The sequence below is a fragment of the Pseudophryne corroboree genome, chromosome 1, assembly GCF_028390025.1.
Source record: "Pseudophryne corroboree isolate aPseCor3 chromosome 1, aPseCor3.hap2, whole genome shotgun sequence".
Lineage (NCBI taxonomy): Eukaryota > Metazoa > Chordata > Amphibia > Anura > Myobatrachidae > Pseudophryne > Pseudophryne corroboree.
This window is the reverse complement of record NC_086444.1, coordinates 676,321,050-676,393,138: the sequence shown is the minus strand read 5'-3', so window position 1 is coordinate 676,393,138 and position 72,089 is coordinate 676,321,050. Positions and strand designations below refer to the sequence as shown.

The window sequence follows — 72,089 nt, the reverse complement described above, 5'->3', positions numbered from 1 at the left end:
TGCTCCTATCCTTCGGCAAACTGATCTCAGTCATCCTTTTCAGGTGGAGGTGGATGCTTCTTCAGTAGGAGTGGGGTGCGTCTTATCCCAGTACTTCGAGGATCAGAAAGCTCATCCTTGTGCTTATTTTTCCCGAAGATTCTCTCTGGCAGAACAAAACTACGCCATTGGAGAGCAAGAATTGCTTGCCATAAAACTTGCTTTTGAAAAGTGAAAGTACTTACTGGAAGGAGCTCAGCACCCAATCTCAGTAACCACGTATCACAAAAATCTTTTATATCTTCAGCCCCCCCGATGTTTAAACCCACGGCAAGCCAGGTGGGCACTGTTCTTCTCCCGTTTTTCTTTCAAGCTCAGTTATCGTCCAGGGTCTCTTAATCGGAAAGCAGATGCTCTCTCGCGTTCATTGAGTTCAGATGAGTCCACAGATCTTCCGGACTGACAATTCATCCTAGATCCTGCCTCCTTTGCTGCAACTTGTATTACTTCGCTTCCTCCACTGGGAAAAACCTTTGTTGCACCAGAACTCTGAAAAAGACTGCTCACCTGGGCTCATACCTCACCGTGTATGGGACATGTAGGTAGCCTCAAGACTCTTAAGTTAATCCAACGCTCCTATTGGTGGCCTCATCTGAAGACGGATGCTTTGGAATTCATAGCTGCCTGCCCAAAGTGCGCCCAACGTAAAAGTCCAAGAAGATCACCATCGGGTCTTCTTCATCCGCTATCGGTTCCACAAAAACCCTGGACACACATCTCCATGGATTTTATAACTGACTTACCTGTCTCCAGAGGACGAAACACCACTTGGGTCATTGTGGACCGATTTTCCAAAATGGCACACTTTGTCCCACTCACAGATCTTCCAACCACTCCACAACTATCAAAATTGTTCATGTCAGACATCTTCCGGTTTCATGGACTTCCACAAGAGAGAGTTTCTGATCGAGGGCCTCAATTTGTGGCTAAATTCTGAAGAGCACTGAGTTGTACTCTTGGAATGGAATTAAGTTTCTCCTCTGCATACCATCCCCAAACGGATGGCCAGACTGAGAGAGAGAACCAAGACTTAGAGACTTTCCTATGACTCTTCATGTCTTTCAGGACGATTGGCTGGACTATCTTCCATTTGCTGAACTTGTTCACAATAATCTCTACCATTCCGCTACCGATTCCGCACCCTTTAATGTGAATTATAGACTTCATTCACGTGTTCCTGCTTTTCAATCTCTTCCAGCTCTCGAAGTACCTGCCGCAGAGTTAGCCCTTCAGAAATTCACTAAGATGTGGAAACAAGTTCATGAGGCCCTGCTTAAAACATCCGATAAATACAATTTTTTTGCAGATCGGAAACGGAAGGCTGTCCCTAGTCTCAAATTGGGTGATCAAGTCTGGATTTCTACTCGAAACTTAAGACTCAATGTCCCTTCCAAGAAATTTGCCCCAGATTCATCGGACCATATCCTATTGAAAAGTATTGAATCCAGTAGCATACAAAGTGACGTTGCTTCCGTACTTGAAGATCCCAAATGCGTTTCACATCTCCTTACTGAAGCCTCTCATACGTAACCGTTTTCGGGCTGCGCTCCCTAGACCTCCCAAGGTGCAAGCTGCTCAAGGAGAAGAATTTGAAGATCATAGGATCCTTGACTGTCGTAAAAGATATGGTCGTCTCCAGTATCTCATTGATTGGAAGGTATATGGACCGGAGGAAAGGTCCTGGGTTTTTGAAGAGGACGTCCACGCTCCAAGATTAGTCCGGGCCTTTCATACTAAGAATCCGATGAAAGCACAAGGGTGTTCAGAGCCCACCCTAAAAAGGGGGGGGGGGGGGTACTGCCAGGCTCCAGAGCCTTACCTCCGGCGGGTGCTCCCGCAGGTTACCTCCCCGCTGGTTGGCGTGGCTGCGGCGGCAGGGAGCTGCTGGCGGCGGGTCCTCCTGGACGGCTGCCAAGGGCCAGGGGCCGAGGGTCTGGAGAGCTGGGCGTTGTGGCGGGGATCGCTGCGGTAAGGTCCTCTAGTGGTGACACAGTATAGTGTGTCGGAGACAGAAGCTGGCTAAAGCTGTGTGCTAACAGCTAAGTATGTCTCCTGTGCTGGGGGCAGCCATGTTGGAGACCAGAGTATTACCAATAAAGTTCCCAATCTGTGTCCAGCCAATCCTGCGTGTTCTCCCCTTACAAAAGGGGGCTGGCTCAGAGGGAGAGTGCCAGTGCTTCAAGTTACCTCCTTGTGAAAGGTTCTCCAGCTCTGTGCTCTGGTTACTTCTGGTTCCCTGGTCCTGGTTGCTCTCATCTGTCGGTTACCTAAACGCTGCTGCAGTCCTGCTGTCTAAGTCCGTTGCCACTCGTGGAAGTGCTCACGGGGTCCCAGGTCGTAGAGGAACTCCAGGTGCTAACGGCAGTTCCTGCAGACGTCTTCATTTCTTCAAAGTCCAAGTTCTTCAGCCTCATCCTTCAATCACAAACCACAGTCTTCATTTCATATCCTGTGGAAACCTGTGGACATAGGAGAAATACCGTTATCAACGGTAAGTTCTTACCAGTGGCGGATTTAGGGGGGGGGCACCAAGGCACGTGCCCCCCCTGTCATTTTTAGTGCAGACTGACATGCGGACGAGTGTCCGCATGTCAGTCTGCGGTCTCGTTTCGTCCCCTGCTGTTAGGATGGACACGGAGGGCACAGTGCGCGCCTCTCCTGTGTCCCTCCTGTGTCTCCGGCGGCCGCTGGTCTCATAAAGGAAGTGCCGTTCGTGAGCACTTCCTTTATTACAGTGACCCGCGGCCGCCGGAGACCCAGGAGGGACACAGGGAGGCGTGCACTGTGCCCTCCGTGTCCCTCCTAACAGCAGGGGAGCGGGGGGAGCAGCGGCGGCGGCGGAGGAAGGGGGGGGGACGGGGGACGCACTGGGGGGGAATATCTGGCACTGGGGGCATATTTGCAGGGAGGGGGGGGGCGAATATCTGGCACTGGGGACATATATGGCACTGGGGGGAATATCTGGCACTGGGGGCATATCTGGCACTGGGGGCATATGTGGCACTGGGGGGGGGGATATCTGGCACTGGGGGGAATAACTGGCAGGGAAGGGATATCTGGCACTGGGGCATTGTCTGGCACTGGGGGCATATGTGGCACTGGGGGGGGAATATCTGGCACTGGGGCATATGTGGCAATGGGGGCATATATAGCTCTGGGGGCATATGTGGCACTGTCGGGGAATATCTGGCACTGGGGGTATATGTGTACCTGGCACATGGGGGGGGGCTATATTTGGCACTGGGGGCATGTGAGTACCTGGCACCGTGGGGGAATATCTGGCACTGGGGACATATGTGGCACTGGGAGCACAGCCCTAGCAACAAGGACTACCTCCTAGCAACGAGCATGACACCCAGTGCATGAAACCCCTGGCAACGAGCATGACACCCAGTGCATGAAACCCCTGGCAACAAGCATGACACCCAGTGCATGAAACCCCTGGCAACGAGCATGACACCCTGAGCATGAAAACCCCTGGCACCGTGCATGGAACCAAGAGCATGAAACCCCTGGCAACGAGCATGACACCCAGTGCATGAAACCCCTGACAACGAGCAGGTATTTGAAAAGTAATTAGAAGCCTTACTGTAGGACTTAATGTGTAATGGGCATTACGGTGTGTGGCATAATGTATCACGGACATTGCGGTGTGTGTCATAATGTGTCGCAGGCATTACGGTGTATGGTATACTCTATCGCTGGCATTGTGATATGTGGTATAATGTCTCAGGGTCATTGCAGTGTGTGGCATAATGTATCACGGACATTGCGGTGTGTGCCATAATGTGTCAGGCATTACGGTGTGTGGTATACTATATCACGGGCATTGTGGTATGTAGTATAATGTCTCAGGGTTATTACAGTGTGGCATAATATATAACGGGCATTGCGGTGTGTGGCATAGGGTATAACGGGCATTGCGGTATGTGTCACAGGCATTACGGTGTATGGTATACTATATCACGGGCATTGTGGTATAATGTCTCAAGGTCATTGCAGTGTGTGGCATAATGTGTCCCAGACATTGTATGTGCTATAATGTATCAGGGGCAGTGCAGTGTGTAGCATAATGTATAACGGGCATTGCGATTCCTGTCATAATGTGTCACAGGCATTACGGTGTGTGGCATAATGTGTCTGGGGCATTACAGTGTGTGCATATTGTGTCATGTGCATTATTGTGTGTGGAATAATGTCTAAGGGCCATTGCAGTATGTGGAATAATGTATACTGGGCATTACTATAAGGAGGAAAAATGACAAATAATGTAAGGGGCATGAATCAGGATTATTTTTCTTTTCTGTGGTGGCCAACGTCTGGGCGTGCAGGTTGCAAAACTGGGGTATAAGGTAGTCTTTTCCTGCAATACCACGCCCATTCCAACGAAGCCACGCCCATTCCAACGAAGCCACGTCCCTTATGGTGCCCCCCCTGTAATTTTTTTCTGGATCCGCCCCTGGTTCTTACCATAACGTATATTTCGTCAAAGTCCAAGTTCTTCAGCTTCATCTTTGTTAGGGTCTCCTGCTCTGTGCTGCCACGTCGTCATGGCAACCGGGAGACAAGTGCTAGCGGAGTAACCTGAGCGTAGCTGATACTCCGGTTCGGGTCTTTTGCTGTACGGTGGTTACAGGCTCTGTGCACGGCAGGGGATCCGGTGCTGGTTTTTGTGCTCACAGTCTGTGAGGTCTGAGTGGGGCGTGGACAGCACCTGCTATATAAACCCTCTTCTGAGGTTAGGCAGATGCTGCTGAATCTTTGTTGGTTAGTCAGTTCCTGAAAGCTAGCTAGTACTGTGTAAACTTTGTATTTGTTTGTTGCTTACTGCAAATAGGCCTTGGGATTTGGTATTACACTCTGCCAATCCAGACCTAGCAGTAAGACTGGAGTCAGTCGTTTAACCTGCTGGGGTTCTTTTGCTACTCTGTGAACCTAGCAAGTTTGCGGCTGTATTCTCAGACTTGCCTGCCAAAATCCTTTCTCACTGTGCAAGGTGTTCAGGTGTCAGTTTAGTGGCAGTAAGCTGAACCAGTGCACTGTAAGTGAGGACTAGGATTGTGGAGACTCTCCTTGTGTCTATTATTCCATCTCTGACCAAGGAGTTTACTGCCACACCCATTGGTAACCCTTTAGGGTTTTGCTGTTGCCCTTAGCAACAGCATTTCGGGTTCTCTACGTATTAAATCACTACATCTCGCTTCTTTCCATCTGAGCATTCCTAATACTAGGGAGACACCCAGTTTCTTAGCCTTTGGGCTTCTCTGTTCACTTTGTGTTTATTTTGTTACCCTATCACCTTCTGTGTATGTAATGTCATATTCCCCAGTCTGTCTGTGAGTTCATTTGTTTTGCATCCCTCACCGTTCAGACACCAGTACATTCCTGCTGGCACTGGTGTGCATAACATATTCAGCAGCCTAATACTCCTGTTGAAATTTTGTGGGAATATGGCGCATACCCCTCAAAATACTTTGCAACAGGTGGTCGATCAGGTGCAGGTCCTGACTCGACAATTTAATGATTTGTCCATTAAAATGCACACCTCGCAGGCCGCTGGCGGAGCTCCCGCAGCAATAGTACCTTCAGGGGTTAAGGAGCCGAAAGTAAATCTCCCGGATCGTTTTTCTGGAGATCGCTCGCAGTTCTTTTGTTTCAAGGAGAGCTGCAAGCTATATTTCCAGCTTAGGCCTCAGTCTTCTGGGTCGGAGATTCAGCGGGTGGGCATAGTGATTTCCTTGCTACAAGGAGACCCACAGGTCTGGGCATATGGGTTGCAGCCTGACTGTCCGTCGCTTAAAAGTGTTGATGCTTTTTTTACGGCACTGGGCATGTTGTATGATGACCCTGACAAGACGGCCTCAGCCGAGGCTCAGATTTCGATCCTTAAGCAAGGGCGAAGGCCAGTTGAGGTTTATTGTACGGAGTTTCGGAGGTTGGCCCATGATACCCAGTGGAATGACCCAGCCCTGAGACACCAGTACTGAAGAGGTCTTTCTAACCAGTTAAAAGACCAACTGGTACAATATCCCTTGCCTGATAGCTTGGATCAGCTCATGCAGTTATCCATTCGGGTGGATAGACGGCTGAGAGAGCGCAGGCTTGAAAGGGAGACCGAGGTTTCCTTCTTTCCCAAGGGAACCTCAGACTCTGAGGAATTTTCCGAGGAGCCTATGCAGATTGGGGCTACCCGCCTCTCCTCGCGTGAGAAGACGCGGAGGAGACAGCAGGGGTTATGTTTGTACTGTGGGAATAAAGGTCATGTGGTAGTATCATGCCCAGAAAAGCCGGAAAACTTCAGGGCCTGAGGGTGATGGGAAATATCCTGTCAGGCCAGAAGTCAGAATTTCCCAAGAAGACTTTTATCATTCCGGTGACCTTGAAGATCCTCGGTCAAACTGTCAAGACTGAGGCCTTTGTGGACAGTGGGGCCGACGGGGTTTTTATGGACCGCCAATTCGCCCTGAAACACTCTGTTCCCTTAGTACCCTTGGCATCGGAAATTGAGATTTGTGGGTTAAACGGGGAACCATTACCTCTTGCACTAGCCAGACTGTCTGTACTTTTGCCCCATTGGTGTTGGGGTTACCCTGGTTAAGGGCCCACAATCCTCAATTTGACTGGGTCTCTGGGGAGATTCTTAGTTGGGGTACTGATTGTTTCAGGAGTTGTTTGAGCCTTCCAGTCAGGCTTTCGCAGCTAAGATTGCCAGGATGTTATGCAGATTTTGCGGACGTGTTCTCCAAAAGAGTTGCAGAGGTACTACCTCCCCATCGCCCCTATGACTGTGCCATTGATTTGTTGCCGAATGCTAAGCTTCCCAAGAGCAGGTTGTACTCTCTGTCACGTCCTGAGATTCAGGCTATGGCAGAGTACATTCAGGAGAACTTGGCTAAGGGATTTATCAGACCTTCACAGTCTCCAGTTGGGTCGGGGTTCTTCTTCGTGGGTAAAAAGGACGGTTCGTTGCGACCCTGCATCGACTTCAGGGAATTGAACCGTATCACGATTAAAAACTCATACCCACTGCCTCTCATTTCGGTCTTGTTTGACCAGCTTCGTACTGCCACCATTTTTTCTAAGATTGACCTACGTGGTGCGTACAATCTAATCCGAATAAGAGAGGGGGATGAATGGAAGACTGCCTTTAATACCCACTCAGGACATTATGAATATTTGGTGATGCCTTTTGGGCTCTGTAATGCCCCGGCAGTCTTCCAGGACTTCATGAACGATGTGCTCAGGGAATATTTGGATAGATTCTTAGTTGTATACTTAGATGACATCCTAATCTTCTCCCATTCCCTGGAGGAACATCAGAAGCATGTACGCTTAGTCCTCCAGAAACTCAGAGACCACCGGCTTGGGGCGAAGCTGGAGAAGTGCGAATTTGAAGTTCAGCAAATCGCATTTCTAGGATATATTATCTCCCCAGAAGGTTTCCAAATGGAGGGTTCCAAGGTACAGGCAGTCCTGGATTGGGTGCAGCCCACTATTTTGAAGGCGCTTCAGCGTTTTCTGGGCTTTGCGAATTTTTATAGACGATTTATCGCTGGATTTTCGTCTATAGTGGCGCCCTTGGTGGCACTCACTAAGAAAGGGGCGGATGTTGCTCACTGGTCTTGTGAGGCCAAAGCGGCTTTTGCCCGTCTCAAAAGGGCATTTGTCTCGGCCAAGGTGCTGCGACACCCAGATCCAGAGCGTCCTTTTGTGGTGGAGGTGGATGCCTCTGAGATGGGTATTGGGGCAGTGCTCTCTCAGATGGGGGTGTCTGATAATCGCCTTCATCCCTGTGCTTACTTTTCCCGTAAATTTTCGCCTGCCGAGATGAATTATGACGTGAGTAACCGGGAATTGTTGGCTATTAAGGATGCACTCGAGGAGTGGAGACACTGGCTTGAGGGGTCTAAGTTTGTGGTCTCAATTCTCACTGACCATAAGAATTTGGCATATTTAGAGTCAGCGAAGCGCCTCAATGCCAGGCAGGCACGATGGGCTTTGTTTTTTGCTCGCTTTAATTTTTTGATAACATATCGCCCTGGGTTAAAAAACATCAAGGCTGATGTGCTCTCGCGGAGTTTTGCTCCAATCCAGGAGACCACAGAGGAGCCATTGCCCATTGTGTCCCCATCATGTATTAAAGTGGGCATTACCCAGGACCTCTTGTCATTAATCCTTAGAGCACAGGAGCAGGCTCCTCCAGACCTTCCGGTAGGTCTTTTGTTTGTGCCTCCTAGGTTAAGACAGCGAGTGTTCCTGGAATTCCATGCCAAGAAGTCGGCAGGTCACCCGGGTATTGCCAGAACTCGGGAGTTGCTATCTAGGGCGGTGTGGTGGCCCTCGGTGGCTAGGGATGTGGATCAGTGGGTTTGGGCATGTGACATCTGTGCCCGAAATAAGACTCCTAGAGGGGTTCCTGTTGGCCCATTACATCCACTCTCTATTCCATCTAAGCCATGGACCCACATTTCAATGGATTTTGTGGTGGACTTGCCCAAATCCTCGGGGATGACAGCCATCTGGGTTGTCGTTGACAGGTTTTCGAAGATGGCGCACTTCGTTCCATTGTTTGGGCTGCCATCGGCCAGACGCCTGTCTGAATTATTTATGCTGCATGTTGTGCGCCTCCATGGGTTGCCACTTGATGTGGTCTCTGACCGCGGATCCCAGTTTGTGGCCAAATTCTGGAGGGCATTTTGTTCCGATCTCCAGATTTCTGTCAGCTTGTCGTCAGGCTACCATCCGCAGTCTAATGGGCAGACTGAAAGGGTGAACCAGTCCTTGGAGCAGTTCCTCAGGTGTTATGTCTCCAAGTGTCAGACTGACTGGGTTGCTCATCTGTCCATGGCGGAGTTTGCCTATAACAACGCAGCTCACTCTGCTACAGGGATCTCTCCCTTCCTTTGTGTGTATGGGCATCATCCTAAGGCCAATTCTTTTGACCCCCTGGACTCCATGCCTGGTGGTTCCTCTGTGGTTTCGGTCCTTAGAGGTATTTGGAGGAAAGTGAAGAAAGCCCTTGTGTCTGTGTCATTAGTGACCAAAAGGGTTTTTGATAAGCGGAAAAGACCCTGCAGCTTCAAATTAGGAGACTTCGTCTGGTTGTCTACCAAGAATTTGAAGTTGAGACAGCCATCTCATAAGTTAGGCCCCCGGTTCATCGGTCCTTATAAGATCACTAGGGTTATCAATCCGGTGGCATTTCAGTTAGATCTACCCCGTTCTTTGGGTATCAATAAAACATTTCATTGTTCCCTTTTAAAACGGGCGATTAGTAATCCTTCTTCCAGTGGAAGACCTTCCCCTCTTCTGATACGTGGCCAGAGGGAGTTTGTTGTTGAAAGGATTCTTGACTCCAAGCTGGTTCGGGGTCGGCTGTCATTTTTGGTGCACTGGAAGGGGTATGGCCCGGAGGAGCGGTCGTGGGTGCGCAGTTGTGATCTTCATGCCCCCAGACTGTTACGCTCTTTCTTCTCGCAGTTCCCCGATAAACCCGGTGGTAGGGGTTCTTTGACCCCTCGTCAGAGGGGGGGTACTGTTAGGGTCTCCTGCTCTGTGCTGCCACGTCGTCATGGCAACCGGGAGACAAGTGCTAGCGGAGTAACCTGAGCGTAGCTGATACTCCGGTTCGGGTCTTTTGCTGTGCGGTGGTTACAGGCTCTGTGCACGGCAGGGGATCCGGTGCTGGTTTTTGTGCTCACAGTCTGTGAGGTCTGAGTGGGGCGTAGACAGCACCTGCTATATAAACCCTCTTCTGAGGTTAGGCAGATGCTGCTGAATCTTTGTTGGTTAGTCAGTTCCTGAAAGCTAGCTAGTACTGTGTAAACTTTGTATTTGTTTGTTGCTTACTGCAAATAGGCCTTGGGATTTGGTATTACACTCTGCCAATCCAGACCTAGCAGTAAGACTGGAGTCAGTCGTTTAACCTGCTGGGGTTCTTTTGCTACTCTGTGAACCTAGCAAGTTTGCGGCTGTATTCTCAGACTTGCCTGACAAAATCCTTTCTCACTGTGCAAGGTGTTCAGGTGTCAGTTTAGTGGCAGTAAGCTGAACCAGTGCACTGCAAGTGAGGACTAGGATTGTGGAGACTCTCCTTGTGTCTATTATTCCATCTCTGACCAAGGAGTTTACTGCCACACCCATTGGTAACCCTTTAGGGTTTTGCTGTTGCCCTTAGCAACAGCATTTCGGGTTCTCTACGTATTAAATCACTACATCTCGCTTCTTTCCATCTGAGCATTCCTAATACTAGGGAGACACCCAGTTTCTTAGCCTTTGGGCTTCTCTGTTCACTTTGTGTTTATTTTGTTACCCTATCACCTTCTGTGTATGTAATGTCATATTCCCCAGTCTGTCTGTGAGTTCATTTGTTTTGCATCCCTCACCGTTCAGACACCAGTACATTCCTGCTGGCACTGGTGTGCATAACAATCTTTCAATCACAAACCACGTCTCCATTTCTTCAAAGTCCAAGTACTTCAGCCTCATCTTTTAATCATAAAACACAGTCTTCAGTTCTTCAGCTTCACTCTTCAAGTCATTTAACCATAGACTCTAATTCTTCCAGTTTCTTCTATTTCTCCAATATTCGTGCACAGCCTGATTATTCATTAAAACTACAGTTATCTTCCTACAAAGTCCTCCTTTTCTTTACGCCCTCCGGCTAACGTTAACACTTAGTTTGGCTTCCACCCGATGAGGAGGAATTACATTCAGCCACCTCGTTTACTCTCCTCACAGGTAGCTGTCCCTTCAGCCAAAACTCAGTTGTCGGAACCCCAACTTACACAGAGCATGACATCGATAGAGTCCTCTTCTGCTTCCGCAGCGCCCAGACTTACTCGTTCAGGGCCCTTGTGTCTACCAGGATTTGGCCTGGCTGACTTTGACGGCGTGGCTCTTGAAGCTTTTGTACTGAGGGCAAAAGGGTTTCCTGAGGCGGCCATTCAAACAATGTTGAAGGCCCGTAAACCGGCTTCTGCTCAGATTTATCATAAGGTCTGGAATTCTTACTTCGCCTGGTGTGCGACTAACAATTATGATGCATGCAAGTTCAGTACTGCCAAGCTTTTGCTTTCCTGCAACAGGGCCTGGATTTAGGCATTCGTCTGGTCTCCCTCAAAGTTCATATTTCTGCCTTGTCGATATGGTTTCAGAGAAAAATTGCGACTCTGCCTGATGTTCATACATTCACTCAGGGTGTTTTGCGGATTCAACCTCCCTATGTCCCGTCTGTGGCTCCTTGGGATTTGTCGGTTGTTCTGGATGCCTTACAAGATTCTCCGTTTGAACCTCTTGAGTCTGTGGCTTACTCTTAAGGTCATGTTCTTGCTGGCTATTGCATCTGCTAGACGGGTTTCAGACTTGGGTGCCTTGTCCTGTCGGTCACCTTTTCTGATTTTTCACCATGACCTTGCAGTTCTTAGAACTCGCCCTGGTTATCTGCCTAAGGTGGTGTCCTCTTTCCACCCTAATCAAGAGATTGTGGTTCCGGCCTTTAGCTCCCCAGGTTTATCCTCCAAAGAGCGGTCTTTGGATGTGGTACGGGCTCTCCGTAATTATGTGAAGAGGACAGCTTCTCTTAGAAGATCTGATTCCCTCTTTGTCCTTTTTGGTTTTCACAAACATGGCTGGCCTGCTAACAAGCAGACCTTGGTCAGATGGATTAGAATGCTTATGTACAGGCTGGCCTTCCAGCTCCTGCTACCATCAAAAGCCCATTCTACTCTGTCTGTTGGACCTTCTGTTGGACCCAGTGTACCTCGCAGAAAGAGATTTAACAAAGGTAAGTTCTTACCATAAATCTCCCTATATGTAAGGCTAGGGGGAGGGCACAGTATGGGCAGGATACATCAAGCATCACTCCCAATGAGAGCTGTTCTTTTCAGAAATCTTCATGCATATGGCTATAATAAATAACGACATACATGCAATGAGTGGCGGGATGTATTGTACTCAAAATAACTATACTGTGCCCTCCTCCTAGCCATTCTTCCTGCAGGATCCTTTTTAGCATCGCAGCTGGCGATTGCGCCATTAATTTCTAAAGAATAGTCATAGCCTGGCACGCCATGCAGCATGCCGTGATCCAACATTCCGCATCACAGTAAGAGCATGGCTACATCTAAATTTCTGCTGTGGGGTACACTGGGCTCCACAAGGAATGGACAATGGGGTGTAGAGTAGGATCTTGATCCGAGGCACCAACAGGCTCAAAGCTTTGACTGTTCCCAGAATGCATAGCGCCGCCTCCTATATCACCCCGCCTCCCTGCACAGGATCTCAGTTTTGTAGTTGGTGCTGCAGTAGCAGGCACTTAACAGAGGGGCTGCTCCAGGCAGCCCTAAGAAGAGCTTTTTTTCTGAGGAAAAAAGTGAAGACTTCAAGGGCAGCAGCAGTGTTACATGTCAGTGGACATTCACGGCTGCAGCTCCGGCTCTCCCCAGCGGCGCTGTACACTCCCGAGCCCTGGTTGCCGGGTAACTACAGCTGGGGGCTCCGGTTTTCTTCTTGTCAGGCACACACGATCTCCGGGATCGCGTGGGCCACGCTTTGGGAGGCGGTCTTTATCGCGATCCGGCGCGGTCAGTGGGAGGCGGGCCGCGCGCGCTGGTTGTGAACACTGTGGCAGTACAGGCGATCCCACTAGATCACCAGGGCATGGGACAGGTCAGGTTTTCTCTATAAACCTTTTGGTTTAACAACGGCTCCGCGAGTCTTTACAAAAGTCATGGCGGTGATGACGGTGGTACTCCGCCGTCAAGGGGTCAGGATACTGCCGTATTTGGAAGACTTGTTAATACTGGCAAATTCCCCAGAACTTCTCCTGCATCATTTAGATGTGATGGTCCGGGTTCTGCAAGCCCACGGGTGGCTCATCAACTGGAAGAAGTCATCCCTGATCCCTGCTCAGAGCATGGTTCATCTGGGAGCACTATTGGACACTTACAACCAGCGGTTGTTCCTGTCTCAGGAGAAAGTCCTGAAACTTCAGGACAGGATTCGTTGCTTCCTATCTCGTCCGCAAGTGTCTATACATTCGGCGATGCAAGTGCTGGGCCTCATGGTGTCAGCATTCGACATGGTGGAGTACGCTCAATTTCATTCTCGCCCTCTCCAGAGGCTGATTCTAGCCAAATAGGACGGCCTGCCTCACCGGATCAGGTCTCAAATGATCTCATTGACTCCGGAGGTCCGTCTGTTGCTGCTCTGGTGGCTCCGGGACCAACAACTGTGCAGGGGCCGTCCGATCTGGATGTCCAACTGGGTCCTGTTGACGACAGATGCCAGTCTAAGAGGTTGGGGCGCGGTGCTGGAGCAACACTCTCTTCAGGGGCGGTGGACCAAGGAGGAGTCCCTCCTCTTGATCAATATTCTGGAGTTGCGGGTGGTCTTCAATGCCTTGAACCTAGCCCAGCATTTAATTCAGAACCGTCCTGTTCAAGTACAGTCGGGCAATGCCACCACAGTGGCTTACATAAATCATCAAGGCGGCACTCAAAGCCGCCTAGCAATGAAGGAAGTCTCACGGATTGTACAGTGGGCAGAACGCCATCTACCGGCCATATCGGCAATATTCATTCCAAGAGTCCTGAATTGGGAAGCGGACTTTCTCAGTCGTCAGGACGTGCATGCCGGCGAGTGGGGCCCCCATCCAGAAGTGTTTCGACTCCTAGTGGAAAGGTGGGGCCTTCCAGACGTAGATCTGATGGCGTCTCGACACAATAACAGGGTTCTGGTCTTCGGAGCAAGGACAAAGGATCCTTAAGCAGCATTCGTGGATGCGCTGGCGGTACCATGGAGGTTTCAGCTGCCATACGTGTTCCCTCCGGTGTCACTCCTGCTCAGGGTAATTCGGAAGTTCAAGCAAGAAAAAGGCATTCTGCTTCTCATAGCTCCAGCGTGGCCCAGACGGCACTGGTTCTCAGACCTGCAAGGCCTATCATCAGAGCGTCCATTTCTACTTCCACAACGCCCAGACCTCCTCGTTCAGGGCCCCTGTGTCTACCAGGACCTAGCCAGGCTGTCTTTGACGGCGTGGCTCTTGAAGCTTCCGTCTTAAGGGCTAAAGGGTTTTCTGAGGCGGTCATTCAAACTATGTTGCGGGCCCGGAAACCGGCTTCGGCTCGGATTTACTATAGGGTCTGGCATTCTTACTTTGTTTGGTGCGCATCTAACGATTATGACGCTTCCAAGTTTAGTATAGCCCAGTTGTTGGCTTTTCTTCAGCAGGGCCTGGACTTAGGCCTGCGTCTGGCCTCCCTCAAGGTTCAAATATCTGCCTTGTCGGTGTGGTTTCAGAGAAAAATTGCAACCTTACCTGATGTGCATACCTTTACTCAGGGCGTGTTGCGTATCCAACCTCCCTATGTCCCGCCTGTGGCTCCTTGGGACTTGTCGGTGGTTTTGGAGGCATTACAAGAGTCTCCGTTTGAACCTCTTGGTTCAGCTGACCTTAAGTGGCTTTTCTGCTGGCTATTGCTTCAGCTAGAAGAGTGTCGGATTTGGGTGCCTTGTCCTGTAGTTCCCCATATCTGATTTTTCACCGTGACCGGGCGGTTCTTAGGACTCGTGTCGGCTATCTACCTAAGGTGGTTTCTTCGTTCCACCTTAATCAGGAGATTGTAGTTCCGGCACTTGTTTCTCCTGATCTGTCTCCCAAAGAGCGGTCTTTGGATGTGGCACGGGCTCTCCGTATCTATGTGAAGAGGACTGCTCCTTTTAGGAAATCGGATTCTCTTTTTGTTGTGTTTGGGTTTCACAAACGTGGCTGGCCTGCTCACAAGCAAACTCTGGCCAGATGGATTAGAATGGTGATTGCACATGCTTATGTGAAGGCTGGTCTCTCTGCTCCTGATCACATTAAGGCCCATTCTACTCGGTCTGTTGGACCTTCTTGGGCGGCCCAACGTGGTGCGACCCTTGAACAATTGTTCAAGGCGGCTACGTGGTCCGCTGTGAACACGTTCATAAGGTTCTATGCCTTCAATACTGCCGCTTCCCAGGATGCTTCCTTTGGACGCCGGGTTCTTGTGCCCGCTACAGTGCGTCCCCTCCCGTAAAGAACTGCTTTAGGACATCCCCATTGTCCATTCCTTGTGGAGCCCAGTGTACCCCGCAGCAGAAAACGAGTTTTATGGTAAGCACTTACCTTTGTTAAAACTTTCTGCGAGGTACACTGGGCTCCACAAGGCGCCCACCCTGACGCACTTAGCTTCTTTGGGTTGGTATGGCATTAGCCGCTGACACGTCTCCTGTCGCGAGAAGGCGGTCTTGTGGCTACTAACCGTTGTCGTCTCTTTTCCTGCTACTGCATTGGACTGGTTAACTAAAAACTGAGATCCTGTGCAGGGAGGCGGGGTGATATAGGAGGCGGCGCTATGCATTCTGGGAACAGCCAAAGCTTTGAGCCTGTTGGTGCCTCGGATCAAGATCCTACTCTACACCCCATTGTCCATTCCTTGTGGAGCCCAGTGTACCTCGCAGAAAGAGTTTTAACAAAGGTAAGTTCTTACCATAAAACTCGTTATTGTGTTCACTTCAAAGTATGTGCATGAAAAAAAAAAGATATATATATATATATATATATATATATATATATTATACATTTTAGTGTATATATGAGGCTAGGAGAAGAGCACAGGATGCATAAAGCTTAGCATTCATCCTGCCACTAATCACATGTATATCGCCATTTATTAACGCCATATGCATGAAGATTTCTGAATAGGAGAGCTGTCCTTTGCAGTGTGGGGACTTCTGAGATTTGTGACCCGGGAGTCCTGCACGCTGGGTGATGCACGCACTTTGTGGGTATGGGTCGTTGGGTCGACTCAACTTAGGTCGACAGTCATTAGGTCGACCATGGAAGGTCGACATGTATTAGGTCAACAGGGACAATAGGTCAACATGGTCATTAAGTCGACATGTACTAGGTCAAAAGGTCGACATGAGTTTTTTGACTGTTTTTTGCGTCGTTTTTTTTGTAAAATGATGGGTAACCCCAATTAGTGCACTGTGTCCCCTCTCATGGCTCGCTTCGCTCCCCATGCTTCGAGCACGTTACCGTTCCAATCGTAGTACACGTGGATCGTTAAGTATGAAAAAAAATAAGATTTTAAACCTACCAGTAAATCTTTTTCTCGTAGTCCGTAGAGGATGGACCATGGGGGATAGTCGGGCTCTGCAGGAGACATGGGCACTTTAAGAAAGAACTTTAGGTATGGGTGTGCACTGGCTCCTCTATGCCCCTCCTCCAGACCTCAGTTAGAGAAACTGTGCCCAGAGGAGACGGACAGTACGAGGAAAGGATTTTTGTTAATCCAAGGGCAAGATTCATACCAGCCCACACCATTCACACTGTATAACTTGTGATATAATAACCAGTTAACAGTATGAAAAAAACACAGCACCAGTCTGATACCGATGAAAACTATAACATAACCCTTATGTAAGCAAAACTATATACAAGTCTTGCAGAAGTAGTCCGCACTTGGGACGGGCGCCCAGCATCCTCTACGGACTACGAGAAAAAGATTTACCGGTAGGTTTAAAATCTTATTTTCTCTTACGTCCTAGTGGATGCTGGGGACTCAGTAAGGACCATGGGGATTATACCAAAGCTCCCAAACGGGCGGGAGAGTGCGGATGACTCTGCAGCACCAATTGAGCAAACAGGAGGTCCTCCTCAGCCAGGGTATCAAACTTATAGAACTTTGCAAAGGTGTTTGACCCCGACCAAGTAGCAGCTCGATACAATTGTAATGCCGAGACACCTCGGGCAGCCGCCCAAGAAGAGCCCACCTTCCTAGTGGAATGGGCCTTAACCGATTTTGGTAACGGCAATCCAGCCGTAGAATAAGCCTGCTGAATCGTGTTACAGATCCAGCGAGCAATAGTCTGTTTTGAAGCAGGAGCACCAACCTTGTTGGCTGCATACAGGACAAACAGTGCTTATGTTTTTCTGACCGTAGCCGTTCTGGCCACGTAAATTTTCAAAGCCCTGACCACATCAAGGGACTCGAAATCCTCCAAGTCTCGCGTAGCCACAGGCACCACAATAGGTTGGTTCATATGAAAAGATGACACTACCTTAGGCAAAAATTGAGGACGGGTCCGCAATTCCGCTCTATCCATATGGAAAACCAGATAGGGACTTTTATGAGACAAAGCCGCCAATTCCGACACTCGCCTAGCCGAAGCCAAGGCTAACAACATGACCACCTTCCAAGTGAGATATTTTAGCTCCACCGTTTTAAGTGGTTCAAACCAGTGCGACTTAAGGAAACTCAACACCACGTTAAGGTCCCAAGGCGCCACCGGAAGTACAAAAGGAGGCTAAATATGCAGCACTCCCTTCACAAACGTCTGTACTTCTGGGAGAGAAGCTAATTCCTTCTGAAAGAAAATGGATAAGGCCGAAATCTGAACCTTAATGGAGCCTAATTTTAGGCCCAAATTCACTCCAGTTTTTAGGAAGCAAAGGAAACGGCCCAGATGGAATTCTTCCGTAGGAGCATTCCTGGCCTCACACCAAGAAACATACTTTCGCCATATACGGTGATAATATTTTGTTGTCACGTCCTTCCTAGCCTTTATCAGAGTAGGAATGACCTCATCCGGAATGCCCTTTTCCGCTAGGATCCGGCGTTCAACCGCCATGCCGTCAAACGCAGCCGCGGTAAGTCTTGGAACAGACAGGGTCCCTGTTGCAAAAGGTCCTGTCTTAGAGGAAGAGGCCACGGATCTTCTGTGAGCATCTCCTGCAGATCCGGATACCAGGCCCTTCGCGGCCAATCCGGAACAACGAGAATTGTCTGCACCCCTCTTTTTCTTATTATTCTCATCACCTTTGGGATGAGAGGAAGAGGAGGAAACACATAGACCGACTGGAAAACCCACGGTGTCACTAGGGTGTCCACAGCCACTGCCTGAGGGTCTCTTGACCTGGCGCAATACCTCTGTAGCTTTTTGTTGAGGCGTGACGCCATCATGTCTATCTTTGGCAGTCCCCACTGACTTGCAATCTGTGCGAAGACTTCTTGATGAAGTCCCCACTCTCCTGGATGCAGGAAGTCTGCTTTCCAGTTGTCCACTCCCGGAATGAACACTGCTGACAGTGCGCTTATATGATTTTCCGCCCAGCGAAGAATCCTGGTGGCTTCCGCCATTGCCACTCTGCTCCTTGTGCCGCCTTGGCGGTTTACATGAGCCACTGCGGTGATGTTGTCTGACTGGATCAGAACCGGTAGGTCGCGAAGCAAGGTCTCCGCTTGACGAAGGGCGTTGTATATGGCCCTCAGCTCCAGGACGTTGATGTGAAGACAAGTCTCTTGACTTGACCAAAGACTTTGGAAGTTTCTTCCCTGTGTGACTGCTCCCCAACCGCGGAGGCTCGCGTCCGTGGTTGCCAGAATCCAGTCCTGAATGCCGAACCTGCGACCCTCTAGAAGGTGAGTACTCTGTAGCCACCACAGCAGAGATACCCTGGCCCTGGGGGACAGGGTGATCAACTGATAAATCTGTAGATGTGACCCGGACCACTTGTCCAGTATGTCCCATTGGAAAGTCCTTGCATGGAACCTGCCGAAGGAAATGGCCTCGTAAGATGCCACCATCTTCCCCAGGACCCGAGTGCAGTGATGCACTGACACTTGTTTTGGCTTTAGTAGGTTCCTGACCAGAGTCATGAGTTCCTGGGCCTTTTCTATCGGAAGATAAACCCTTTTCTGGTCCGTATCCAGAATCATGCCTAAGAAGGTCAGACGATTCGTAGGAACCAACTGCGACTTCGGGATATTGAGAATCCAGCCGTGTTGCTGTAACACCTTCAGTGAAAGTGACACGCTGTTCTGCAACTACTCTCGTGATCTCGCTTTTATGAGATCGTCCAAGTACGGGATAATTGTGACACCTTGCTTGCGCAGGAGCACCATCATTTCCGCCATTACCTTGGTGAAAATCCTCGGGGCCATGGAAAGCCCAAACGGCAACGTCTGAAATTGGTAATGACAATCCTGTACCGCAAATCTCAGGTATGCCTGATGAGGTGGATATATGGGAACATGAAGGTATGCATCCTTTATGTCCAGGGATACCATAAAATCCCCCCCCCCCCCTCCAGGCTGGCGATGACCGCTCTGAGCGATTCCATCTTGAACTTGAACCTTTTCAAGTATAGGTTCAGGGATTTTAAATTTAAAATGGGTCTGACCGAACCGTCCGGTTTCGGGACTACAAACAGGGTTGAGTAATATCCCCTCCCTTGTTGAAGTAGGGGAACTTTTACCACCACCTGTTGAAGATACAATTTGTGAATTGCATTTAACACTATCTCCCTTTCTGGGGGAGAAGCCGGTAAGGGCGATTTGAAAAACCGGCAAGGAGGCACCTCTTCGAATTCCAGCTTGTAACCCTGAGAAACAATTTCTATTGCCCAGGGATCCACCTGTGAGTGAACCCAGATGTGGCTGAAAAGTCGAAGACGTGCCCCCACTGGGGCGGACTCCCTTAGCGGAACCCCAGCGTCATGTGGTGGATTTAGTAGAGGCCGGGGAGGACTTCTGTTCCTGGGAACTAGCTGTGTTTTGCAGCTTTTTCCCTCTGCCCTTACCTCTGGCAAGAAAGGACGCACCTCGTACTCTCTTGTTTCTCTGTGACCGAAAGGACTGCATTTGATAATGTGGCGCTTTCTTAGGCTGTAAGGGAATATAAGGCAAAAAATTTGATTTACCTGCCGTAGCTGTGGAGACCAGGTCCGAGAGACCGTCCCCAAACAGTTCCTCACCCCTGTAAGGTAAAACCTCCATATGCCTCTTTGAGTCGGCATCACCTGTCCATTGCCGGGTCCATAGGACTCGTCTAGCAGAAATCGACATAGCGTTGACTCTAGAACCCAGTAGACCAATGTCTCTTTGAGCATCTCTCATGTATAAGACAGCATCTTAAATATGTCCTAGGGTCAATAAAATGGTATCCTTATCCAGGGTATCAATTTCCGTCGATAAGGTATCTGTCCACGCTGCTACAGCGCTACAAACCCAAGCCGACGCTATCGCCGGTCTGAGTAAGGTACCAGAATGTGTGTAAATGGATTTCAAGGTACCCTCCTGCTTGCGATCAGCAGGATCCCTAAGGGTAGCCGTATCTTGGGATGGCAGCGCTACCTTTTTGGATAAGCGTGTCAACGCTTTGTCCACACTAGGGGAGGATTCCCACCATATCCTGTCCTTTGCCGGGAAAGGATACGCCATAAGAATCCTTTTGGGAATCTGCAGTTTCTTGTCTGGAGATTCCCACGCTTTTTCACACAACTCGTTCAGCTCGTGAGAGGGGGGAAAGGTTACCTCAGCTTTCTTTCCCTTTAAACATGTGTACCCTCGTGTCAGGGACAGAGGGGTCATCAGTGATATGCAGTACATCCTTTATTGCAATAATCATTTTATCGAATACTTTTAGCCAATTTTGGCTGTAATTTTGCATCATCGTAGTCGACACTGGAGTCAGAATCCGTGTCTGTATCAGTGTCTACTATTTGGGATAGTGGGCGCTTTTGAGACCCCGAAGGTCCCTGCGACATAGGGGCAGGCAGGGGTTGACTCCCTTCCTGTTCCCTAGCTTCAGCTTTGTCCAGTCTTTTGTGCAATAAATTCACATTAGCACTTAAAACATTCCACATATCCATCCAGTCAGGTGTTGGCGTTGTCGACGGAGACACCACACTCATTTGCTCCACCTCCTCCCTAGGAGAGCCTTCTACCTCAGACATGCCGACACACCACACACACAGGGAATCCTCTTATCTGAAGACAGTTCCCCCACAAGGCCCTTTGGAGAGACAGAGAGAGAGTATGCCAGCACACACCCAGCGCCAATGACCCAGGAAAAAACACAATATGTTTACCCAGAAAGCGCTGTAATCTGTATTTTGCGCCAAATTATGTGCCCCCCCCCCTTCTTTAAAACCCTCTTTCACCGTGGATAAGCAGGGGAGAGTCCGGGGAGCTTCCTCTCAGCGCTGTGCTGTGGAGAAAATGGCGCTGGTGAGTGCTGAGGAACAAGCTCCGCCCCCTCAGCGGCGGGCTTCGGTCCCGCTCAAATATTGAAAAAACTGCCGGGTGCTCTTTTATATACAGTGCCTAGCTGTATATATGTACTTTTGCCGGAAAATAAGGTTTATATTGCTGCCCAGGGCACCCCCCTGCGCCCTGCACCCTTACAGTGACTGTGTGAGCTGTGTGGGAGCAATGGCGCACAGCATTACAGCTGTGCGTTACCTCTATGAAGATCTGAAGTCTTCTTCCTTCTCATACTCACCCGCCTTCTATCTTCCGGCTCTGCGAGGAGGACGGCGGCGCGGCTCTTGGACAGACGGCGAGGGTGAGACCTGCGTACCGATCCCTCTGGAGCTAATGGTGTCCAGTAGCCTAATAAACAGAGCCTAACATTAAAGTAGGTCTGTTTCTCTCTCCTCAGTCCCTCGATGCAGGGAGTCTGTTGCCAGCAGGCTCCCTGAAAATAAAAAACCTAACAAATATACTTTCTTTTCAGGAAACTCAGGAGAGCTCCCTGTAATGCACCCAGTCTCCACTGGGCACAGTAATAAACTAAGGTCTGGAGGAGGGGCATAGAGGGAGGAGCCAGTTCACACCCATACCTGAAGTTCTTTCTTAAAGTGCCCATGTCTCCTGCGGAGCCCGTCTATCCCCCATGGTCCTTACGGAGTCCTCTAGGACGTAAGAGAAAAAGTGGAAAACTCATGCCGACATTTTGACCTGTCGACCTAGTACATGTCGACCTAATGACCATATCGACCTATTGACCATGCCGACCTAATGCATGTCGACCTTCAGTGGTCAACCTAATGACTGTCGACCTAAGCTGTGTCGACCTAACGACCGTATCCCCACTCTGTGTGGGGTGCTGGGAAGTTTCCGATTGGATCCCTCTCAGTGTGAAATGTGAATAGAAGCCCATATTCTAAAGTTAGTCTTACCCATTGGGCCTAAGCTCCGGAATGTATAGTATTCAGGAGCTTGGTGCATATGCAGGTGAAGTGGCAAACCCCCGAAAACAGCATTTTTGGAGGCATGACCGCAGAATTAACTTTGATGCATCCCGCCCTATGCACCCTATATCTTTATAATAGGAGAGCACAACATTTTTTGGCATGTGTGGAAAAATGCTGCAAAGTAAGAATGATTTAAAAAATAGAAGTGTTAATGGTTTACTTTAATCAATTAACAAAATGCAAAGTGAATAAACGTAAGAGAAATCTAAGTTGAATAAATATTTGGTGTGACAACCCTTTGCCTTCAAAGCAGCATCAATTCTGCAAGGTACACTTGCACGCAGTTTTTAAAGGAATTTGACACGGAGGTTGTTCCAAAAATCTTGGAGAACTAACCACAGATCTTCTGTGCATGTAGGCTGGGTGGTCTTCAGTATGCCGACTGACGGGATCCCGGCGCACAGTATACCGGCGCCGGGATCCCAACAGCCGGCATACCGACACTTATTCTCCCTCGTGGGGGTCCACGAGTTTCCACGACCCCCCTGGAGGGAGAATTAAATAGCGTGGCGCGCCACCGTGCCTGTAGCGTGGCGAGCGCAGCAAGCCCGCAATGGGCTCATTTGCGCTCGCCACACTGTCGGTAAGCCGGCGGTCGGGCTCCCGGCGCCGGTATGCTGGTCGCCGGGAGCCCGACCGCCGGCATATCGTAGTGAACCCTGTAGGCTTGCTCAAATCTATCTATCTATAGGCTGACGGAGTCTCCTTGTTGCCGTGGTTCTCTGATGGAGGCTCCTTGCTACGGGGGTTCGGGCTGAAGGAGTCTCCTTGCTGCGGTGGGCCCGGCTGATGGAGGCTCCTTGCTGCGGCTTCCTGCAGGAGGGCATGGCACTGCCATGATTTGCAGGTATTTAGGGGCAGGTCCTAATGTAGTAAAGTACCCATCCCCATTAGAGACCTGTGGCTGCGCTGTAGTTATGTAGTGCTTGCTCCCCCTCCCTCTCTTTCTCCCCTGACTCTCTCCATGACACACTCTTGCTCCTCTCTCCCTCTTTGACACTGTCTTTCCCTGACACTATCTTGCTCCTCTCCCCCTGACACTCTCTCTCTTTCTGACACTGTTTCTCTCCCTAACTCTCTTCCTGGCTCTTCCTGACACTGCCGCTCTCTCCCTGACACTGTCTCTCTCCCTCCCTCTCTTCTTGATACTGCTTCTGTCTTTCTCCCTGACACTATATCTCTATCCTTGACATTGTCTCTCTCTCTCTCTCTCCCCCTCTCTTTCTCCCTGACACTGTCTCTCTCTCCATCTCTCTCTCCCTGACACTGTCTTCCACTCTCTCTCTCTCTCTCTCTCTCTCCCTGACACTGTCCTCCACTCTCTCTCTCCCTGACACTGTCTTCCACTCTCTCTCTCTCTCTCTCTCTCTCTCTCTCCCTGACTCTGTCTCTCCATCTATCCTTGACACTGTCTTTCTCTCCCTGACACTGTCTCCCTCCCTCTCTCTCTGACACTCTCTCTCCCTGACACTGTCTCTCTTCCTCTCGCTACCTGGCAGTGTCTCATTCTCTCAATGACACTGTCTTTCTCTAACACTCTCTCTCTCTCTCTTTCAGATGCCCTCTCTCATTAACTCTTTTTTCCATGAAGCCCTCTCTCCCCTCTTTTTCTCTCATTACCTCTTTTTCCGTGAAGCCCTCTCTCTCCCCCTGACACCTGCTCTTGCTCCCCTCTCTCCCCCTGACAGTCTTTCTCTGACACTGTTTCTCTCCCTCACTCTCTTCCTGACTATCTTTCTCTGACACTGCCTCTCTCTCCCCCTGACACTGTCTTTCTCCTCTTCTCTTTTCCTGACATTCTCTCACTCCCTGACACTATCTCTGACACTTTTTTCTCTCCCTGACACTTTCTCCCTCTACCCTCGACACTATCTCTCTCTCTCTCCCCCTGACACCCTCTCTCTCATTACCTCTTTCCTTGAAGCCCTCTCTCTCCCCTTTCTTTCTCTCTCTCTACCCCTGAAACCCTCTTACTCCCCTCTCTCCCCCTGACACACTCTCTGACACTGTCTCTCTCTCTCTCTCTCTCTCTATCTCTCTGACACTGTTTATCTCCTTCACTCTCTTCCTGGCTCTCTCACACACTGCCTCTCTCCCTTACTCTCTCTCTCACACTTTCTCTCCCTGACTCTCTCCCCTTCTACCCTCGACACTGTCTCTCTCCATGACACTCTCTCCCTGACACTGCCTCTCTCCCTGACACTGTCTCACTCTATAGCTCTCTCTCCATTACACTGTCGCTCTTACTCTTTCTCTCCCTCCTCGCTGACCCTGTCTCTCTCACTGACACAATCCCTCGCTCTCCGACACTGTGTCTCTCTCTCCCTGACTGACACTGTTTCTCTCCCTTTCTACTTGACACTTTCTCTCCATTTTCCCTCTCTCCTTGACACGGTCTCTCTCTCTCTCTCTCTCTCTCTCTCTCTCTCTCTGACACTGTATACAGTCAAAGTCAGCGGCACTCATGGGACTTGAAGAGTCAAAGACACTGTAGTCTGTTCAACATTTCGGTCCAAGAACCCAAGTAATAATAGAAACAAACATACATTATATAACAGATGGCCAGGGACTGTGGCCGATCCGCGTTCCCGCCCGCTGCCCGATGTATGACATCATCATTCAGCATCCATGTTAGCAGCAGCACTTCCTACCGGCTTCCCTGCGGGCAGACACTGTGCCTCATTATGTCAGACGTCAGTGACCAGTGACACAGCCCAGAGCGCACACTATGACGCCACTCTCTGTCTTACCAGGGCAACGCGGACGTACACTGTGAAATACAAAATTAAAACATAATAACATACAAACAAGTGCACAATAAAACTAAAACTAACTATTACCCAATTAAAACCGCGTTATGTGGGAATATACATGGTTAAATATTAACATTATGTGGGAAATTCAATTGTTATCGCCTCTGATCTCCTGTCTAAAGTGACAGGAGATCGCAGGGGGTGATATTCAATTGAAGTCCCCTTTCGAGCTGATTGTGCCCATTAGTGTCAGGTTTTGCCGTGTAAAGCGGCTAAACCGACTAAACTAATCAGCGCGATCGGGAAAAGTGACATTTAGGCGCCCAAAGGATCACTTTTCACACATTTAAATGCTCACCACCCCGCGGCGGGTGCGAGCTGAAATGTAGACCCCAGCAGCTGATCGCGACTTAACGGAGCTACATTTGCATAGCTCCGTTGGGCACTATCTAGTGGCTGCCGAGCAGAAAAACATCTGAATCTCGCCCTATGTTGCATGTTTTTATATATATATATATATATATATATATAATAGTGGTAATTTGGGCGGCACTCAATGCAGACTTCACAGCGTAAAAAGAATATACTTTATTGGGCCAACATGTTTCGGGGACCAAACCCCGTCCTCAGGGCCAGATATAATATATAGACGATGGAAGGCGGCATTTGGAGGCTTTCATCAATTCAAAACAGCGTGCTTTAATCGACGTTTCGGGAGACGAACTCCCTTCCTCAAGACACAGCAAACAAGTGTGCAAACAGTGCAAAACAACATTTAAATAGCTTACCAGCCCCTGGCTCACCCATTCCCGCCGCAGACAGCGGCGTCCCGATCCACGGCACCCGCACTTCCGGGTTCAGATGACTCCGCCCCTCGGTAGTGACGTCCTTCCGTGGACGGGTACTGCCGCTGCTGCAGAGGTAAACACAGGAAGTGACAGAGCGTTACCATGGGGATGTAACTAAACAATAACAACACATATCAAACATATGAACGTGACCTGTAAAATCTGACCATATATTGCGGAAACAAGTGATTAGAATATTAAAAAACCCCAAGTGCACATTAAGACACATATTGCATAATGCAAGGGTGTGATAACAGAAGTGAAAAACATATCTAAAATCCACTTATTAAAAAATCCATTCCTTAAAAGATATGAAAAATGCATAATAATCGTTAAGGCATAACCCCTATTCTCAAGAATGTAACACTTAAATCTCTTTAATAATTTGTTGATTTGATGCTAATCCATAATGGCATATAGATTGATAGCACACACAGCATAGGTGACAAACGACACCCATACCACCACCACATTTGTGTGCCAATATTTTTACATGAAAAATGCAGCGTGGGCTTTCCTGCACTTTAGCTGAATGTCGCCTGGTTCAAAAGTGCCACTATCTATGGATGGCATGTTGGCTCAACCACCTGACTTTAAAGGAAGCAATTGAGGCTCAGGTATTCATTTAAGACCCGCGGGTGGATCGTATCCAATTTATGGATCCACCTTGCCTCGAGTTGTAACAATTTAATGGCACGGTTACCTCCCCGCAAGGAGTCTGAGACCTGGTCCACAATGTTGTATCGTACCGATGCCATGCTGTGACGCATCTGTGCAAAGTGACGCGCCACTGGTTGGTCACTTTTGCCCGCTGCTACTGCGGCCCTGATGGCAGATCGATGTTGGGCCATCCATTCTTTAAACATGCACTGTGTTTTGCCCACGTAGTATAGACTACATGGGCAAATCAGCACATAAATGACAAACACTGAACTACATGTAAGTGCACGTTGGATCCTGATCTTTCTTCCTGTGTGGGGATGCGTGATAGAATCCCCTGTCAACATGTAACTACATGTTGTACAGCCCAAACACTTGTGGCAACCCGCTTTACGTGTCAAAAAATGGGTGTTGGGTTGTATCGATTTAAACCCAGTCACATCATTCTTTACTATTAGATCTTTTAAATTAGCGCTGCGGGTATAACACGGCATGATTCTGCTATTTTTTAACGCTTGTAGATTGGGGTCAGAGGTGATAATGGGCCACATTTGTTTAACTTTTTTACAAGTTGTCTTGCTGGCAGTATTGAATTGATTGACCCACGCCACCTTGGTGGACTGATCTGTGCGTATCTTAGCCTGGAGTAATTCCTCTCTGTTCTTCGATCTAGCCCTTGCACATGCCTGTTTCAATAATCCAGGGGGATACCCCCTTTGTAGAAACTTTTCAGTCATGGCTTTAAGTTGCATTTCCAGATCCTCAGGGGCGCTGGTAATTCTGCACACCCGGAGGTACTGGGAGTAGGGTAAGCCTTGAATTAACGCAGGCGGATGGAAGCTGTCATATCTAAGCAGCGTGTTGCGGTCAGTGGGCTTGGTGTATACTGTCGTCTCTATCTGTCCCTCTCGCAACATGATTTTAATGTCCAGAATTTTTTTTCGGACAAATGGGTGTTAAGAGTAAATTTGACCGGACTCATAGACCGGTTGTGTGTTTCAACCAACCGAGACAGAACCTCCTCTTTACCAATCCAGAAAAGCAGGAGGTCATCTATGTATCGTGTGTATAGCTTAATCTGCCCGGCTATCTCTCGATCTTCAAAAAACACCTGTCGCTCCACTTCCCACATATAGGCATTGGCCAGCGATGGGGCCACCGCCGACCCCATGGCACAGCCGCTATTCTGTATGTAAAACTTGCCATTAAAGAGAAAATAATTGTGCGTTAACATATATTCCAAAAGGTTAATAAACAAATCAATACCGGGGCCCTCATATAAAGGGTTATTCGTAATAAGGTGTTATTCGTAATAAGGCTGCCAGCCCTGCTCGGTGCGGTATACAAGTGTAAAGGCTCGTAACATCGAGCGTGGCTAGCACTGTGCCTGCCTGAAGAGGCCCTAGTTGTGCAAATTGTCTCAACAGCGTGCTGGAATCTTTTAAATGGGAAAAAGTGGCTTGGATGCATGGTTGTAGGAAAAAATCCAAATAGACTGCAATGGATTCACACAGCGACCCCCTGGCCGAGATGATAGGCCGGCCAGGGGGGTGCTGCGGATCCTTGTGAATCTTGGGGATTGAATAAAAGACAGGGACTACCGGGTATGGGCACACCAATCTGTTATATGTTTAATTTGTAATTAAGCCCCCTGTCCTAGCCTGTGTTAACATGTTATCTAATTCCACCTTGTATATGGCAGTTGGATCCCCATCCAATGCACTATAAGTCAGACAATCTGCTAACAACCGATCGCACTCCGCGATGTAATCACTGGTATCTAGAATAACAATCGCTCCCCCTTTGTCCGCACCCCTTATAATAATGTCCTGTCTGACCCTTAAGTCCTTCAGGGCGCTGTATTCCTCACGGGACATATTTCTATGAACCTGAGGGGGCGGATGATCTTGCAGGTGTTCCAGCATCCGTGTAAATGTCTTGATCGAAGCGTTATGGGAGACGGGATCAAACTTAGAACCAGACGTTAACCTTTTTATTTGAGGAATCGATGCCCTCCTCTGTATTTGTTCTGTATTTTTCCCAAAGTGTTCCTTGAGTTTCAAAGTTCTATTGAATTTGAACGCTTCAACCTTCCATTGAAAAATTGTGTAGTTTATCCTTTTTGTATTTCAGCAACTCAAGCCTGTAAGTCTCCACCTGGTTTTTAAGTTTGTCCAGCCAGTTGATCGTTTTGTCATCAGTGAGCGTTTGCAAATGCTGTTCCTCAAAATTACGTAGCTTCTCTCTGGCCACATTGACCTCACAGGTGGATTCCTCTAAAACCAGGAGCATGAGGTCCATGGCACATTTATTGAGGACCGAGATCCACCGTCTGCAGAAACTGGCGTTATGCCGCCTGATGGTCGGAGTCTTCTGGACACGGAACCCCCTCGGGATTTGCTTGTTTCTGTAGTAATCCGAGAGGGTACGTCCGTGATACATGAAGTCTACTTCTCTTTTGCGTAATTTAAACAGCTCACGGAATAACTCCTCATTAGAGGAGGTCACATTTTCTTCAAAGGCTGGCTCCTTTAACAAGATGCTTTCGGCCTCAATGTCTGAAAAACTTAATACATCATAGTTGTCACATCGTAGCAGATAAGCTTGAGCCAGGGTCCAGTTCCGACGTAGCCATGTTGTTATATGGAGAGGTCAGAATGTCAATTACGGTGTATATACACCTGGTATAACTACCAGACAAATGGAAGGCTGTCTCTGGGATATGCCACGACAAAAAAAGGAAAAATTACAAGAAAAGAAAAAAAGTGCAAAGTGCAAGTGTCCAGTGCTCCCGTGTCTACTTGCTGCGCCAGTGTCCGGGTGAGTGGTTCCAATAAACCAATATGAGGGTGCCGCAGACCTGGTGGGATGCGGAGATGGCAACTCAAGCATCAAATCAACAAATTATTAAAGAGATTTAAGTGTTACATTCTTGAGAATAGGGGTTATGCCTTAACGATTATTATGCATTTTTCATATCTTTTAAGGAATGGATTTTTTAATAAGTGGATTTTAGACATGTTTTTCACTTCTGTTCTCACACCCTTGCATTATGCAATATGTGTCTTAATGTGCACTTGGGTTTTTTAATATTCTAATCACTTGTTTCCGCAATATGTGGTCAGATTTTACAGGTCACGTTCATATGTTTGATATGTGTTGTTATTGTTTAGTTACCCCCATGGTAACGCTCTGTCACTTCCTGTGTTTACCTCTGCAGCAGCGGTAGTACCTGTCCACGGAAGGACGTCACTACCGAGGGGCGGAGTCATCTGAACCCGGAAGTGCAGGGTGCCGTGGATCGGGACGCCGCTGTCTGCAGCGGGAACGGGTGAGCCAGGGGCTGGTAAGCTATTTAAATGTTGCTTTGCAGTGTTTGCACACTTGTTTGATGTGTCTTGAGGAAGGGAGTTCGTCTCCCGAAACGTCGATTAAAGCACGCTGTTTTGAATTGATGAAAGCCTCCGAGTGCCGCCTTCCATCGTATATATACTAAGCTAGCATTGCTTAAGGAGGGCACCGGAGCAGGTACCCAGCAGGGACGAGGAGTGCCGGACCCAGCTGTGTAGTATATATATATATATATGTGTATATGTGTATATATATATATATATATATATATATATCTCCAAGCTAGCACGGCACTCGCAGGGACTCGTTCCACCAAAAATTTAATAACGGTGTTTACATAATCAACATGTTTCGAGGCTGACGCCCCTTCCTCAGGACACACCAACAGACAAACATACAGCGGAGAGGAACCAGCTACTGTGTCATTAAGTCGTGGGTATATGTTATTCTGCACTCCTGTGGACAAGATATGCGGGATATGTTATGTCCTACAGTTCTGGTAATTTGTGTTTGTGATTGATGCTGCTGGTTAATAGGTTAAATAAGCGGTCATGGTTTTATATATATGTGTATGTTGTTTTGTTCCCCCCAGCCTCGTCCATGTGCAGCGCCGCTTAATGACACAGTAGCTGGTTCCTCTCCGCTGGAACGCAAGCAGGAGGTTGCTAAGCAACGTCAGCCGGCGTGGATCCGGAAGTGAGGTGCCCGCGGTCTTTCAGCGGCGGCAGCTGTGGTCGATTAGCGCGGCGGGTGGATCTTCTAGTTATCAGGTATTTAAATGTTCACTGTATGTTTGTCTGTTGTTTGTTGGTGTGTCCTGAGGAAGGGGCGTCCGCCTCGAAACATGTTGACTATGTAAACACCGTTATTAAATTTTTGGTGTAACGAGTCCCTGCGAGTGCCGTGCTATCTTGGAGGTATATGTGGAATATTACACCGGGACCAACTGTATGGAAATGCTCTATATATATATATATACAGTATATATATATATATATATATATATATACACAATGATATTCATACATAAGAGAAATTCAGTAATAAAATAATTACATATTGTAATGGGCGTAAATTTACTAAAGCTTCTAATACAGAGAATTGGTGATGTTGCCCATAGCAACTAATCAGATGCTGTCTGTCATTTCTATATTGCCTTTTAGAAAATGATAGATAGCATCTGATTGGTTGCTATGGGCAACATCACCAATTTTGTTTTAGAAGCTTTAGTAAATTTACCCCATGTGTTACTATGGGGTATATGCAATTGCGGTCGAATTCCGGCCGGAATTCGACTGTTTTTAAATTCGACACAATTCGAAAGTCAGACACCCTCCCGCCGGAACCCGAATTCGACATATTCAATAAAAAACGGATTCGACAGTCCCGCTGTCGAAAAACGGACCAATTGAAAGTGTGCGTCCTGGATTCAACTTCATGGACGGCACAAAAGTGTTTAAAAAATCCTGAAAAAAAAATGCGTGGGGTCCCCCTTCCTAAGCATAACCAGCCTCGGGCTCTTTGAGCCGGTCCTGGTTGTAAAAATACGGGGAAAAAATTGACAGGGGATCCCCCTTTCAGTGCGTGGATCGGGTTTTGCGATCTACACAGGATTTTTGTGAGTATAATTTTATTTACGGGTACACCGTGGATTCTATTGGTAAAGGGGACCGAGCCGTCGTGTCAACATAGGTAAGTATGTGTGTGTCGGTGTGCATGTATGTAATAAAGTTTTACTATCACGGTGTGTGTGTACTGTTTTTATTTGGGTATTTTTTTTGCAGTAGAACTACAGGTACCAGCGGGCCCGTTTCCCCCCCGCATACTAGTACTTGTTCTCCAAGTACCAGCTTGCGGGTGAGGCTTGCTGGGACTTGTAGTTCTGCTACAAAAAACAATATTCTTTATTTTGTCACCTGGCTATCAGCCTCCCATCCGCCGCCCTTGTATTGGGGTGGGGGGGGGCGGGTTTTGCCTCGGGCTTCACCCCTGGCTGGAAGGGGGGGACCCCTTGATTTAAGGGGTCCCCACTCCTCCAGGGGTGACTATTTGGGGATTTAATGCCACGGCCGCAGGGACCGGTATAAAAGAGTCCCCCGGCTGTGGCATTATCTCTCCAGCTAGTGGAGCCCGGTGCTGGTGTGAAAAATACGGGGGACCCATACATCTTTTGTCCCCCGTATTTTTTGCACCAGGACCGGACGCAGAGCCCGGTGCTGGTTGTTAAAATACGGGGTGATAATGCTGATTTATCCTTAGGAATGAAAGCTATACTTTAAACACACCTTAAATACACTTTACCATGGAGCCGCTGTACTTAATACACACTCTACGTACATTGTACGCTATTAGCGTATAAAGTCACGTGCTGTGTACGGACATAGCGTACAAATGCAGCGCTGATGGTACAAAGTACTCACAGCACGTACACACCCAGAGATACACTTTAAACCTTTTACAGCAATGCAATGCAATGATAATACACTTTAAACCTTAGCAGGGCAATGAAGACAGGACACCAGATTGTAATTAAACCGCTGGGTTCCGACACCACAGCGTATTATTGCTGAAAGGGGGTTACAATACAAATAATACAATACAATATAACAGAGTAAATGGCTACATTCAATGGTACATACGTGAGTGGATTCGCTTGCGCTACCCGGTCCGGTCCTCCGTCATCTGATAGATAACGTTGTGAGTCTTGTGTCTGACCAGGCCTGGAGCAGGCTCTCTTTATACAATTCTTCCAAAAAGCAATACAATAGATACTGTAATCTCTTTGTCCATTAGACACAGGGATGCACATTTACAGTACAGGAGAGGTCATAGGTCGGTTTGAATAGGTAGGCGATGTCTTTCCCAACTGCTCTTGTGGGTGGTCTCCTCTGGATTCCCGCCGCATACATAATGTACAGTAAATACAGTTTATATCTATATTCTGCTCCTGCACATAACTATCCGCAGGAACATGCGATCTTTCTCAAACCAACACCGGAATGTTACCCTTAAAATACCCTTCAGCTGGATACCAAACACCACCTTATAACCTTGTTCTGTCCCCTCCTATTCTGTAAAGGTGAATCCCTTTGTTCTGAAACCATTTAAACTGCTGTTACTTTCTGATGTGGTGCAGGGAGGCTATGTGTACATTGTGCACTATTTGGATTAAATATGTAATGTGTTTTGATAGCTTTCCATGCGTTCACAAACTCTACCGTAAATACCCATACCACGCGCTAATGCGCAGGACCGCAGGAGCGACCATACGCAAATTGCGAATATGTGCACGCACGACAGAACAAGTACACGTGCAGAGGCCATCTGTGTGTAGTTTGTACGTGATGTGTGTACTGCAATATTTTTAAACTTTGACAGTCCACCCTTTGGCAGTCACTAATAACTGCCACTATCTAATCACTAAACAGAAAAATATCTACACGATATCTACAGAAGTTTGGATAGTCAGGAGAGAGTGGTAGGTAGGAAATTTATGACCTAGTGGGATAGTAAAAAGCATGTATGTATGAATCCATGTCTGAGGGGCATGTATCATCGTGCCGTATATGTTCTAAATAAGCTTCGAGGTATTGCGAAGTATACATTAAATCCTTCTCATCCCGTATCAAGGGTCTGTAAATGGGCCAACAAACACTACCGAGCTCTTTTCAGCTTCTTGTTAAAACAAATGGGGTGCACATTTAGTTGATGATACATGGAGGGGGAAACATATGTGAGTGCTAGTATATGTGGATATCACCTGTCGACTATGTGTGCTATTAACTGGAGGTTGCAGAGATGAAGATAAGACACATATCTAAAATACATTCATATAAACATTTTGGGTAGGGCAGATATCTTTTCCGGATGGATGTATCTGGGCAGAGGGGGAAACAAAAGAAAAACGGGTGAAAGAAACAGGCCATGAAATTCATTTGCAATCCTTATCATAACACTGTCTCTATGGATGGGTCATAAATTAAGTCTGCTGCTATAACAGTGCCCTCGCTCCTTAGACTCATCAACTTTGTGCCGTGCTTGCGCCGTGTCAGAATTCGAACACACCTAAATATCAAACCAATAATTATGACGACTCCCAGGATACAAAGGAGAAACTTCCCTACACTCATAATAACATTTTGAGCCCACTCTCCTAAACCTGAGAACCAATTTTGTGGGTTTAACCATGAGACCCAGCCGGTCAGTTCATTACTCACAGTCGCCAATGTAAGGTTGTGTTTCCTCCTGAACTCCCACTTCAACTGCAGGATATCGTCCATCTTTTGATCGATAATCTCCGTTGGATCATCAGTACTGTTCGTAATATACGTACAGCACTTCACCCCATATTGAGTTGCCAGAGTAACACAGTACCCACCCGTCACGGCTGTGATATAATTTAGGACCATCCTGTGCTGAATCAGTTCCTTCTTGTAAGCTTGTAACTCCCTTCCCGTATACCTGAAGGTGTCGTCATACATCTCAGTGATATTATCTATCAAGTTCGCTAGCGCATGGATATACCTATAATTTATAATTCCTCTGGCAGTACGGGTGATGTCTAATGCGAGAAGGAATTGAATTCCCGGTGGATTCGTGGATCAAATCAGAGGCTGCGTGCTCTGTCCTATCTATGAGGTGTCTCTTGATGATGTGTTCATAGTGAGTATGAGTATAAGGAGCCTGAGCACTGCGGTGAACGTCTTTCATCTTATCATGGGTTATGGTCATGACCTCTGGTAGTATTCTCCCAATATAACACAATCCCTCTGAGCTCGGGGCAAGCCACTCGTACGCCTTCCTCCTACATATGAAATAGGCATCATCTGGGAGAACATAGGGGACAAAATATGACATCACCATATTACAAACTTTCCATGTAAAGAAACCTATCCCTAGTTCTTCCATCTGCTCAGTACAAGTATCGGGCTGGATGATATGAGCACAATACCCTGGCGATACTTTTCCAACCCACATGGTCTTGCTTCCACGAGTATACCTATACCGAAAATACCTTCCACTGTTGGCTATTTGGCGTACAAGTTCAGAGTCTATGGGTATCCTATCAGCTCTGTGTGAAAAGATCATTGTCTGGTTATTCCACGTCACTTCCCAATTTCCCGGTTTTCGGTAATTGGAAATATTAAAACATAATAAGAATCTGTCTACATGATACTGGTGGAGCTTCAAACTAGGGGGCCTAGAAATATTGAATTTCTTGTCCACCAGTCTCCCACCCCGTAATTCGAGTACCTCATCTATTGCTAAAGGGTATGGTACTAATCCTGACTTGCTCTGACCTTGAGGTACCTGTGAGCACACCCAATATTCTGTCTGGTTTAAGACCTTACCCACTAGTGAGTGGTAATCACTCAACGGATGACTGTCCATGTCAATATTAAGGTTGGACTGACATCTCTGGATGCACCCATCCTTAACTATATTCTCACAGTTCCTACAAATACAATATTCATCAGACAATAACCCCTCACAGTGCCTCCGAGCTCCCTGACTACCAGAGCGCTTACTGATGCCAGCCTTTACCAAAATGATGTGCTGATCCTGAGATCCTACAAATTCATACTTGCCATCAGAACCCATTCCAGATCCCTGCTCGACCCCTCTGGACCCTCACCAAAACAAACTGTCCTTATCAAAATCAGAATTACTAATAGAACCTGAAACGCAGTCTCTTGTGATCGATCCATTTCGTTAGGGGAAAGGAGGAAAATAAGAAGGAGAAAAGAAAGGAGAGGAAAAAAATGCAGGGGGAGGTGAAAAAAGAAAGTGGTACGACAACCGTTCTAGCTCTTGTTACTCTCTGTGCTCAGATGCCCTTCAACAGTCCTGCCTCTCAACGTTCCCGAAACAGACACTCCAGTGATACGAGATTCTCTACACTCTGCTCTTTGTCACGAGTTCTCTCCGGGTCAGCGACCTTCTTGCAGTGGGACGAGTGGATCCAAGTCTCTCTTTCGGCGACCTTCAATGCTGTTGTGCTGGTTAACAAGACTTGATACGGTCCTTCCCACCTGTCTATGAGGCAACCTGAGCGTAAGAAATTTCGCATCATCACATAATCCCCAGGTTCAATGTCATGGCAATTACTGTTCGGCAGGTCAGGAATCACCAGCTTTAAATGTCTTTGTTGATTTCTCAGCTGCTGGCTCATCCCAACCAAATATTTCACAGTCACTTCATTATTACATTTCAAATCATCCTGGGGGTCTATCATTACATGAGGTTGTCGACCAAAAAGAATTTCAAAGGGTGATAGGTTAAGGGGAGACCTGGGAGTGGTTCTGATGCTGTACAACACTAGTGGCAAAGCTTCTGGCCACGACAATCCAGTTTCAACCATTAATTTGCTCAGCTTGTTCTTAATAGTGCTATTCACTCTCTCTACCTTTGCACTCGCCTGTGGACGGTACGGAGTTTGCAGCTTGCTATTAATTCCCATCAGTTTGCACATGACCTGAAAGACTTCACCTGTAAAATGGGTACCCCTATCACTTTCAATTATTCTAGGGATACCATATCTACACACAAATTCCTGCACAATTTTCTTTGCAGTGAATGTAGCAGTATTTGTGGCAGCAGGGAACACTTCTACCCAATTAGAAAATACGTCAATACAAACTAACACATATTTTAAATTCCTACAGGGTGGTAACTGTATGAAATCGATTTGTATTACCTGAAAAGGTCCGTCTGTTGGAGGGATATGGGATGGCTCTGTTGGTATTGACTTTCCAATATTCTTCCTCAAGCAAGTAAAACATGTCATTGCTCTCTTACCTGCATGAGAAGAGAATACTGGCGCACACCAGTAGGCTCTCACCAGCTTACACATACCCTCTTTACCCAGATGAGTCAGACCGTGTGCCGCCTCAGCTAAGCTTGGAAGATATGCTCTGGGGGCCACTGGCTTACTTTGTCCACCTGTCCACAGTCCCGAGGATTCCTGGCCATATCCCTTTGACCTCCAGACTGCCTTTTCCTGTAATGAACACAAATCTTGCATTTCAATTAATTGTTGTGTGTTGATCGTGTTAAATGTCATCAGTGGTGTGATGTTCGTTTGTATGGGGGTGCTGGCTGCTGATTTAGCAGCTTCGTCTGCCCGGCTGTTACCAAGTGAAATTGGGTCTTGGTTGTAAGTATGTGCTTTGCACTTGATAACATCCACTCTGTCTGGTTCCTGTATCGCTGTTAGAAGTCTTTTTATGTGGGACGCATGCGCTACAGGTGTGCCAGCTGCCGTCATGAAATTTCTGAGGTGCTATAGGGCCCCGAAATCATGCACCACTCCAAAGGCATATCTAGAATCTGTGTATATATTAGCTGACTTACCCTTGGCCAATTCACACGCTCTGGTTAGGGCGACCAACTCAGCAACTTGTGCTGAGTGCGGTGGGCCCAGGGGTTCAGCTTCTATGATACCTCTGTCGTCTACAACTGCATATCCAGTACACAGGTCTTCCGAGTCCGTTTGTCTGTGGCAACTACCGTCAGTGTAGAAGGTAAAGTCTACCCCTTCCAGTGGGTTGTCACTGATGTCAGGTCTCGCAGTGAAAGTCTGATTCAGGTATTCCATACAATCATGCATATCAGTGTCTGCACTAAATCCTCCTTCACCATCATTCTCATCCTCCACCCTTTGTGCCTGTCCAGGCACACTTGGCAAGTAAGTTGCAGGATTTAGTGAGCTGCATCTCTTAATGGTGATGTTTACAGGGGCCATCAGTGATAATTCCCACTTTGTAAACCGAGCAGATGAGACATGTCTGGTTTGGGCGGAGTTCAGTAAGGCTGATACTGCATGAGGTGTATGGATGGTCAGGTTGTGTCCTAACACTATGTCTTCGCTTTTACTTACTAGCAAAGCTATCGCTGCAACACTTTGCAAGCATGTGGGGAGAGACCGCGCTACGGTGCCCAACTGTGCACTGTAGTAAGCTACCGGCCTGCTGGCATCACCATGTCTCTGGGTTAAAACTCCTGCCGCGCACCCTGCACTTTCTGTACCGTATAATTCAAAGGGCTTCTCATAATCTGGCATACCTAATGTAGGTAGGTGCCTGTGATAGGCACTGTTTGAGTCTCTCAAAGGCCAGTTCGGACTCATCTGTGTGTGAGACCCGTTCTGGTTTGTTTGAAGAGACCATTTCTTGCAAAGGTTAAGCCAGTATAGAGAACCCTGAAATACAGTTTCGGCAGTACCCGCACATTCCAAGGAAAGTGCGGATCTGCTGCTGCGTTTGTGGCAGAGTCATGTCGTGAATCGCCTGTATTCTATCAGCGGTGAGGTGTCTAAGTCCTTGAGTCAAGCAATGTCCCAAATATTTTACCCTGGTCTGGCACAACTGCAACTTATCCTTTGAAACCTTGTGTCCCGTTTGGGAAAGATGAAACAGAAGCTGTTTCGTGTCTTTCAAGGACGATTCGAGTGAGTCAGAACACAACAATAAGCCATCGACATACTGTATTAGTACTGATCCACTCTCAGGTTGAAAGGATTGTAAACAATCATGCAAGGCCTGGGAGAAAATACTCGGGCTGTCAATGAATCCTTGGGGAAGACGAGTCCAGGTGTACTGTACTCCCCTGTATGTAAAAGCAAAAATATATTGGCTATCAGGGTGCAGAGGGACAGAAAAGAAGGCAGAACAGAGGTCGATGGCAGTGAAGAATTTTGCAGTAGAGGGAATTTGCATGAGGATGACAGCTGGATTGGGTACTACAGGGGAATTGGCTCTCAACTATCTTGTTTATCCCCCTTAGATCCTGCACTAGCCTGTAACCCCTCCCCCCACTCTTTTTCACAGGGAAGATGGGACTATTAGCAGTGCTGGACGTCCTGACTAGGATGCCCTGTTGTAGCAACCGCTCTATGACGGGGTACACTCCTAATTCTACCTCTGGCTTCAGAGGATACTGAGGGATTTTTGGAGCTATCCTACCATCTTTTACTTGCACTACTACTGGAGCTACATTTGCCATCAATCCAGTGTCTTGTCCATCTTTGGTCCAAAAGGAACCCGGTATTTGTGAGATAATTTCCTCTACCTTTGATGGACACTTGTCTATAACAGTAGAATGCGACATTAGCCTTTGAGGGGTGTCTAATATATCCTGTACTTCTTGAGCGTGGTTCCCAGGTATATCCAAGAAGACACCCTCAGGAGTACAGTATATGACACACCGCATTTTACACAATAAATCTCTCCCGAGTAGATTAGTCAGAGCCAATGCAGCCAACAGGAAAGAATGTTTGGTTTGCAAGGGCCCTATCGTAATTTCTGCAGGTCTACTCAAAGGGTATTGTTGCACAGTTCCTGTTACTCCCATTGCCGAAATTGTTTTACCCATGGTTTTTACACCTACTGTCGAATTTAACACTGACCTGGCCGCCCCTGTACAAGAAAAGGTAATGGTACACCAGCTACATCAACCGTTACCTCAGGTTCATTACCAAGGCTAGCAATTAACTTCACTGGCTGCAGACTACAGGTGTGGCCCAACCCCTATTGTGTGGTGAGACCCTCCTGCAGCGCATTGTCAGCTACAATATGTGAGGGGGATAACTGAGTTTCTCTGACGTCCTAGTGGATGCTGGGAACTCCGTAAGGACCATAGGGAATAGCAGGCTCCGAAGGAGGCTGGGCACTCTAGAAAGATCTTAGACTACCTGGTGTGCACTGGCTCCTCCCACTATGACCCTCCTCCAAGCCTCAGTTAGATTTCGTGCCCGGCCGAGGTTGGATGCACACTAGGGGTTCTCCTGAGCTCTTAGAAAGAATAGACTTAGGTTTTTTATTTTCAGTGAGACCTGCTGGCAACAGGCTCACTGCAGCGAGGGACTAAGGGGAGAAGAAGCGAACTCGCCTGCTTGCAGCCGGATTGGGCTTCTTAGGCTACTGGACACCATTAGCTCCAGAGGGATCGACCGCAGGCCCAGTCCTTGGTGTTCGGCCCCGGAGCCGCGCCGCCGTCCCCCTTACAGAGCCAGAAGCAAGAAGATGGTCCGGAAAATCGGCGGCATGAAGACTCTGTCTTCACCAAGGTAGCGCACAGCACTGCAGCTGTGCGCCATTGCTCCTCTCACACACTTCACACTCCGGTCACTGAGGGTGCAGGGCGCTGGGGGGGGCGCCCTGAGGCAGCAATAAAAACACCTTGGCTGGCTAAAATACCTCAATATATAGCCCCAGGGGCTATATATGAGGAAAATACCCCTGCCAGAATTCCATAAAAAGAGGGAGAATAGGCCGCGAAAAAGGGGCGGAGCCTCTCTCCTCAGCACACTGGCGCCATTTTTCCCTCACAGCTCGGCTGGAGGGAAGCTCCCTGGCTCTTCCCTGCAATCTACAGTACCAGTAAGAGGGAAAAGAGAGGGGGGGCATTAAATTTGGCAGTATATATACATATATTATATGAAAAGCAGCTATTAGGGACATAACTCAGTTAGTCCCTGCATTATATAGCGCTCTGGTGTGTGCTGGCATACTCTCACTCTGTCCCCCCAAAGGGCTTTTGTGGGTCCTATCCTCGTTTAGAGCATTCCCTGTGTGTCTGCGGTGTGTCGGTACGGCTGTGTCGACATGTTGAATGAGGAGGCTTATATGGTGACGGAGCAGAGGCCGATATATGTGATGTAGCCCCCTGTGGGGCCGACACCAGAGTGGATGGATAGGTGAAAGGTATTAACCGACAGTGTCAACTCCTTACATAAAAGGGTGGATGACGTAACAGCTGTGGGACAGCCGGCTTCTCAGCCTGCGCATGCCCAGGCGTCTCAAAGGCCATCAGGGGCTCAAAAACGCCCGCTCTCTCAGATGGCAGACACAGATGTCGACACGGAGTCTGACTCCAGTGTCGACAAGGTTGAGACATATACACAATCCACTAGGAACATCCGTGACTTGATCCCGGCAATAAAAAATGTGTTACACATTTCTGACATTAACCCAAGCACCTCTAAAAATGGGTTTTTAGGTTTGGGGAGAAAAAACAGGCAGTGTTTTGTTCCCCCATCAGATGAATAAATGAAGTGTGTGAAAAGCGTGTGTTCCCCCGTTTAGAAACTGGTAATTTCTAAAAAGTTACTGATGGCGTACCCTTTCCCGCCAGGAGGATAAGTTACGCTGGGAGATATCCCCTAGGGTGGATAAGGCGCTCACACGGTTGTCAAAAAAGGTGGCACTGCCGTTTTAGGAACGGCCACTTTGAAGGTACCTGTTGATAAAAAGCAGGAAGCTATCCTGAAGTCTGTATTTACACACTCAGGTACTAGACGGAGACCTGCAGATCGTGCTGCTGCAGCGTGGTCGGTGACCCTGTCAAACATGAGAACATATTAAAGACGTCGTCTTATATATGAGGGATGCACAGAGGGATATTTTGCCGGCTGGCATCCAAAATGAATGTAATGTCCATTCTGTCAGGAGGGTATTAGAGACCTGTCACGGGACAGGTGATGCTGACTTTAAAAAGATTCTACCTTATAAGGGTGAGGAATTATTTGGGGATGGTCTCTGGGACCTCGTATCCACAGCCACAGCTGGGAAGAAATATTGTTACCTCAGGTTTCCTCACAGACTAAGAAAGCACTGTATTATCAGGTACAGTCCTTTCGGCTTCAGAAAAGCAAGCGGGTCAAAGGCGTTTCCCTTCTGTACAGAGACAAGGGAGGAGGGAAAAAGCTGCACCAGTCAGCCTGCTCCCAGAATCAAAATTCTTCTCTCGCTTCCTCTGAGCCCACAGCATGACGCGGGGGCTCCACAGGTGTAGCCAGGTACGGTGGGGGGCCGTCTCAAAAATTTCAGCGATCAGTGGGCTCGCTCACAGGTGGATCCCTGTTTCTTTCAAGAAGTATGTCAGGGGTACAAGCTGGAATTCGAGATATCTCCCCCCAGCCGTTTCCTAGATTATGGCTTGCCGACAACTCCCTCAGGCAGGGAGGCTGTACTAGAGGCAATTAATAAGCAGTATTCCCAACAGGTAATACTCAAGTGCCCCTACTTCAACAAGGACGGGGTTACTATTCTACACGGGTTGGGGTACCGAAACCGCATGGTTCGGTGTGACCCATTTATATTAAAATCCTTGAACACATACATAAAAAAATTCAAGTTCAAGATGGAATCGCTCGGGGCGGTTATTGCAAGCCTGGACGAGGGGGAATACATGGTATCCCGGGACATCAAGGATGCTTACCTGCATGTCCCCATTTACCATCCTCGCCAGGAGTACCTCAGATTTGTGGTACAGGATTGCCATTACCAAGTCCAGACAGGACTGTACAAGGCACCGAGGGTGTTTACCGGTGTAATGGCCGAAATGATGATACTCCTTCGAAAAAAGGGAGTTTTAATTATCCCGTACTTGGACAATCTCCTTATAAGGGCGAGGTCCAAGGAGCAGTTGCTAGTCGGGGTAGCACTATTTTGGAAGGTGCTACAACAGCAGGGTTGGATTCTAAACAGTCCAAAGTCACAGCTGGTTTCTATGACACATCTACTGTTCCTGGGGATGGTTCTGGACACAGACCAGAAATAAGTGTTTCTCCGGGAGGAGAAACCAAGGAGCTGTCATCTCTAGTCAGAGACCTCCTGAAGCCAAAACAGGTATCGGTGCATCATTGCACGCGAATCCTGGGAAAAAATGGTAGCTTCCTACGAAGCAATCCCATTCGGCAGGTTCCATGCAAGAACTTTTCAGTGGGACCTGTTGGACATGTGGTCCGGATCGCATCTTCAAATGCATCGGCTGATAACCCTGTCTCCAAGGACCAGGGTATCTCTAAAATGGTGGCTGCAGAGTGCCCATCTTAAGGAGGGCCGCAGGTTCGACATACTGGACTAGGTCCTAGTGACCATGGAGGCCAGCCTTTGAGGCTGGGGGCAGTCACACAGGGAAGAAACTTCCAAGGACTTTGGTCAAGTCAGGTGACTTCTCTACACAAAATATTCTGGAACTGAGGGCCAGTTACAATGCCCTGGGTCAGGCAAGGCCTCTGCTTCAAAACCAGCCGGTACTGATCCAATCAGACAACATTACGGCGGTCGCCCATGTAAACCAACAGGGCGACACAAGAAGCAGGATGGCGATGGCAGAAGCCACAAGGATTCTCCGATGGGCGGAAAATCATGTGTTAGCACTGTCAGCAGTGTTCATTCCCGGAGTGGACAACTGGGAAGCAGATCTTCTCAGCAGACACGACCTCCAACCGGGAGAGTGGGGACTTCATCCAGAAGTCTTCCAAAGGATTGTACACCTTTGGGAAAGGCCACAGGTGGACATGATGGCGTCCCGCCTCAACAAAAAGCTATAAAAGATATTGCGCCAGGTCAAGGGACCCTCAGGCGATAGTTGTGGACGCTCTGGTAACACCGTGGGTGTACCAGTCGGTTATGTGTTCCCTCCTCTGCCCCTCATACCAAAGGTATTGAGAATAATAATAAGAAGGCGAGGAGTAAGAACGATACTCGTGGTTCCGGTTTGGCCAAGAAGAGCTTGGTACCCTGAACTTCGAGAAATTATATCAGAGGACCCATGGCCTCTGCCGCTCAGACAGGACCTGCGGCAGCAGGGGCCCTGTCTGTTCCAAAACTTACCGCGGCTGCGTTTGACGGCATGGCGGTTGAACGCCGGATCCTGTAGGAAAAGGGCATTCCGGACATTCCTACGCTTATTAAAGCTAGGAAAGAGGTTACAGCAAATCATTATCACGCATATGGCGGAAGTATGTTGCATGGTGTGAGGCCGAAAAGGCCCCAACAGAGGAATTTCAACTAGGTCGATTTCTGCATTTCCTGCAAGCAGGAGTGAATATGGGCCTAAAACTGGGCTCCATTAAGGTACAGATCTCGGCTCTGTCGATTTTCTTTCAAAAAGAACTAGCTTCAGTACCTGAAGTTCAGACATTTGTAAAGGGAGTGCTGCATATTCAGCCCCCGTTTGTGCCCCCTGGGGCACCTTGGGATCTCAACGTGGTGTTGAGTTTCTTAAAATCACATTGGTTTGAACCACTAAAAACCGTGGATCTGAAATATCTCACGTGGAAGGTGGTCATGTTATTGGCCTTGGCTTCGGCCAGGCGAGTATCAGAATTGGCGGCTTTGTCCTGGAAAAGCCCTTATCTGATTTTCCATATGGATAGGGCAGAATTGAGGACTCGTCCCCAGTTTCTCCCTAAGGTGGTGTCGGCGTTTCACCTGAACCAGCCTATTGTGGTGCCTGCGGCTACTAGGGACTTGGAGGACTCCAAGTTGTTAGACGTGGTCAGGGCCCTGAAAATATATGTTTCCAGGATGGCTGGAGTCAGAAAATCTGACTCGCTGTTTATCCTATATGCACCCAACAAGCTGGGTGCTCCTGCTTCTAAGCAGACTATTGCTCGTTGGATTTGTAGTACAATTCAGCTTGCACATTCTGTGGCAGGCCTGCCACAGCCAAAATCTGTCAATGCCCATTCCACAAGGAAGGTGGGCTCATCTTGGGCGGCTGCCCGAGGGGTCTCGGCTTTACAACTTTGCCGAGCTGCTACTTTGTCAGGGGCAAACACGGTTGCAAAATTCTATGAATTTGATACCCTGGCTGAGGAGGACCTGGAGTTCTCTCATTCGGTGTTGCAGAGTCATCCGCACTCTCCCGCCCGTTTGGGAGCTTTGGTATAATCCCCATGGTCCTTATGGAGTTCCCAGCATCCACTAGGACGTCAGAGAAAATAAGAATTTACTCACCGGTAATTCTATTTCTCGTAGTCCGTAGTGGATGCTGGGCGCCCGTCCCAAGTGCGGTGTATCTGCAATACTTGTACATACTTATTGTTAACTAAATCGGGTTATTGTTGAGCCATCTGTTGAGAGGCTCAGTTGTTTCATACTGTTAACTGGGTTTCATATCACGAGTTATACGGTGTGTGTCACGATCCGGGTATCTGGACGCCATTACTTACCCTTCAGATGCCTCCTGAGGCTGGCTCAGCGTTCCAGGACCGGATCCCATCCGTTACACTGATGTCCACATTCCTGCCTCCTCTCCTGTCACTCTGAGACGCGGTCACCGCGGCGCCATGTAACATCTGGAATGGCGTTCCCCGCGGTCTCCACCGCTGTCCCTGAGTTCCTGCATGCAGAGTGTCAGAGTGGCGATTACGTCAGCCGCGGCCTCCGCTGTGCCCGCGTGGTTTAGATGTGCAATCATCAGTCTGGCGTCTCCTGTCTCCTGTGGCCGGCGCCGCCATTGCTGTTTCAATTCTCACATGGATTACAAACCAAACTTCCCTCCAAGTGTCTGCATGGGCGCAGCCATCTTGGATTTTGTCATCTGATCATTTCCACCAATCTGCTGTCTGTATTGTTAATCTGCATAATTGCCTAGCCAACCCCTTCCTTGCTGCAGGTATAAATATGCTGTGCCTGAGCAAGGAAGGCGTCAGTGCTTTGGTTGTCTAACCTAGTTCCAGTTTGTCTCTCCCCTGTGGTTGTCTTCCAGGTTCCAGCTCCTGTCTCCAGACTTCTGCTATAGAGACCCGCACCAGCATTCCATCTGCGGTGTAGCCTGACTCTCCGATTCATTCTGGACTCACCTGTTTCCAGCTACAACAATCACCTGCTTCCAGCCCAGCTTCCAGCAGTGTACAGCTTCTCTTAAAGGGCCGGTGTCCTTTCTGCAGTTTACCACTCTCCACCGGTATTATTATTTCACCGCTCTCAAACAATCACCTGCTTCCAGCCTAGCTTCCAGCAGTGTACAGCTTCTCTTAAAGGGCCGGTGTCCTTTTCTGCAGTTTACCACTCTCCACCGGTATTATTATTTCACCGCTCTCAAACTCCAAACTTCATTATTATTTCATCGCTCTCAAGTTCGTTTATTATTTAACTGGTTCCAGCCAGTATCCACTCCGTACCAACAACAGTCTGGTTCCAGCCAGTATCCACAGCAGCCGTTTTACCTTCAGCCGCCCAGCCTTTCCTGGAACATCAGCTGGTACGATCCTGGGTTCTCTCCATTGCTACAGTCAGGCCTGGTAAGGACTTTCCAACTAGAAGATTATAAGAACTGTCTCACACTACCAGTGCCTGTGGCCCTTGCCACCCTGTAGTACCCAGGAATTGTATTTATCCTCTGTTGACTTTTATGTTTCCTTTTACTGCTGCTGTGTTACGGAGTTTGTCATAATAAACATCATTGACTTTTATCCTGGTTGTCGTGGTCACGCCTTCGGGCAGTTATTCTACATGTTACTTACATGTCTAGGGGTCTGATACAACCTCCCAGGTTCCGTTACATCTCAGCCCCTACAACTGAGGCTGCCTCCCGTCAGCTCAGGCCCTCAGTTGTGACAGTAAGCACTGACCTAATGAATCCAGCCGGAGACCAGGATCAAGCGGCCAGGCCGATGCAAGAACTGGCAGCCCGACTTGAACATCAGGAGGCTGCACAGGGCCACATCATCCGCTGTCTCCAGGATCTCTCTACACGGCTGGATGGGATTCAAACGACCCTCCGTGGACCTGGCACGTCCGGTGCGTCCACTACAGTGACACCAGCTGTAACCCCACCCACCTTACCCATTTCCAGTCCACATCTTCATCTTCCAACGCCAGCAAAATTTGATGGATCTCCAAGGTTCTGCAGGGGATTTCTCAATCAATGTGAAATCCACTTTGAGCTTCTACCTGGCAATTTCTTCAGTGACCGTACCAAAATTGCCTATATCATCTCCCTTCTCAGTGGCTCAGCCCTTGACTGGGCATCACCTTTATGGGAGAAGTCTGATCCCCTGCTATCCTCCTATACTGACTTTGTAGCTACATTCAGGCGCATCTTCGACGAGCCAGGCCGGATAACATCTGCTTCATCTGAGATTCTCCGTTTACGCCAGGGAACACGTACTGTGGGACAGTATCTTATACAGTTTAAAATCCTGGCATCCGAACTGGCATGGAACGACGAGGCCCTGTATGCTGCATTCTGGCATGGCTTATCAGAACGCATCAAGGATGAGTTAGCTACCAGAGACTTGCCCTCTAAGTTGGATGAGCTAATTTCTCTTTGCACGAAGGTTGATCTACGTTTCAGAGAGAGAGCAACCGAGCGAGGAAGATCATCTACTCCTAAATCTTCTGCTCCTCCTCCTCGTCAACCATCTCCATCCAAGGATGAGCCTATGCAAATTAGTCGTTCCCGTCTATCTCCCGCTGAGCGCCGAAGACGTCTCTCTGAGTCTCTCTGTCTCTACTGTGCAGCTCCGTCGCACACTATCAATGCCTGTCCCAAGCGTCCGGGAAACTCCAGATCCTAGCTCGCCAAGGAGAGGGCCGGCTAGGAGTAATGATCTCCTCTCCATCTCCTCATGACTGTAACCTCCCAGTGTCGCTCCAAATTGCTCAACGTTACAGGAACGTCATTGCCCTCCTTGATTCCGGAGCAGCTGGGAATTTCATAACCGAAGCTTATGTTAAACGGTGGTCCCTACCCACCGAGAGACTGTCCTCGTCCATCTCTTTGACTGCCGTGGATGGCAGCAAGATTTTTGACGCAGTCATTTCCTTAAGGACTCTTCCAGTTCGTCTGAGAGTGGGAGTTCTTCATTCTGAGTATATTTATTTTTTAGTGATTCCACGAGCCACACATCCAGTGGTTTTAGGCCTTCCATGGCTCCGTCTCCACAACCCATCAATTGACTGGACGACTACGCAAATACTGGCATGGGGTCCCTCCTGTGCTGAGACTTGTTTAGCCAAAGTTCTTCCTGTTTGTTCTTCCTTCCCCAGGTCATCTGATGTTCCGCCTCCTCCATATCAAGACTTCACGGACGTGTTCAGTAAAGCCTCTGCTGATATCCTTCCTCCTCATAGAGAATGGGACTGCCCAATCGACCTCATTCCAGGGAAGGTTCCACCGCGAGGCCGAACTTATCCGTTGTCTCTGCCTGAGACACACTCCATGGAAGAGTACATCAAAGAGAACCTGGCGAAGGGTTTCATCCGACCATCTTCTTCTCCAGCCGGCGCAGGCTTCTTCTTCGTTAAGAAGAAAGACGGTGGTCTGCGTCCGTGCATCGACTACAGAGGTCTGAACGACATTACCGTCAAGAACCGATACCCTTTACCCCTGATTACCGAGCTCTTTGATAGAGTTAGTGGTGCAACTATTTTCACAAAGCTGGACTTGAGGGGTGCCTACAATCTCATCCGAATCCGTGAGGGTGACGAGTGAAAGACCGCCTTTAACACCCGTGACGGACATTATGAGTACCTCGTCATGCCCTTCGGATTGAGCAACGCTCCAGCAGTCTTCCAGCACTTCGTGAATGAGATTTTCAGGGACATCTTGTACCGCCATGTCGTGGTTTATCTAGACGACATCCTCATCTTTGCTAATAATCTCGAAGATCATCGTTTCTGGGTAAAAGAGGTTCTTTCCCGTCTCCGTGTCAATCACCTCTATTGTAAATTGGAGAAGTGTGTGTTTGAAGTTAAAACCATTCCGTTTCTAGGTTACATTGTGTCCGGTTCCGGACTAGAGATGGATCCTGAGAAACTCCAAGCAATCCAGAATTGGCCTATACCCTTAAGCCTCAAAGGGGTCCAGAGGTTCTTAGGGTTCGCCAATTATTATAGAAAATTTATACGAGACTTTTCCACCATTGTGGCGCCTATCACTGCATTAACCAAGAAAGGTGCTAATCCGTCCAAGTGGTCCGAGGAAGCTACACAGGCCTTTCACCTTCTGAAGCAACGGTTCATCTCTGCACCAGTTCTGAAACAGCCCGACACCGACTCTCCTTTTATCTTAGAGGTAGATGCCTCCTCCGTTGGAGTAGGAGCAGTGTTATCCCAGAGGGCCAAAGATGGACATCTACATCCTTGCAGTTTCTTCTCCCGGAAGTTCTCCCCAGCTGAGCGCAACTATGCCATTGGCGATCAGGAGTTGCTAGCCATCAAGCTCGCTCTGGAGGAGTGGAGATACCTGTTGGAGGGAGCTTCCCACTCAATCACCATACTTACCGACCACAAAAATCTTTTATATCTCAAAGGCGCACAATGTCTGAATCCTCGTCAGGCCAGATGGGCACTTTTCTTCTCTAGCTTTGACTTTAAACTCCAGTTCTGTCCGGGTTCTCAGAATCGTAAGGCCGATGCCCTTTCCCGCTCAAGAAAATGAGTCCGAGTCTGCAGACAAGCATCCTATTATTAATCCGTTGGCATTCTCCACGGTAGGGATGGACTCTACGCCTCCACCAGGGAAAAGTTTTGTTAAGCCAGTTCTAAGGAAGAAGCTCATGCATTGGGCCCATGCTTCCCGTTTTTCTGGACATACAGGCATTCAGAAAACCCTTGAATTTATTTCTAGGTCCTACTGGTGGCCAACTCTGAAGAAGGACGTTATGGAATTTATTGCCTCCTGCCCAAAGTGTGCCCAACACAAAGTCTCCCGCCAGTCGCCTGCGGGGCAACTGGTTCCATTATCTGTTCCCCGTCGACCTTGGACCCATTTGTCGATGGACTTTGTTTCCGATCTACCTATCTGCAACAAGTTTAATACCATCTGGGTGGTAGTTGACCGGTTCACCAAGATGGCACATTTCATCCCTCTCACCGGTCTTCCGTCAGCTTCCAAGTTGGCTCAAGTGTTTATACAAGAGATCTTCCGACTTCACGGTCTTCCTGAAGAGATCATCTCGGATCGTGGAGTACAATTTATAGCCAAATTTTGGCGAAGTTTGTGTCAAGCCCTCCAAGTCAAGTTAAAGTTTTCCACGGCTTACCATCCTCAGACCAATGGTCAAACCGAGAGGGTGAATCAGGACTTGGAGGCCTTCCTCCGTATATATGTGTCTTCCTCTCAAGATGACTGGGTTCAACTCCTTCCTTGGGCCGAGTTCAGCCACAACAATCAATACCATTCCTCATCTTCTTCTACACCATTCTTCATTAATTATGGTTTCCACCCTAAAGTCCCAGAATTCCAACCGCTTCCCGCAACTTCTGTTCCAGCAGTGGATGTCACCTTGCGTCAGTTTTCAAATAACTGGAGGAACGTCCGCGCAGCCCTGCTTAAAGCCTCATTCAGGTATAAGAAGTTTGCCGATAGGAAGCGTAGAGCGGTTCCTGCTCTCAAGGTGGGTGATCGTGTGTGGCTGTCCACGAAGAATTTGAGGTTGAGAGTTCCCAGCATGAAATTTGCACCTCGCTACATCGGACCCTTCAAGATTGAACAAGTCATCAATCCTGTTGCCTACAGGTTACAGTTACCATCCTTCTTGAAAATACCCAGGACATTTCATGTTTCTTTGTTGAAACCGCTGATCCTGAATCGGTTTCATTCCGCACTTCCTCCAGCTCCCAAAGTTCAGACTCAACGGGGAGTCGAGTACGAGGTGGCCAAGATTTTGGACTCACGTTTCCGTTACGGTCAGTTACAATACCTCATTGACTGGAAGGGCTATGGTCCTGAAGAACGCTCTTGGACCAATGCCTCAGACGTCCATGCTCCTGCCTTGGTCCGAAATTTCCACGCAAAGTTTCCTTTAAAGCCTAAGAAGTGTCCTGGGGCCACTCCTAAAGGGGGGGGGGGGGGGTGCTGTCACGATCCGGGTATCTGGACGCCGTTACTTACCCTTCAGATGCCTCCTGAGGCTGGCTCAGCGTTCCAGGACCGGATCCCATCCGTTACACTGATGTCCACATTCCTGCCTCCTCTCCTGTCACTCTGAGACGCGGTCACCGCGGCGCCATGTAACATCTGGAATGGCGTTCCCCGCGGTCTCCACCGCTGTCCCTGAGTTCCTGCATGCAGAGTGTCAGAGTGGCGATTACGTCAGCCGCGGCCTCCGCTGTGCCCGCGTGGTTTAGATGTGCAATCATCAGTCTGGCGTCTCCTGTCTCCTGTGGCCGGCGCCGCCATTGCTGTTTCAATTCTCACATGGATTACAAACCAAACTTCCCTCCAAGTGTCTGCATGGGCGCAGCCATCTTGGATTTTGTCATCTGATCATTTCCACCAATCTGCTGTCTGTATTGTTAATCTGCATAATTGCCTAGCCAACCCCTTCCTTGCTGCAGGTATAAATATGCTGTGCCTGAGCAAGGAAGGCGTCAGTGCTTTGGTTGTCTAACCTAGTTCCAGTTTGTCTCTCTCCTGTGGTTGTCTTCCAGGTTCCAGCTCCTGTCTCCAGACTTCTGCTATAGAGACCCGCACCAGCATTCCATCTGCGGTGTAGCCTGACTCTCCGATCCATTCTGGACTCACCTGTTTCCAGCTACAACAATCACCTGCTTCCAGCCCAGCTTCCAGCAGTGTACAGCTTCTCTTAAAGGGCCGGTGTCCTTTCTGCAGTTTACCACTCTCCACCGGTATTATTATTTCACCGCTCTCAAACAATCACCTGCTTCCAGCCTAGCTTCCAGCAGTGTACAGCTTCTCTTAAAGGGCCGGTGTCCTTTTCTGCAGTTTACCACTCTCCACCGGTATTATTATTTCACCGCTCTCAAACTCCAAACTTCATTATTATTTCATCGCTCTCAAGTTCGTTTATTATTTAACTGGTTCCAGCCAGTATCCACTCCGTACCAACAACAGTCTGGTTCCAGCCAGTATCCACAGCAGCCGTTTTACCTTCAGCCGCCCAGCCTTTCCTGGAACATCAGCTGGTACGATCCTGGGTTCTCTCCATTGCTACAGTCAGGCCTGGTAAGGACTTTCCAACTAGAAGATTATAAGAACTGTCTCACACTACCAGTGCCTGTGGCCCTTGCCACCCTGTAGTACCCAGGAATTGTATTTATCCTCTGTTGACTTTTATGTTTCCTTTTACTGCTGCTGTGTTACGGAGTTTGTCATAATAAACATCATTGACTTTTATCCTGGTTGTCGTGGTCACGCCTTCGGGCAGTTATTCTACATGTTACTTACATGTCTAGGGGTCTGATACAACCTCCCAGGTTCCGTTACATCTCAGCCCCTACAACTGAGGCTGCCTCCCGTCAGCTCAGGCCCTCAGTTGTGACAGTGTGATTGGTGTGGCTGGTATGAGTCTTACCCGGGATTCAAAATCCTTCCTTATTGTGTACGCTCGTCCGGGCACGGTGTCCTAACTGAGGCTTGGAGGAGGGTCATAGTGGGAGGAGCCAGTGCACACCAGGTAGTCTAAGATCTTTCTAGAGTGCCCAGCCTCCTTCGGAGCCCGCTATTCCCCATGGTCCTTACGGAGTTCCCAGCATCCACTACGGACTACGAGAAATAGAATTACCGGTGAGTAAATTCTTATTTTTCGGAGGCCTGCCAGTCCCTCCTTGGTGGGTACCTCCTTGTTTCCCCTGCATGTGGCTCGTAATTCCTCCTACGCGGTCCCTGATCCCAAATATGTGCATTGTAGTGTGGTTCATATCCTGGTCTAGGGGGTCGGTATACATTATGTGTACTTTTTTTCCTACATTCCCTCGAGTAATGTCCTACCTTTTGACAATTATAGCATGTTACTACACGTGACTTACCATCAGGGGTCTGGGGTTTTGGCTGATGTGGCCCTGTTGTAAGTGCGTCTATACTCACTGTCATCAGCCGTTCCCCCTGTAACTCCCTGTGCTTAATGATGTTCCTATCATGTTCGACAGCGGACTCTCTCAATGCAGCCACCGAGATACCTCTCCAGTTTGGTAGAGAGGTCTGTACCCTCGTTCTCAGTGCCTCCTTCAAACCATCCATTAATACTGAAACAGCTACCTCCCTGTGATGTACATTGTCTATAATGTCCTCGATCCCAGTGTATCTAGCCATTTCCTGCAGTGCTCGATGGAAATATTCGGATGCCGTTTCACCTTCCTTTTGTCTTATGGAAAAGATTTTATTCCATTTGACAGCAGTAGGGAAATATACTCCTAATTGCAGATTGATTTGCCGTACAGTCTCCTGATTGTATTCATCAGTAAGAGGTACTTCTGCCTGCGTCTAACTTACAATCGGTTATGAATTTCGCGGGGTCAATATTTGAGGGTAAACATACCCGTAGCACTATTCGCCAATCTTTGTTCGTGGGTTCATTGGCGTTACCTAACTCTTTAATGAACCTCTGGCATGCGACTAGATCTTTTCTGGGATCAGGAAATTCTGACAATTGACCTTAACTCTGCCCGGGACAAGGGACAATGCATGGCTATGTTCCTGATGGGAGTTACTCCCTGAGCGTCAGTCTTCCCATTGGGGACTGCAATCACCCTGACAGGATTTAATTCAATTACATCATTCTGGTTTGATTCTACAATGTGAGGTGCTATTGTCTATGCATAATGTATGGTACCGTACTTACCTGTGGACACGACTTCACTTATCCCTCCGCTAGGGGGCCTGACTACTGCTCTTGTTGGTTGGGCCGTGCCCACCTGAGTGTCTTGTATGGTGGCTGCTAGAGAGAGTGCCGATATCGTGCTGGGCTCATCTTCCTGCTCACAGTCCTGGGGAAAATTTAAAACAGGATACAACTGGCAAGGGTTAGGGTTAGTACATTTATTAATTACTCTCCTATCCTGTACCATTGTCTGTAGCCATCTTCTCCCCCACAATATATGGTGGTGGTGGTGGTGCGGTCGCCATTGATTTCCCGCTAGGTTTGGAACCTGCTGCGCGAGCTAATTCCCTTTGCATATCCCCCTCCTGTTGCCATAGATTTAAACAATCTGTATGTTTAATCCTTTGTTTCTTGGATTTTATCAGACATATCCTTAACCTTAAGTTCTGTAATACCTCTGGTTCAAAGCTGCCCACCCTAGGGAATGGTACCCTATCCTTGTTAGTCATACGTACCCATTCAGACAAAAAGCCTTCCGTGTGTGGACCATATTTCCCACACATAACAAACCTCGCTGACCCCATGGGCCGCGTCTCTTCAACCTGAACCCTGGTTACAAAACGTCCACCGCTTGTGCAATTGGATCCCAGCACAGGCTTTTTCCTTTTACGCAATCCCCAATGCACAATACAAATAGACGGTGAAAGTTCGCTTTCACCCACTCACCGCACACGTTGGCCAATACTACCATATACTGTCGATAGCGAAGGCAATGTACCCAACCTAGGGCCCTATCTGACCTATATTTACTGGAAGTTTTTAGGAATAACTTACCCTTTCCAGTAAAGTATCGGCCGTTGGAGATTTTCCTGAGAAAGACCAGCGAAAACTCCCTTTGCACTTTGTTATACACAAATCACGCTTGCGTATGCTCTATGCAGCGCTAATGATACCGCGATTTTACGCAAAAGCTCGTAAAAAGGATATCAAGTTGCGCTATCTATCGCACCCACAAACGCGCGGTCCAATCGCACAGCATATAGGTACTTGTTACTTATCTGCCGTACGACCACGGGTCGTTGTACAAACTGGGACCCTCAGTCCAGAGCGTAATACCAAAAAAAACCTTTTAACTTCAATACTTCGCAATACAATGCACTATCACGCTCCTCTACAAATCACCTCACGATTTGCGTATTAAACCTTATACTAATGTGAGTCAGCCTTCTCACGCCACCAAGCCTCCACTCACTTGATGTACCGAACGACGGGATCCCGAATTACTGGGTTCGAATTTCACTCACTCCTACGTTCGCTCACTCAGGTATACTTGGTTTTTCTGTACAGAAAATTAGGATTCATTCAAGTTGGCAGCTTTACCTCCAGAAGCAATTAAAAAAAATTATTTATACTAAATTTTGTTTTTATATTAAATTTCTTTAGAAACCGGGTAGTTTGGTGCTATTGTAGCGTGGCTACTGTCCCGCCTTTAAACTAAACAAACTATTGTGTAATTTGTACTTAACGACCGTACTTCTTACGCAATTTGTGTAAACACGCTACTGTGCGTGTCTCTTACGCCGCGTGTGCAGTTCCGTACTTTGTCCACGACACGTGTACAAAACCGTACGTCCGCAATAGCACAAATCATACAATTCTATAAATGTGAGCAATAAAACTACTATTGCCCACTAAACACAATCCACACTTGTTCCGTTTTAACCCTCTTACTACTGGGCCAGAAATGCGTTTTGTGATTTTACTCTTACTTCCTTAAATACTTATTTTAGTTTTAACTATATAGCAACAAATATCTCCGGTTTCACACAGGTCTAAATGAATCTAGCAATTTGAATGTTATGGCAACAATTTGAGAGAGTATGCAAAGTATGGGTGCCATGTACGCTTTTGGCGCCCAAAAAATTTCACAGATTTTAAATAGCTTTTTTTCCTGTTTACCTTAAGAGTTCTACCAGCATCTCTTCAAACCATACAGAGCAGATACCATCTAATCAGTGTCACAACCGAGGGCCTGAGCTGACGGAAGGCAGCCTCAGTTGTAGGGGCTGAGATGTACCGGAACCTGGGAGGTTGTATCAGACCCCTGGACATGTAAGTAACATGAAGAGAAACCGCCCGAAGGCGTGACCACGACAACTTGAGTAAAAGTCAATGATATTTATTTATGACAAACTCCATGCATCACAGTAGCAGTAAAAAGTAACATAAAAATCAGCAGAGAAATAATAATACAGTTCCTGGGTACTACAGGGTAGCAGGGGCCACAGAGCTCTGGTGGTATGAGACAGTTCTTATTATCTGCAAGTTGGAAAGTCCTTACCAGGCTCAACTGTAGCAATGAGGAAAGCCCAGGGTCGTACCAGCTGGTGTTCCAGGGAAAGCTGGACTGCTGTAGATAAAATGCTGCTGTGGGTACTGGTTAGAACCAGACAGGTGTTGGCACGGAGTGGATACTGGCTGGAACCAGTTAAATAATAAATAAAGCTTGAGAGCGATGCAATGTAGATGAAATGTAGAATTTGAGAGCGGAGAAATAATAATACCGGTGGAGAGTGGTAAACTGCAGAAAAGGACACCGGCCCTTTAAGAGAAGCTGTACACTGCTGGAAGCTGAGCTGGAAGCAGGTGATGTTGTAGCTGGAAACAGGTGAGTCCAGAATGGATCGGAGAGTCAGGCTACACCGCAGATGGAATGCTGGTGCGGGTCTCTATAGCAGAAGTCTGGAGACAGGAGCTGGAACCTGGAAGACATTCACAGAAGAGAGACAAACTGGAACTAGGTTTGACAACCAAAGCACTGACGCCTTCCTTGCTCAGGCACAACCTATTTATACCTGCAGCAAGGAAGGCATTGGCTAGGCAATTATGCAAATTAATAATACTGACAATGGATTGGTAGGAATGATCAGCTGACAGAATCCAAGATGGCTGCGCCCATGCAGACACTTGGAGGGAAGTTTGGATTGTAATCCATGTGGTCTGGAAAACAGTAATGGCGGCGCCGGCCACCGGAGACAGGAGACGCCAGGCTGACAGATGCACATCCGACCACGCGGACACAGCGGAGGCCGCGGCTGACGTAATCGCCACTCTGAATGCAGAAGCTCAGGGACGGCGGCGGAGGCCGCGGGAGACGCCATGCCAGATGTATAAGGCGTTACTGTGACTGCGTCCAGAGAGACAGGAGAGGATGCGGGAATGTGCACATCAGGATAACAGATGGGATCCGGTCCTGGAGCGCTGAGCCAGCCTTAGGAGGCATCTGATAGGTAAGAAATGGCGTCCAGATACCCGGATCGTGACAGCACCCCCCCCTTTAGGAGTGGCCCCAGGACACTTCTTTGGCTTTTGAGGAAACTTGGAATGGAATCTCCGGACCAAGGCAGGAGCATGGACATCAGAAGCATTGGTCCATGAACGTTCCTCAGGGCCATAACCCTTCCAGTCAATAAGATACTGAAGTTGACCGTAACGGTGACGCGAGTCCAGGATCTTGGCTACTTCATACTCAACGCCTCGTTGAGTTTGGACTTTCGGAGTTGGAGGAAGTGAGGAATGAAACCGATTCAAGATTAGCGGTTTCAACAGGGAAACATGGAATGTCCTGGGTATCTTTAAGAAGGGAGGCAACTGGAGTCTGTAAGCAACAGGATTGATGACTTGATCAATTTTAAAAGGACCGATGTAGCGAGGTGCAAACTTCATACTGGGAACTCTTAACCTCAAATTCTTCGTGGATAACCATACCCGATCACCCACCTTGAGAGCAGGAACTGCTCGACGCTTCTTATCCGCAAACTTCTTGTACCTGAACGATGCCTTGAGCAGAGCTGATCGTACGCTCTTCCAGATATTGGCAAACTGATGCAAGGTGATATCCACTGCGGGAACAGAAGTTGCTGGAAGCGGTTGGAACTCAGGGACTTTAGGGTGGAATCCAAAATTGGTGAAGAATGGTGTTGAAGAAGATGAAGAATGATACTGGTTGTTATGACAGAACTCGGCCCAGGGAAGTAATTGAACCCAGTCATCTTGAGAGGAGGACACATAGATGCGGAGGAAGGACTCCAAGTCCTGATTCACCCTCTCAGTTTGACCATTGGTCTGAGGATGGTAAGCCGTGGAAAACTTTAGCTTGACTTGGAGGGCTTGACATAAACTTCGCCAGAATTTGGCTGTGAATTGAACTCCTCGATCTGAGATAATTTCTTCTGGAAGACCGTGGAGTCGAAAGATCTCTTGTATGAATACTTGAGCCAACTTGGAAGCTGACGGAAGACCGGTGAGAGGAATGAAGTGTGCCATCTTGGTGAACCGGTCAACTACCACCCAGATGGTATTAAACTTGTTGCACATGGGCAAATCTGTAATAAAATCCATCGACAAATGGGTCCATGGTCGACGGGGAACAGATAGTGGAACCAGTTGCCCCGCAGGCGACTGGCGGGATACTTTATGTTGAGCACACTTTGGGCAAGATGCAATAAACTCCAAAACGTCCTTTTTCAGAGTTGGCCACCAATAGGACCTAGAGATAAACTCCAGGGTTTTTTGGATACCTGTATGTCCAGCAAAGCGGGAAGCATGGGCCCAATGCATGAGCTTCTTCCTTAGTGTCGGCTTCACAAAACTTTTCCCTGATGGGGGCGTAGAGTCCATCCCTACCGTGGAGAATGCCAACGGACTTATAATAGGATGCTTGTCTGAAGACTCTGACTCATTTTCTTGCTCCCATGAGCGGGAAAGGGCATCGGCCTTGCGATTCTGAGAGCCCGGACAGAACTGGAGTTTAAAGTCGAACCTGGAAAAGAAAAGTGCCCATCTGGCCTGACGAGGGTTGAGACATTGTGCGCCTTTCAGATATAGAAGGTTCTTGTGGTCTGTAAGGATGGTGATTGAATGAGAAGCTCCCTCCAACAGATATCTCCACTCCTCTAGAGCGAGCTTGATGGCTAGCAACTCCTGGTCGCCAATGGCATAGTTGCGCTCCGCTGGGGAGAACTTCCGTGAGAAGAAACTGCAAGGATGTAAATGGCCATCTTTAGCCCTCTGAGATAACACCGCTCCTACTCCAACGGAGGAGGCATCCACCTCTAGGATGAAAGGAGAGTCGATGTCAGGCTGTTTCAGGACAGGCGCAGAGATGAACCTCTGTTTTAAAAGATGAAAAGCTTGCATGGCTTCTTCAGACCACTTGGACGGGTTAGCACCCTTCTTGGTGAAAGCAGTAATAGGCGCCACAATGGTGGAAAAGTCTCGTATAAACTTTCGGTAATAATTGGCGCGAACCCTAAGAACCTCTGGACCCCTTTGAGGGTTAAGGGTACCGGCCAATTCTGGGTTGCTTGTAGTTTCTCAGGATCCATCTCTAGTCCGGAACCGGACACAATGTACCCTAGAAACGGAATGGACTTGACTTCAAAGACGCATTTCTCTAATTTGCAATAGAGATGATTGACACGGAGACGGGACAGAACCTCCTTTACCCAAAAACGATGTTCCTCTAAATTGTTGGCAAAAATGAGGATATCATCTAGATAGACCACGACATGACAATATAGAATGTCTCTGAAGATCTCATTGACGAAATGCTGGAAGACAGCTGGAGCATTGCTCAATCCGAAGGGCATGACGAGGTACTCATAATGTCCGTCACGGGTGTTAAATGCGGTCTTCCACTCGTCACCCTCACGGATCCGGATGAGATTGTATGCACCTCTCAAGTCCAGCTTTGTAAAGATGGTAGCTCCGCTAACTCTGTCAAAGAGCTCAGTAATCAGGGGTAAAGGATAGCGGTTCTTGATGGTAATGTCGTTCAAACCTCTGTAGTCGATGCACGGCCGCAGACCACCATCTTTCTTTTTTACAAAAAAGAAGCCTGCGCCGGCTGGAGAAGAAGAAGGTCGAATGAACCCCTTTGCTAGGTTCTCTTTAATGTATTCCTCCATAGAATGCGTCTCGGGCAGAGACAACGGATAAGTTCGGCCTCGAGGTGGAACCTTCCCTGGAACGAGATCAATCGGGCAGTCTGAAGGGTTAAACATGCTATATGAATTGTTATGTGTTTGAATAGACACGTACGCACTCTCTACAAGATGCCTTTGTCTCTTCATATAATATAAGACTTCTGTGTGTCTTATCTTCAAGGACAATTACATACTAGATCAAAACTGTTACTTCTGTGTGTTACTAAAATATCCCGCATGTAATGTCGTATGCTACTTCTATTTATCCAATCATATGCTTGCACATATTGTATACACCCATGTTTCTCTTCTATATAGTACGCTGTAATTTATTAAATAAACAGAGTGATTCTTAACTACATGGTGTCGTGTATTATCTGTAACGTTAAGGATTGCTCTCACTGACGTCAGTGGCCATCACATCGAGGTAATCAAAGAGAGGTAGGGATCCTTTCAGCTGGGAGCTCTATGTCCGGGATTCAGTGATCGTCCCTGAATGGTAAGAATAGAGAATTTATTGTCTATCTTTGCCATACAGGATTGCGGTCATACACTGAAGCTGAATCCGTGTCAGTGTTCCGGGAACACGTGACAAGGTAATATTTAAGTCCGGGACTTAATATTACGAAGTTTTATGTAAAAACATAAAACAGGTATCAGGGATACCATAGAATCTTTAATGTCTGGGACTTAAAGATACGTCTGAGAAAGGACCAGGAGTCCAAGCGCAATTCTCCAAAGACGTTAGTATCTGGGATACTTAAAAAAATATATAGACCTGGGGTCTATACATAACGTAGATTATACCTCGATCTGATCGTCTATATATATATTCTTGTATGTTGTAGTGAGATAAGTTCTTATATTTGGTTCAGACGGCTGGTAAGTTTTCGTCTGCCAGATATCTTTACTCAAAACTCTTTTCTTGCTTCCTGTTTAAAACGCTGTATTTTTCTGACATCTTGTACGAATGGTAAGCGTACCCGTCAAAAGATTTCATGTTCTCATTATACAGATAATATTGTGATATTGTCAATGACTAATTAACTGGTGTTAGCTAATGCATGCATAGAAAGTTTTTAAATTGCATTTTTTGTTGTGAAATTGCATAGAACGTATTTTTGTTGTGAAATTGCATAGAATGTTTTTTTTGTAAACTGCATTTTTGTTGTGATATTGCATAGACAGTTGTTATAAGTTGTTGTAGAAATTGCGTAGAAAGCTGGTGTAGATTGTATTCTTTACTATGGGAGGGGGTCAGAGTAAGACAGTCATTTATCCTCCACCTTTACCAGGAGAGACATGTAAGGAGTATGTAGCCCGTAACTCCACCACAGATTATTATCTAGTTAACCCTTGGGTAGATAACTTAGCGGGGTGGACAGAGAAAGTTGGCAGCCCCAGCCCATTCCCCCGTGATGGTATTAATTATCCATTTTATATGGACATGATCAAAGGGCTTTGTCTGGGAGACAAGGAAGCCTGGCCGTGGTATGATCATGACCCACAATGGGACATGACATATATGCGCGCTGGAGGAGAGCAATGGCTCACGATAGCACCTCATTGGTATGACAAAAATATCAAGCAGAAACAGCGTAGAATAAAATCTGTAACTTCCCGACTACACAAAGCTGAGGAATTTAGAAGCAACAAGTTTCTGAAAAACTCTTCTCCTCCGCCCTACAGTCCCCTATACCCCTCCTTAAAAGACACAGATCTTTTAGCTGCAGTTGCTTTGTCACGAATTCCGATGCAAAGGGGAGGGGGAGGAGGGGAAGGGGAAGGAGAAGGAGGCTCAGTTGCTTTGTCACGAATGCCGATGCAAAGGGGAGGGGGAGGAGGGGAAGGGGAAGGAGAAGGAGGCTCAGGAGGAATAGCCCCCCCTGACAGTACCCTCCACATAGACGTAACCACCCCCGCCCCTAGTGCCCCTACTCCTAACAGACAAATCGCCTCCCGCCGCAACGCTGACTTAACTATTGCTACTGACAACCCTCTCACCCCCTCCACAACGCGATCCGGCACTGGTTTCCTCGGTGTCGCCACCCACCTGCCCTTCATGACAGTAGGGGATCAGTTGTTAAAGAAACCCATTGAAATAGAGGATTTAGACAGAATTGTTAAGAACTGTCCCAAACCCACTGTTGCACCTGACGGCTGCATAGCTTACTTGAAAAAGGCTTGCACAGGACGCAGCTATACTCAAGAAGATATGAAGCTGATCATAGATGGGGTTATAGACCATTACAACGGGTGGGATTGGAAAAAGATTCCCACCATAAACACTCCTACCACCCTTAACGATGCCGTTCGCTACCCTCTCAATACTGGGGACGGTGTAACGGAGATGTGGAAGGAAATTGAGACCCATATGAAAGAGATTTTTAAAACCCGGGCTTCTCTTCCCATTGCCGTAGCATGTAAACAAAAGCCCACTGAAACTGTCACTGAGTTCTGGAAGAGGTTTAAAAAGTGTTGGTCTGAAGATGCAGGTCTCACTCTTGTAGATACAGACCATTTACTAATTTCTACCTTTGTAAATAACTTGTTGCCATCTGTTATGGTCCCAGTTAAGCAAGGTGTTTCTTCCTGGACCTCTGATAATATTAAGGAATTTGAAAAGCACTTATATGAAAAGGAAGCTGCAGGATGCTTTGATGTTAAAAAACCCTTGCAGAATGCCCCAACTCATAATTACCAAAATCAGAGAGGTCGGGGAGATAGACGCCAGCAGCACTCCACTGGCCCACCCCGTAATCCAGCCCGATATCAAAACCCACAAGCCAGGCCACCCCACCCCCCTGACTCTGCCAGCAGGAAACAAACCTCCTGCTTCAACTGTGGAAGGGACGATCACTGGGCAAGGGATTGCCCTTGTCCCTCACAAAACCACCGACAGCCCCAAGCTCCGGCTCCCTCCCGGGATCATCCCCGACAGTCACACAACAACCCCTTTCAGGATCATGTCCGATTCCGAGTTGACTGGCAGGATCCCTCCCACTGACGGGGCCCGGAGGAGGGTATCCCAGCCTTTGCCCAGCTCACCAGACACTGGAAGGACCCACCGCTACTAACCTTGATTATAGGAAAGAGAGCAATCCCTTTCCTGGTAGATAGCGGGGCAACTACTAGTGTTTTGTGTGTCGACCTGTACGACGGTCACTTGGTAAAGACTGCTCCTTCAATGGGAATTAATGGGATACCCACAGATGCTTACCTGACAGATGCCCTTAGTGTCAGAACCACGGGAGGCACATATATGGGTAAACACAATTTCACTGTAATACCTGAATGTCCAATTAATCTTCTGGGAAGGGATCTTCTTAGCAGGCTCGAAATCTCCATTCTCCCTTCACCCACTGGCAGTGGCCTGGAGGTTGAGTCCCCACACCTACCGGTGTGGGAAGCAACAGACATTACACCTGATTTTGACAAAGTAAACCCTGCTCTATGGTCGGAGGGTCCCTATGACACTGGCCTCATTCCTTGCACACCATATAGAGCAACCCTGAAACCTGACACACAACCTGTCTATCAAAAGCAATACCCCTTGTCACAAGAGAAGGTTGAAGGTCTTAGACCAATGATACAACAGTTTCTCCAACAAGGCATTCTCAGACACGTAATTTCACCTTACTGCACACCAGTCAACCCAGTTGCTAAGTCAGATGGCAGTGTAAGGTTTGTACAAGACCTTAGGGCAATTAACCAACTCATTGTGCCTATAGCACCCATTGTACCTGACATTAACTCACTCATTTCAGCTATCCCTGCAGATGCTGCATTTTTTTCGGTAATTGATTTAAAAAATGCATTTTTTAGCATTCCAGTGGATGCACAGACACAGTTACTTTTTGCCTTTTCTTTTGAGGGCAAGCAACTCACCTGGTGTCGTTTACCCCAGGGCTTCATTGACGCACCTGTTGTGTATAGCATTGTACTCCAGGCCACATTGGGGCCCTGGCACCCTCACCATGGTTCAGTCCTGCTACAGTATGCAGATGATCTGCTGCTCTGTAGTCAAACTAAGGAGGCCTGCCGGGAGGATGGTATATCACTGTTAAACTGGCTCTGTGAATGTGGACACAAGGTGTCCAAAACAAAAATGCAATGGTGTAAGAAGCATGTGGATTACTTAGGTTTTGTGCTCACTCAGGGGGAAAGGAAAGTCAGTCCACAGCGCATTCAGTCTGTATTGGGCCTGGTCACCCCAACTACCCAGAAGGAACTGCTGTCTTTTCTGGGTATGGTAAATTACTGCAGACAGTGGATATCTGATTGTTCCTATTATGATAACATTTTGAGACAAGCCACACTGAAAGACAAACCTAATATTGTACAATGGTCACAAGAAATGTTAACTGCATATGAAAGCTTAAAGTGTATGTTAATGAAAAGTCCGGCACTTGGCCTCCCCAACTATGTACTACCTTTTCATTTGTTTGCAAGGGACAATTGTAAAACCATGGCGGGGGTGCTCACACAGTTTCATGGAGGAAAGTTGCGCCCAGTGGCATTTTTTTCCAAAGTAATGCCTGTCACAGTGCAAGGTATGCCTGCTTGCCTCAGGGCACTTGCAGCCTGTGCAATGGTAACTGAAATGGCCACCACACTCACCCTAGGCCACACAACAATACTTCACACCACTCATGATGTTCTAACCATTTTAAAAGGGTTACACACACAACACATGTCAGCTCAGCGCCTCAGTGGATATGAGGTTCTCCTTTTAAACAACCCCTCCCTCACCATTAAGTATGCCACCAACTCTTCAGGTCCTGCACCCATTCTCAACGCTCTACTGGGGCTCAAAGGTCCTGAAGACCACCCTCCTGAACCCCATGACTGCTCAGCTTCCATTGAGTCAGAAACATCCCCCAGACTGGACATGTCCCCTGTCCCTGTCCCCGACGCGGATGTCATTTTTGTAGATGGTTCCTGTAGCAGACCCAATGACACCACGTACCAAGCGGGTTATGCTATTGTCACTCTCCCTGACATTATTCTGGAAGCACAGCCCATTCCTTACCAGTCAGCACAGGCTGCAGAGCTCATTGCTCTCACAAGGGCTTGTCACCTTTACCAGAATAAACCAGTCACCATCTACACTGACTCCAAATACGCGTACGGCGTCGTGCATGACCATGGGGTCATTTGGCGACGCCGTGGTTTCCTTGGAGCTGATGGAAAAGGCATATCACATGCCCAACTCATCTCTGACCTTCTGCATGCCATAACCCTGCCCTCTGACATTGCAATCCTCCATTGCAGGGCACACACGGGGGGGAAGGATGCAGTCTCCCTTGGAAATGCTCTTGCTGACTCTGCTGCCAAACATGCGGCCTCACAGCCCATCACTCAGGCCCACATGTCCATCATGACCCCCCCAGCTCTCGACAACCACTACCTGATCACCCAGTTACAGGCCTCAGCCTCCAATGCCGACCTAGCTGACTGGACTTACCCAGTTTTGCAGAAGAATCCTAAAACAGGATTAATCTGCAAAGAGGGGAAACCTTGTATACCCCAGTCCAGTGCACCCTTGTTTATTGCCCACTACCATGGCATAGGACACCACAGTAAGGCAACAACTACCTTACTCTTACGTAATGATTTCTATGTCACGGATGCCAAGTCATTAGTAGATCAGTATGTCAGTAGATGCATCACTTGTCTGCGAAACAACCCCAACAACCCTGACAAGGCAAAACATCAGCATCTTGAATACCCCACCACACCCTTTACACACCTGCAAATTGACTTCACCCATATCCCAGGTATTGGTAAACAGGAGTATGCCCTGGTCATTGTAGACATGTTCTCTCGATGGCCAGAGGTATTCCCCACTAAATCTGAGGATGCAAAGACAGTTGCTAGGATCCTAACTCAGGAAATCATCCCCAGATGGGGGTGCCCATTGCAAATCAATAGTGATAAAGGCTCCGCCTTTACAGCAAAAATTACACAGGCCTTGGTAAAGGCCCTGCAGGTGGAATGGAAGTTCCACATCCCGTATCACCCGCAGAGTTCAGGGGTCGTAGAACGCATGAATAGGACCCTCAAAGACAAGCTTAGGAAGGCCACAGGAGGCACCTTCCACAAATGGAAGCAAGTCCTTCCCATTATCTTGGCAGAAATTAGAATGACACCACAAAAGACTTTGGGTTACTCCCCATTTGAAATACTAATGGGTAGGCCTTTTCCTACACCCTGGGCTAAGAAACCACTAGTAATACAGGAAGGAGATCTAGAACTCATCAGAGAAGAGTATGTCAGGTCCCTGATAATAAAACTGAATGAAATTGAACATGAGGTTGTTTGTAAAAACCCTTTGAATCCACAGGAACCTACACACCCCTTTAAAGTCGGAGACAGAGTCGTGGTGAAGGTGCTCCCCAGGAACAAGAGCCCAGGAGACTTCACCTATGGTCCAGAGACAGAGGTCGTAGCAGTTACCCGAACAGCAGTCCTGACAGAGGAAAGTCCTACCTGGATCCATGCATCCCGAGTAAAAAAGGTTCCTAGACCAGACCTAGAGAGGGAAGCAAGTGATTCCAGTGAGGTACGAACCGGGGCAGACAGCCCTGACCTCCCACCTAGCGAAGACAGAAGAACAGAAAACGATGAAGAACCTGCCCCCTATCTCTATCCTGGGGACTATCTCGATAGCCCTACTGGCCCTCATTCACCTCACAATATGTGAAGTCAGCATCACACAAACAGATGGGGTCCCCACCTTGTGGTACAATTCCTCTAACACACACGTAGCCACATATATCCTTGACTATTTTATGTTCCCCAAAATTGCTGATGACAAATATTATATACAACAAAGGAGGAAATCAGGAATGTCTGAGACAATGTACATTTGTGTCACTGATGAATGGTGGATGGAAATATCCTATCATGGATCTAATTGTAATTCCTGGGAAGCTGTGGGGTGGAATACAGGAACAGATTGGGGATATCGCCCATCAGCTGCCAGAAACAGATATGGTCAACATCTGAACCTACTTCAAAGATTGTCTATTCATAAAATGGAAGAGGGCCCAGACTCATATCGGTTCAGGCTAAACATAGTGCATCCCAGCAACCGGGATAATGCAACTTATGTAGTTGGTATATGGTGGCAAGCAGGGTACTATAGTGCAAGACAAAGGTTTTATTTATGGGATATGTACAAAAACCCAAAATACCAGCCTAAAATTGCTCCCCAAAACAAACCTTTAAAGCCCCATATTGCCACTTCTAAAGATATGGTGGCTATTACTAACCCTACCTTTGAAGACACCCTAGCTATTGAAACTGGTTTCTCTGACATTAATTTTTGGTTGGAATGGATGAAGTATAGTGCTAACAAACACAATAAAAGCAACTGTTATGTCTGTGGCAAATCTAGGCCCCACCTAGGTACAGTGCCCCTTAATATACCCCTAGAACAGGAAAATTGTTTTTTCAGCCTTTTTAATGACACCAAAACAAATGACAGTCAGTGCGAAATGTGGAAAAGGGAATATCCCATATTGTCAAAAAATCCCAACCCAGGAAATACCATAACCATATATCCTGGAAACTATACCTGTTATACATCTAACATCATCCCAGGGAGAAATTTAAAAACCTTCCCACCAGGGTATTGTGCAAATAAAAGAACAACTGTTTTAGTCAACCAAACTAGATCACTAGGCGACATTTATTATATATGTGGGGATATGAAGCTTAGAACTAAATTAGACACACCATGGTATGGTGAGTGTGCCCTGGCCAAAGTCATAATGCCACTCCTAATGATCACCGATGACCCCAATCCTCCCTCTAATACTCCTGCTAATCGAAAGAAAAGAGCACTCCCAGGAGGTAGCTTTGACCCCCACGTGTACATTGATGCTATAGGGGTCCCAAGAGGTGTTCCAAATGAGTTCAAAGCTAGAGATGAGGTGGCTGCGGGTTTTGAGTCATTGTTCCCTATAGTAACTGTAAATAAAAACGTAGCCTGGATTAATTATATATATTATAATCAACAAAGATTTGTTAATGATACCAAAGATGCTCTTAAAGGTATAGCTGAACAGCTAGAAGCCACTTCCCAAATGACATTTCAAAATAGAATGGCCCTTGACATGATTCTAGCAGAAAAAGGCGGTACATGTGTTTACATTAGTAAGGTGGAAGGCTGTTGTACATATATTCCTGACAACACTGGTCCCAATGGTAAGGTTACTTTAGCCATAAACAAGTTAGAAACCTTATCCATAGAACTCAAGAAAAATTCAGGTATTGATAACCCATGGAGCCAATATTTTGGGTGGTTTGAAAATTGGAAACAGGCTCTTGTGCAAATAAGCATATTCATACTTGTAACTTTAATTCTTTTAGGCATTATAGTTTATTGTGTAATTCCCTGTGGAAAGAAACTTACCTCCAAAGGCATTGATAAGGCCCTGATGTACTATGATATAACCACCAGTCCTGTCACCTCCTCTGATAGTAAGGGACCCGACGATTATGTCCAATATCTCAAGAACTGGAGGAACAAGAAAGGAGCCTCACTTTAAGAATCATGTCATATAACAATCATGATTCTAAGAGGGGATTGAAGGGTTAAACATGCTATATGAATTGTTATGTGTTTGAATAGACACGTACGCACTCTCTACAAGATGCCTTTGTCTCTTCATATAATATAAGACTTCTGTGTGTCTTATCTTCAAGGACAATTACATACTAGATCAAAACTGTTACTTCTGTGTGTTACTAAAATATCCCGCATGTAATGTCGTATGCTACTTCTATTTATCCAATCATATGCTTGCACATATTGTATACACCCATGTTTCTCTTCTATATAGTACGCTGTAATTTATTAAATAAACAGAGTGATTCTTAACTACATGGTGTCGTGTATTATCTGTAACGTTAAGGATTGCTCTCACTGACGTCAGTGGCCATCACATCGAGGTAATCAAAGAGAGGTAGGGATCCTTTCACAGTCCCATTCTCTATGAGGAGATAGGATATCAGCAGAAGCTTTACTGAACACATCCGTGAAATCTTGATATGGAGGAGGTGGAACATCAGACGACCTGGGGGAGGAAGAACAGACAGGCAACACTTTAAACAAACATGTCTCAGCACAGGAGGGACCCCATGCCAGGATTTGCGTAGTCGTCCAATCAATTGTAGGATTGTGAAGACGGAGCCATGGAAGGCCCAGGACCACAGGATGTGTGGCTCTTGGAATCACTAAAAGTGAAATAAGTTCGGAATGAAGAACTCCCACTCTCAGACGAACTGGTAGAGTCCTTAGAGCAATAACTGTATCAAAAATTTTACTGCCATCCACGGCAGTTAAGGAAAAGGAGGAAGGAAGTCTCTCGGTGGGTAGGGACCACCGTTTAACATAGGCTTCGGTAATAAAGTTCCCAGCTGCTCCGGAATCCAGGAGGGCAATGACGTTCTGATAACGTTGAGCAACTTGAAGCGAGACTGGGAGATTACAATCTTGAGGAGATGGAGAGGAGATCATTACTCCTAGCCGGCCCTCTCCTTGGCGAGCTAGGATTTGAAGTTTCCCGGACGTTTGGGACAGGCATGAATAGTATGAGACGGGGCTGCACAATACAGACAGAGAGACTCAGAGAGACGTCTTCGGCGCTCAGCAGGAGTTAAACGGGAACGGCCAATTTGCATGGGTTCATCTTTAGTTGGTGACAGTTGGCGAGGAGGAGGAGCAGAAGATTTTGGAGCAGATGATCTTCCACGCTCAGTTGCTCTCTCTCTGAAACGTAAGTCAACTTTTGTACAAAGTGAGATTGTCACGATCCGGGTATCTGGACGCCATTTCTTACCCATCAGATGCCTCCTAAGGCTGGCTCAGCGCTCCAGGACCGGATCCCATCTGTTATCCTGATGTGTACATTCCTGTATCCTCTCCTGTCACTCTGGGACGCTGTCACAGTAAACGCCATATTACACCTGGCATGGCGTCTCCCGCGGCCTCCGCCGCCGTCCCTGAACTTCTGCATGCAGAGTGTCTGAGTGGCGATTACGTCAGCCGCGGCCTCCGCTGTGTCCGCGTGGTTGGATGTGCATCTGTCAGCCTGGCGCCTCCTGTCTCCGGTGGCCGGCGCCGCCATTACTGTTTTCATTACCACATGGATTACAAACCAAACTTCCCTCCAAGTGTCTGCATGGGCGCAGCCATCTTGGATTCTGTCAGCTGATCATTTCCACCAATCTGTTCTCAGTATTGATAATCTGCATAATTGCCTAGCCAATCCCTTCCTTGCTGCAGGTATAAATACACTGTGCCTGAGCAAGGAAGGCGTCAGTGCTTTGGTTGTCAAACCTAGTTCCTGTTTGTCTCTCTCCTGTGATTGTCTTCCAGGTTCCAGCTCCTGTCTCAAGACTTCCACCATAGAGATCCGCACCAGCATTCCACCTGCGGTGTAGCCTGACTCTCCAATCCATTGTGGATTCATCTGTTTCCAGCTACAACATTACCTGCTTCCAGCTCAGCTTCCAGCAGAGTACAGCTTCCCTTAAAGGGCCGGTGTCCTTTCTACACTTTACCACTCTCCACCGGTATTATTATTTCTCCGCTCTCAAGTTCTACATTTCAGTTCATATTTCATCGCTCCCAAGTTCATTTATTATTTAACTGGTTCCAGCCAGTATCCACTCCGTGCTAACAACAGTCTGGTTCCAGCCAGTATCCACAGCAGCTGTTTTATCTTCAGCAACCCAGCTTTTCCTGGAACACCAGCTGGCACAATCCTGGGTTATCTCCATTGCTACAGTCGGGCCTGGTAAGGACTTTCCATCTAGAAGATCATAAGAACTATCTCACACTACCAGTGCCCTGTGGCTCCTGCCATCCTGTAGTACCCAGGAACTGTATTTATTCTTTGCTGACTTTTACGTTTTCTTTTACTGCTGCTGTGTTGCGGAGTTGTCATAATAAACATCATTGACTTTTATCCAAGTTGTCGTGGTCACGCCTTCGGGCAGTTATTATTCATGTTACTTACATGTCCAGGGGTCTGATACAACTCCCAGGTTCCGGTACATCTCAGCCCCTACAACTGAGGCTGCCTCCCGTCAGCTCAGGCCCTCAGTTGTGACAGTAAGCACTGACCTAATGAATCCAGCCGGAGACCAGGATCAAGCGGCCAGGCCGATGCAAGAACTGGCAGCCCGACTAGAACATCAGGAGGCTGCACAGGGCCACATCATCCGCTGTCTCCAGGATCTCTCTACTCGGCTGGATAAGATTCAGACAACTCTCCGTGGATCAGGCGCGTCTGGTGCGTCAACCACAGTGACTCCAGCTATAACCCCACCCACCTTACCCATTTCTGCTCCACGTCTTCATCTTCCAACGCCAGCAAAATTTGACGGATCTCCAAGATTCTGCAGGGGATTTCTCAACCAGTGTGAGATTCAGTTTGAGCTACAACCTGGCAATTTTCCCAGTGACCGTACAAAAATTGCCTACATTATTTCTCTTCTCAGTGGCTCAGCCCTTGATTGGGCATCACCGTTATGGGAGAGGTCCGACACCCTGCTATCTTCCTACACTGCCTTCGTGTCAACATTCAGGCGCATCTTCGACGAGCCAGGCCGGGTAACCTCAGCTTCATCCGAGATTCTCCGTTTACGCCAGGGGTCACGTACTGTAGGACAATATCTGATACAGTTCCAGATCCTGGCATCCGAACTGGCATGGAACGACGAGGCCCTGTATGCTGCATTCTGGCATGGCTTATCTGAGCGTATTAAAGATGAGTTAGCTACCAGAGACTTACCTTCTAAGTTAGATGAGCTAATCTCACTCTGCACGAAAGTTGATTTACGTTTCAGAGAGAGAGCAACTGAGCGTGGAAGATCATCTGCTCCAAAATCTTCTGCTCCTCCTCCTCGTCAACTGTCACCATCTAAAGATGAGCCCATGCAACTTGGCCGTTCCCGTTTAACTCCTGCTGAGCGCCGAAGACGTCTCTCCGAGTTTCTCTGTCTCTATTGTGCAGCTCCGTCTCACACCATTAATGCCTGTCCCAAACGTCCGGGAAACTCCAAATCCTAGCTCGCCAAGGAGAGGGCCGGCTAGGAGTAATGATCTCCTCTCCATCTCCTCAAGATTGTAATCTCCCAGTCTCGCTTCAAGTTGCTCAACGTTATCGGAACGTCATTGCCCTCCTTGATTCCGGAGCAGCTGGGAACTTTATTACCGAAGCCTATGTTAAACGGTGGTCCCTACCCACCGAGAGACTTCCTTCGTCCATTTCTTTAACTGCCGTGGATGGCAGCAAAATTTTTGATGCAGTTATTTCTTTAAGGACTCTACCAGTTCGTCTGAGAGTGGGAGTTCTTCATTCCGAACTTATTTCTTTTTTAGTGATTCCAAGAGCCACACATCCTGTGGTCCTGGGCCTTCCATGGCTCCGTCTTCACAATCCTACAATTGATTGGACGACTACGCAAATCCTGGCATGGGGTTCCTCCTGTGCTGAGACATGTTTGTTTAAAGTATTGCCTGTCTGTTCTTCCTCCCCCAGGTCGTCTGATGTTCCACCTCCTCCATATCAAGATTTCACGGATGTGTTCAGTAAAGCTTCTGCTGATATCCTTCCTCCTCATAGAGAATGGGACTGTCCGATTGATCTCGTTCCAGGGAAGGTTCCACCTCGAGGCCGAACTTATCCGTTGTCTCTGCCTGAGACGCATTCTATGGAGGAATATATTAAAGAGAACCTAGCAAAGGGGTTCATTCGACCTTCTTCTTCTCCAGCCGGCGCAGGCTTCTTTTTTGTAAAAAAGAAAGATGGTGGTCTGCGGCCGTGCATCGACTACAGAGGTTTGAACGACATTACCATCAAGAACCGTTATCCTTTACCCCTGATTACTGAGCTCTTTGACAGAGTTAGCGGAGCTACCATCTTTACAAAGCTGGACTTGCGAGGTGCATACAATCTCATACGGATCCGTGAGGGTGACGAGTGGAAGACCGCCTTTAACACCCGTGACGGACATTATGAGTACCTCGTCATGCCCTTCGGATTGAGCAATGCTCCAGCT

At 47.8% G+C, this 72,089-nt stretch overlaps 1 long non-coding RNA gene across 1 annotated transcript; it reads left to right on the top strand.

The window, feature by feature from the left end:
- Nucleotides 1–29,611: 29,611 nt before the first annotated feature.
- Nucleotides 29,612–67,899, top strand: LOC134906691 (uncharacterized). The gene is made up of 3 exons (XR_010175771.1): nucleotides 29,612–29,715; nucleotides 30,313–30,490; nucleotides 65,356–67,899. It is a non-coding gene; the product is annotated as an uncharacterized LOC134906691 (long non-coding RNA).
- Nucleotides 67,900–72,089: the final 4,190 nt, after the last annotated feature.